At 35.7% G+C, this 71,377-nt stretch overlaps 8 protein-coding genes and 1 pseudogene across 13 annotated transcripts in view; 3 read left to right on the forward strand and 6 right to left on the reverse strand.

Moving 5' to 3' along the window:
• The window catches only part of LOC140974988 (putative late blight resistance protein homolog R1B-16), a 2,914-nt gene extending 2,568 nt beyond the window's left edge, over positions 1 to 346 (reverse strand). The window contains exon 1 of the mRNA XM_073438482.1: positions 1 to 346. This exon is cut by the window's left edge and continues 1,114 nt beyond it. Within this exon, the coding sequence (XP_073294583.1) occupies positions 1 to 218 (218 nt within the window). The 5' untranslated portion in view covers positions 219 to 346.
• A 16,450-nt stretch (positions 347 to 16,796) lies between these two features.
• Positions 16,797 to 18,735, reverse strand: LOC140974764 (cytochrome P450 71A8-like). The gene is made up of 2 exons (XM_073438246.1): positions 17,793 to 18,735; positions 16,797 to 17,494 (listed from the first exon to the last, which is right to left on the reverse strand). Exons 1-2 carry the CDS (start codon positions 18,699 to 18,701, stop codon positions 16,877 to 16,879), a joined length of 1,527 nt encoding a protein of 508 aa, XP_073294347.1. The 5' UTR covers positions 18,702 to 18,735; the 3' UTR covers positions 16,797 to 16,876.
• Positions 18,736 to 24,898: 6,163 nt separating this feature from the next.
• On the reverse strand, positions 24,899 to 25,974 carry LOC140974765 (high-affinity nitrate transporter 3.1-like). The gene is made up of 2 exons (XM_073438247.1): positions 25,764 to 25,974; positions 24,899 to 25,624 (listed from the first exon to the last, which is right to left on the reverse strand). Exons 1-2 carry the CDS (start codon positions 25,888 to 25,890, stop codon positions 25,134 to 25,136), a joined length of 618 nt encoding a protein of 205 aa, XP_073294348.1. The 5' UTR covers positions 25,891 to 25,974; the 3' UTR covers positions 24,899 to 25,133.
• Positions 25,975 to 36,171: 10,197 nt separating this feature from the next.
• Positions 36,172 to 39,138, forward strand: LOC140975459 (putative late blight resistance protein homolog R1A-3). Its single transcript, XM_073439183.1, has one exon. It carries the CDS (start codon positions 36,375 to 36,377, stop codon positions 38,997 to 38,999), a length of 2,625 nt encoding a protein of 874 aa, XP_073295284.1. The 5' UTR covers positions 36,172 to 36,374; the 3' UTR covers positions 39,000 to 39,138.
• Positions 39,139 to 41,269: 2,131 nt separating this feature from the next.
• Positions 41,270 to 44,702, reverse strand: LOC140975460 (protein DEHYDRATION-INDUCED 19 homolog 5-like). 4 transcript variants are annotated; one of them, XR_012174968.1, is made up of 6 exons: positions 44,350 to 44,701; positions 43,756 to 43,895; positions 43,594 to 43,671; positions 43,276 to 43,511; positions 41,854 to 42,094; positions 41,270 to 41,410 (listed from the first exon to the last, which is right to left on the reverse strand). XR_012174968.1 is itself a non-coding variant. In XM_073439187.1 (5 exons), exons 1-5 carry the CDS (start codon positions 44,432 to 44,434, stop codon positions 42,058 to 42,060), a joined length of 576 nt encoding a protein of 191 aa, XP_073295288.1. In that variant the 5' UTR covers positions 44,435 to 44,701; the 3' UTR covers positions 41,438 to 42,057. The 4 variants fall into 4 exon arrangements, 3 of the variants coding, with proteins under 3 accessions (XP_073295288.1, XP_073295287.1, XP_073295285.1); XM_073439187.1 differs by lacking the exon at positions 41,270 to 41,410 and having other exon boundaries at positions 41,438 to 42,094; XM_073439186.1 differs by lacking the exons at positions 41,270 to 41,410; positions 41,854 to 42,094 and adding an exon at positions 42,762 to 42,973 and having other exon boundaries at positions 44,350 to 44,702.
• Positions 44,703 to 47,426: 2,724 nt separating this feature from the next.
• Positions 47,427 to 47,828, forward strand: LOC140974989 (uncharacterized). Its single transcript, XM_073438483.1, has one exon. The coding sequence runs from the start codon at positions 47,427 to 47,429 to the stop codon at positions 47,826 to 47,828; it is 402 nt and encodes a 133-aa protein (XP_073294584.1).
• A 177-nt stretch (positions 47,829 to 48,005) lies between these two features.
• On the reverse strand, positions 48,006 to 52,993 carry LOC140975461 (protein JOKA2-like). 3 transcript variants are annotated; one of them, XM_073439188.1, is made up of 8 exons: positions 52,954 to 52,993; positions 52,609 to 52,640; positions 50,027 to 51,408; positions 49,790 to 49,901; positions 49,441 to 49,692; positions 48,962 to 49,111; positions 48,405 to 48,860; positions 48,006 to 48,284 (listed from the first exon to the last, which is right to left on the reverse strand). In XM_073439188.1, the coding sequence occupies exons 1-8, from the start codon at positions 52,976 to 52,978 to the stop codon at positions 48,186 to 48,188; spliced, it is 2,508 nt and encodes an 835-aa protein (XP_073295289.1). In that variant the 5' UTR covers positions 52,979 to 52,993; the 3' UTR covers positions 48,006 to 48,185. The 3 variants fall into 3 exon arrangements, with proteins under 3 accessions (XP_073295289.1, XP_073295291.1, XP_073295290.1); XM_073439190.1 differs by having other exon boundaries at positions 52,829 to 52,993; XM_073439189.1 differs by having other exon boundaries at positions 52,950 to 52,986.
• Positions 52,994 to 59,377: 6,384 nt separating this feature from the next.
• On the forward strand, positions 59,378 to 63,858 carry LOC140975462 (2-isopropylmalate synthase A-like; annotated as a pseudogene).
• A 3,674-nt stretch (positions 63,859 to 67,532) lies between these two features.
• Positions 67,533 to 68,510, reverse strand: LOC140974766 (protein PAL OF QUIRKY-like). Its single transcript, XM_073438248.1, has 2 exons — positions 68,267 to 68,510; positions 67,533 to 68,175 (listed from the first exon to the last, which is right to left on the reverse strand). Exons 1-2 carry the CDS (start codon positions 68,424 to 68,426, stop codon positions 67,733 to 67,735), a joined length of 603 nt encoding a protein of 200 aa, XP_073294349.1. The 5' UTR covers positions 68,427 to 68,510; the 3' UTR covers positions 67,533 to 67,732.
• Between the last annotated feature and the right edge of the window lie 2,867 nt (positions 68,511 to 71,377).

Genomic DNA, 71,377 nt, shown 5'->3' on the forward strand with positions numbered 1-71,377 from the left:
ATGATATCCTCAGCTTTATAAGCTGTCTCTCTAATTCTTATTTCCAAATTTTTTACTGATTTGCTAGTAAACAACGAATAATTCTCCAAAAAATCATACAGGAAACTAACCTTTTCTTGGAGGGATTCAATCTGTTGTTTTTCATAAAGAACAAAGCGACCAGGATCCATGAGTTGTTGAAGAATTTGCATAAGGGCTAGAACTGCAGCATAAGCCATCGATCTCTGGTTTTCTCCTAAAAAAGATACGATCTTGCAAGAGAACCTAATTGTGCTTTTGAAAGAATCAAAAGGAGTAATGGTTAGCTGCAATAATAGTGAGAATCAATTTATTTCTAATGTAAAGAGATTTAATTTTAATGGTCATGTATATTATTTGTTGTAGTTGTGTTTATCGTAATTTAAAAATTGACCTGTTTTATTTAAATTTAATATATTAAAAATGTTAAAAGTAAAAATTAATGATAAAAAGTAAAAATCTCAAAACTCTCAATATATTAAACTAAACACTTTATAAAATTTTCTCTCTACTCAATTGTGATTTTCTTCACAAATTGAGAGATCTATTTATAGAATTTCTTTGGAAATAATCCAAAAANTTTTTTTTTTTTTTTTTTTTTTATGGGATTGTATTGGTTTCGAGCAAACAATATAGCATTTACCAAAACTTGCAAGTATTTAGGAACTTGTGGTACTGCATTTTTTATTTTCATTTTCTATATATTTTGCTAATAATGATTCAGCTGATTTATAGTTTGTAATTTGAGTTTTAGTCTTGTAACTTGTCAAATGTCGGTTTTCATCTCGTAACTGTAATTTTTTTTTGGATCCTTTTTTAACCCAAAACTATTACATTCATTAAATATAATTTATTTGACATTGATATGCTCGTACTTGAGAAATGAGAAAATGTCAAATGAGAAAAAATAAAACCTATATTACAACATTAATATTTATATAAAAATAATTCATCAACGTGGGTGTAGTGCTAGTAGTTTATTAAATTCCTACTATATCAATTAAGCAAAATAAAATATTTTCTTTATATCCTTCACGCCACCTTTCATAGGAAGGATGATCCAATCATTGAGGAAATCGAATTCAGTGTCATCTTTCGGCAGGTGATGTGATTCAACGTTGTGCAAGGCTTGCAAATCAAATAGCACATGTGTTACGTGGATTATTCAAGAATCGAAGTCGATTTGCTTTATAAAAAAAAGATATTGATGTGACTTCGTTGAAATGAATGAGCCGGGTAAGGAGCTCCAACGGGTCAAATCAATAATTTATAGTTTTTAGGGAATTTGAGTGAAGGTAATGGCTTCAATAGCACCTGCAAACAATGAAAGGAACTCGTGAATGGACGCCGGAGGGGTGTTCGGCGTGGCCACTCCAATGCTTAAGTCAGCAGGTTGAAGATGAACACAAGCAATATTTGGGAGAAAATATGTATAATGCTTAAGAGTTCAAAGATTTCAGAATCAGTAAATGAGAAGGATATCTGCTATTTATAGGAGAAAATGGGGTAGGTACCTCGTTTCCTGCGCCTACCTACTAAATATGTCAAGTCGGCCGTCCATACCTCCTGATGACTTATATGACACGCCAAAGTCAAGTTGCTCTGACAGATTAGACGTCCTGTATCAATCATACTCAAGTGTGGTTTAATTCTCGAGATGGCCCGGGCAATTGATTACCCGGGTACTTATATGAGAGCTCGGGCGATGATTGCGCGGGAGACCGGGCTGTTCGAAGAATACTTGGGAAATATGTAGTGCTCGGGCTCTTGATAGTGTCCGGGTCATCAGCGACCCGGATCCTTATGGGGGTATCACCACCCATCCCTAAAATAGTCGGGCTAGAGCTTGACTCGCTGTCCCGATCAGTCCAAGATAATTAACAGTGCACAGAATTGAAGCTTTCAAATATCGCAGAGATGAGATGAGATGCTGAGCCCTCCAATCCCCCGGATTCATAATAACTTATTGTTTAACATTCTTGGGCCCTGTCGCTATTACCACGATGACACGTGTCATAGCATGAATTCCCGTCTAAAAGACGTTTCGCATTTCGAGAAGTGGATAAGTCTGACGCCTTGATAACCGTACACGTCTTTTCACATCTTGGCCCCATTTCCAAAAACGTATCCTAGACGTTCGTGCATTTATAGATCAACGGCTGTGATTAGATCCTTCCTCCTATACATAGTCATTCACCCACTTTTCAATTGTACTAACAAACTGTCATCCAGGAAACACAATGGCTGGTGCAAGTAGTTCGAAAACTCCGAGTATGACCGAAGCCTTCAAGGAATCCGCTCTAGAGATTCGAAAATCTACTATGGAAGATGAAGTGTTTCACGCAATTCTTGACTACTGGGAAGAGCTTCAGGGGCTGAAACTTCTTTATGATTCTGGAGAAGCTATTACTCCTAGCCTGGTGGCCAAACTGAGGAGAGTGCGAGAGCATTTGCATATAGCTGAGTGGGTAGACGTCTTTACAGATGGTCGTATCTACCAATTAATGCTTCGGAAAGAAATAAAAATCCTTAAGCGTATTGCCGATTCAGACAGCTTCCTGAAGACTTCCACCGGGCCTTTAGCTGCTTGGGTGAAAATATGGATAATTGCTGTAGAGGAAGAATATGATGATGTAGTACGTGCTAATGTCTATGGTTGAATAAAATACTAATTCTAGCATGTCTTTGTCGTTACTTTGTTGTAATCCTTTAAGTTTATCAGTTGATACATATATATCGCGAGTAGGACAAGATTAATTGATAAATCATAATGCCAAGCCTTAACATCTCCCGGGCTTTCCTTGAAATGCCCGGGCCTCTAGCCTCCCGGGCTTTCCTTGAAATGCCCGAGCCTCATGCCTTCCGGGCCCTGAATACGGTGCTCTGTCGGTTATTTTTCTCGGGTATTCAAAGAAACGTCATTATGACACACGCTTCGCATTCATATCATTCCATGTTCCAAGAATTTGTTCATCCCGATACATTGATATTTGTAGCTCCTTCTTTCTTCATAAATGAAAAACGTTTAGACTAGCACATGGCTCTCCACCTTCTTCCACATTAAATACCACCTGTCTATCAATAAGAAGATGAAAGTGAAATAAGAACAATAATCCAATATGCCGAGTTCGAGTGAGTCTACCGCTTGTAGCAGCACGCATGCCATTGTCACAGATGAGATGCTTCCTTATCTGGAAGACTTGAAGAAAACTATTGAAGAAAACTATTGAAGAATATATCTCGGTAAATGTTATGTATTCATGGTTCAAGATTCAAGATCTCCAGAATTCTTATCAACATGGTTTGGCATTTACTCGTTCCCAGAGGGCAGTAGCGAGAAGATACAAACAACAATTTGACGTCAACCACGTTACAGAGCTAGCAACTGATCAAGTTCTTCTGCATGCAATGCTATGGAAGGAGTGGCATCAGCTAAAGAAGATTTCCTCTGCCGAGTCCTTTACTAGTTTAAGAATCCATGAACTGAATAATTGGATAGTTGAGTGGCAGGATTCTGTAGATTCTGAACTAGCTGCTGTAACATGGCATAGATTATTTCCTCAATAAAATTTTAGTAGATGTAATTCTTTTTCTTCCTCTTCTTCTGTTAATGAATTCTGGGCTTTAATATGAAATGCCGGGTTCTCACACCACCCGGGTTTAACATAAAATGCTGGGTTTTAATTAGAGTACCGGGGCCTCAAATTTCCCGGGCTGATAATAAGATTCCGGGGCTTGATATCTCCTGGGGTTAACATGATGTGTAGGTTTCTTAAATCTCCCGGGTTGTTGATAAGGTGTCAAAATGACGCGTGCCCTTTCATTCTAACGGTCAGGAACGTTTCGCCTTACGAGGAACCGATAAGTCTGACACTTTAATAATTGCGTGTGTCCCTTCGTATACCGGCACACTTTTCGGAGTGCATCCTGATCGTCCAAGTGTGTTTGGATCGACGGCCGAGATCCATTCACACAGCCTATATATATTAGGCCTCCTATTTTCGAAAAAACACTTACAAATTTGAAATCTCGGCGAAGCCCTTGCGAATTTTCTCCCTGAAGCTCCTCCACGCAAAATCACCTAGCTCCAACGATCCCCGACCATCCTCCTCCTAAAAACTCGTAAGTTTTTCCTTCGTAATATGTCTAATTCTACTTCTTCTCCCTCTGGAGCTAATGTGCGGGGCTCTCCTAGTGATGAATCCACCGCACTGCGCTCTGATTCCTCTCCTTCTCCGCCTCGCCGTTCTATCACTCAATCTTCTAAAAAACAAAAAACCCTTCTATTCAAACCCTCCTCTTCAAAACCCTCCTTCTCAGGCACTTCCCGAGCCCCAGAAAAGGGCAAGGGTAAGGGAAAAGCTCGGGTTTCTGACCGCCCTTCTTCTGAGGCCCCGGGAGTTCCTTGGTTCTCCTCAATGAGCAGCACTTTGCGCTCGGGGGCGGATGAGGAACTCCGTACCTTAGGAGTTATTCCCTCTTCCTTTCCTATTATTATACCCGGCCCCTCTGATCGGGAAGATAGCCCTCCTCCTGGGTATACTACTTTTTTCCTGGACCAAATCAAGAATGGTCTTCGCTTCCCCATCCCTTCTTTTTACATCGAGGTCGCCAAATTCTTTGGGGTGCCTGTCAATCAATTTCATCTCAATNAAGAATGGTCTTCGCTTCCCCATCCCTTCTTTTTACATCGAGGTCGCCAAATTCTTTGGGGTGTCTGTCAATCAATTTCATCCCAACTCTTTTCGGATTATGGCCTCGGCTTTTGTCCTTTTTCGTATGCATAACCTTGTTATTAACCCCCTTATTCTTCATTACTACTTTACCTGTAGGCTAGGTGATAATGCTTTTTCCCTTTCTGCCCGGCTTAACGCCCGGTTCCTTGATGACATTCCTTCTTCCCAAAAAGGATGGAAAGGAAGATACTTTTTTATACAACTCCCATCTTCTCTCTCCTGTCTAACAGGGTTTCTTCCCTCCCTTCCTCCCCAGCCTGTCCTTCCCCGAGCTTACAAATTCGAGGAATTTTACACCCGAAGCCAAGACTTGGTGGAGGGTCAAAAATTCTCTTCCTCCTCCCTTATTTCCCAGGAGCACTTGATCACTTATGGGTTGAGCGTCCGGGCTGAAGACCCGATAGATCGGGCAATTGACGAGGTGGCTGGCTCGGACCCTCAACCCGGTAACTTTCTAATTCCTGTCTTCTTAGTTTGTTATTCATCCGTCCTTTATAATCTCTTCTAATCCTCTCTCTTATTGCGCAGATTCATCCAAAATGCAAGAGGCTTTTCTCCAGAAATGGGAAGAGGAGAGGGTTGCCAAGGAGAAGAAATTGGCAGCCCGGAAGGCTGCCCGTGAGAAGAAACAGGCTGAGGCAGAAGCAGCACGGCAAGCTGAGCTGAACCGGGTGGAAACCCAGCAAGAAGAGCTGACCCGGGATTCATCCCGGGAAGACCCCGAAGACCACACTCCCCTTGCCCGGAGGAAGCAAAAGGCTGCCGCAAGCCCGGAGCGGATTCTGGGTGAATCTAACTGGGAAGGAGGGCAGAGCTCGTCAACCACTCCTCCCCAGCGTCAACCTACAGAGGAGCCTCCCCAAGAGCCTCTTCTGACCGATCAACCCACCTGGCCCAACATCTTCTTGGAGGGAGCTTCTTCAACAGGTATTCGGCGCTTAAAGCTTATGCTCACTCCTGAAGAAGATGCCTTTTTGAAGAATTTTGGGCCTGGTGCTCGGTTCCTTGAGGGATCTAACCGATTCCTATCTGTAAGTCTTTTCTTTATTCTTTTTTCCTTCATTTATCCTTTCTTTTACTAACTTGCTTCGTACAGGCTGCCCAAATGATGATCTCGGCCTTCGAGGAAGTGGCGGCAGTGGCTACCAAGAAAGGTCAACAAACCCGAGCTGCTCAAGAAATCCAAGATCAACTGCACGGAGAGCTTGCTCGGGCTAAAAGCCTTCACGAAGAGGAAATCGCCATCCTAAAAGCTTCCTTGGAGTCGGCTCACACGGCACTAGACAAGTCTCGGGAGGACCTCAATGAAGCTACCATTCGAGAGGAGAATCTGCGAGGTGCCTTGTCTGTCTCGGAGTCGAGAAACCATTCTCTATCCGAGCAGATAGAAATTCAACAATCCCGAGCAGAGAGGGCCGAGAATGCTTTGTCTCTGGCGGAGCATAATAAGGATAAATGGCAAGCTTTCTTCCTTCAATCTCCTGAATTCAATAAGGCCGTGATAGATAAGGCTTACCCTCTTTTCAAGACCGGTTTTGACAAGTGCCGGGAACAATTTGAGGGAGCTGGACTCTTACACCAGGATAAGGAAAATTTTCCTGATTTTGGCCTGGCCATTGCAGCCCTTCCCAAGGATGGTGAGGAGGAGAAGGAGGAAAACCAGGAAGACGAGCCAGGATCCGACCATATTGATATAGACTAGGGTTGTATTCTCTTTTTTCTTTATTTCTGTAAGTCCTGTCCTCGGATTTTTATTTAACAAATTCTTTCCTTCAATAGTGTCTCGATTAATCTCTTGATAGCCGAGTAATACCATTGTTTTTCATGCAAACATCAAGAAAATATTTCAAGTGTTGAGAACTAACCGGGACCTTTTAGTAAACAATTGAGATAAGAAAAGAACATATTTTCGTAACGAATGAATGTCCCTAGCCTGGATCCTGCCGAGTTAAGAATAATCAAGGTGTGTGGCCCAGGAACACGTCGCGGGACATGTGAATGGTCGAGGTGTGGTTCCCCGAGCCAGGGTGTAGTGCCCTGGGCTTTTAGATCCAAGGTGCGGAGCCTCGGGCCGGGGAACATGTCCCGGGACTTGTGAATGGTCGAGGTGTGGTTCCCCGAGCCAGGGTGTAGTGCCCTGGGCTTTTTAGAACCAAGGTGCGGAGCCTTGGGCCGGGGAACATGTCCCGGGACTTGTGAATGGTCGAGGTGTGGTTCCCCGAGCCAGGGTGTAGTGCCCTGGGCTTTTAAATTGGTTTTTCCCGAGTCTAAGATACGACAAATAATATAATACTTCTCTTTGAGAAAAACAGATCTTTCATTATATCTTCAACCAATCAATTACATCTGTTAGGCATAGTACTGCTTTAAATTAAATACATTCCAAGGCCTTTTGAGAGAGCGTCCCTGCGTGTCTTCTAAATCAAAAGATCCTGAGCTAACCCTCCGGGTAATTTTATAAGGTCCTTCCCGCCGAGCTTCTAGTTTCCCAACATCCCCGGCGGGATTAACTTTTTTCATGACTAAATCCCCTATTTGAAAATCTCAAACTCGGACCTTTTTATTGTATGATTTCATGACACGACCTCGGTATGCTTCCATTCGAATTATTGCCCGATCTCTTCTTTCTTCTACCAAATCCAATTCCATGGCCCGACTTTGATCATTGCTGCCTGGATAAGATTCTACCCGGGGAGAAGTTTGCCCAATTTCAACAGGAAGGACCGCTTCAGAACCATATACCAGGTTGAAAGAAGTTTCTTGAGTAGGTGCTCGGGGAGTAGTTCTGTACGCCCAAAGAACACTGGGTAATTCTTCCACCCAGTCTTTTCCCTTGCCTTGTAGCCTGGTTTTCAATGCTTGTACAATAATTCTGTTAATAACTTCTGTTTGACCATTAGCTTGAGGGTAGGCAACAGAAGTAAAAGACTGAGTAATTTTCATTTCATGACACCAAGATGTAATTCCTTTGCCCTGAAATTGCCTTCCGTTATCTGAGATTAGTCTTCTGGGCACTCCGAACCGGCACACAATGCTCCTCCACAAAAATTTCAATACTTCCTGTTCAGTAATTTTAGCCAATGGCTCGGCTTTTACCCATTTGGAAAAGTAATCCACAGCCACCAACAAGAACTTCTTTGAGCCCTAGCAGTTGGGAAAGGACCAACAATATCCATGCCTCATTGATCAAAGGGGCAAGATGCCCAGATAGGCTTCATGGGAGTGGCCGGACTGTGTTGGAAGTTTGAGTGATGTTGACATTTCTCAAAGGCCTGGACCACTTGAGCAGAATTCTGGCTAAGAGTTGGCCACCAGAACCCGGCAAGCATTGTTTTCCAGGCCAAAGCCATTCCTCCGAGATGCTCAGCACAACATCCCTCATGTATTTCTCGGAGTACATAATCCACTTCTCCTTCAGATAAGCATTTTAGCAGAGGTCCCTGGAATGATCTTCTGTATAAGATTTTATTTAAGAGAACAAACATGGGAGCTTGTCTCTTGATTTTTTGAGCCCGAGTCCTGTCTTCAGGTAATTCATTTGTTGTAATGAATTTAATCAATGGCGTCATCCAGAAGTCCTCGGGTACTGGTAATATTTCTTCCTCGGTGGACACGACCAAACGGGAAACATGCAAAATTTCCCAGGTGGTGACTTCTGATAATGAGGCAGCCATTTTTGCTAGAGCGTCTGCCTCGCCATTTTCTTCCCGGGGTATTTGTTCGATACTCCAATCCACAAAGATTGCTGCCTGGGTTTTTGTGAGCTGTAAATATTTGAGCATCCTGTCATCTTTAGCTTCATAAGCACCCTTTATCTGCTGAGTGATTATTTGTGAATCATAATATACAATAATACGGGAAGCTCCAATCTCCTTAGCAGCTCGGATTCCCGCAAGGACAGCTTCATACTCAGCTTCATTGTTAGTAACCCGGGAATCAATTCTTAAAGCCAACTTAATCTTCTCTCCTGGAAGAGATATTACTACAACACCTACTCCGCACCCTGCAAGGCTAGACGCCCCATCCACAAACACCCTCCATACTTCATCTTCATCGGGTTGTACCATCTCGGACAAAAAGTCTGATAAGGCTTGCGCTTTAATGGCCACCCGGGGTTTGTATTCGATATCATACTCTCCTAACTCCACTGCCCATTTGATCATTCGCCCAGATACTTCAGAATGAGTCATGATCCTGCCTATAGGACTATTAGTCAAGACAATTATTCGATGTGACAAGAAGTAAGGCCTTAGCTTCCGGGCAGTCATGATCAAGGCCAGAGCAATCTTCTCCACTTCACTGTACCGGAGTTCGGGTCCTCTCAGAGCATGGCTGACATAATAAACAGGCCTTTGATCGGAGCCTTCTTCTTTTATTAGAACTGAGCTGACAGCATACTCTGTGGTGGATAGATAAACAAATAATTTTTCCCCGGGCTCTGGTTTCACCAACACAGGGAGCTCTGCAAGATGGATCTTCAAGTCCTGGAAGGCCTGTTCACATTTATCATCCCATCCGAATTGTCGTGCCTTCCTCAATACCTGAAAGAAAGGATAACTCCTGTGTGCTGATCGGGAAATAAATCGAGAGAGGGAAGCAATCCTCCCGGTCAGCTTTTGTACGTCTTTGACAGATCGAGGAGATGGCATGCACAGCAAGGATTTGACTTTCTCCTGATTTACCTCAATTTCCCGATCGGTCACTATGAATCCCAAGAATTTGCCACTCTTTATGCCAAAAATGCACTTGGCCGGGTTAAGCTTGATTCCGTAATGTACGAGAGTGGCAAAGGTTTCTTCTAGAACCTCAATAAAGCTGGCCACCTCCCGGGTCTTCCCCAGGATATCATCCACATAGACTCCCACGTTTCGCCCCAGTTGCTTCTCGAAGACTTTGTTCATCAAACGCTGGTAAATAGCTCCTGCATTCTTTAACCCGAAAGGCATTACAATATAACAAAATGTACCTCCCGAGGTGATGAACCTAGCTTTATCTTGATCACTCTTGGCCAGGGGGATTTGATGGTACCCCTGGTATGCGTCCATGAAACTCAGTAATTCGAAGCCCGATGTGGAATCCACCAATTGATCAATACGGGGCAGAGGATAATGATCCTTGGGACACGCCTTATTGAGATCGCGAAAGTCCACACACATGCGCCACTTCCCTGTTGATTTAGGCACTAAGACCACATTCGAGAGCCAAGTGGGGAATTGAATTTCCCAAATGTGACCGGCTTTCAAAAGCTCTTTTACTTGTTCATCAATAGCTTTGTCCTTTTCGGGGCCAAAGTGTCTCTTTTTCTGCTTTATCGGGTGAGATCCCGGGAGGATATTTAGTTGGTGCTCAGATATCAAGGGAGAGATTCCCGTCAATTCCTGCTGGGACCAAGCAAAAACGTGAATATTATTCTTTAAACTGTTAAGTAGACTGACCCGGGTGGATATATTAAGATCTCGGGCCACCCGGATCTGCTGGCCTGGTCCAATCTCCACAACTTCTTGCTCCTCTTCTGCTACAAAATGCACTTCTCCCTTCTCAACTGCTCCTCCACTTACTTCATCAGTTCGGGCCTTCTTCCCAGCCTTCTTTGCTTTGCTCTGATCTACCCGGACAGCTTCTACATAACATTTCCGGGAGGAAGGTTGGTCTCCCCGGACTTCACCCACTTTACTGCCAACTGGGAACTTAATCTTTTGGTGATAGGTAAATGCCACAGCTTTTAATTCATTCATAGCTGGCCTCCCCAAAATGATATTATATGATGAAGGGGAGCCTACCACAGTAAAAGTAGTCATCACCGTTTTCTTGAGATCCTGGGAGACCAAGGTTAATGGTAGGACAATCTCCCCTTCCGGGTAAACCACATGGCCAGCAAAGCCAAAGAGGGCAGTTTCCACGGCTTCCAAATGGTAACCCTGCAAATCCATCTGCACAAAGGCGTGTTTAAAAATTACATTTACAGAGCTGCCCGAGTCAACAAAGACTCTCAAAATGTCATAATTTGCAACCCGGGCTTGGATAACCAGAGCATCATTGTGGGGTAGATTCACCCCCTTTAAATCTTCTGGGCCAAAACTAAGTACTGCCTCGCTCCTTCTCATTCCATCGACCTCCATACATTCCCTCCTACTCCTCGACTTCCTCGCCCGGTTGGAGTCTCCATCAATAGAGCCTCCTGATATCATTTTTATCAACCCCGTAGCAGGGGGTGAATTCTTTTTTGTCTCAAGCTCGGGATCTCTTCTCCTCCCATGCTCTCCTCTCGGTATACTCCTCATACTTCCTCCCCGAGCGTTGGACCCTGGCTGTGGAGATGTCCATGGCAATCTCGGCCTCTTGTTAGCTTGACTTTGCTCCGGGGCGGAAGGGAAGAAATAGTTTCCCTTCAATGTTTTGCAATCCTCGGGGTTGTGATAGCACACCTTATGGAGAGTACAAAATCCTTTTTTCTCAGGCCGGGATAATTAATGGTCCGGGGCCAGATCCCTACTGCATTCATGGACCTCTCTGTCCCGGGCAATCTTAAGAGGCACGTGGTGAGAGAAGTGTCCTGGATTATTCCTTCTCTGTCCTTTCTCCTCGGGCCTAGCTACCCGGTCTCCTCTTTCTTTCCTTACGGCTTCCCTCTTCTGCTTCTGGGCTTCCTCCATGTTGATGTATTTTTCTGCCCGAGATAGTAAGTCCTCGAAATCCCCGGGCACTTTTTTGGTCAACGACTTGAAAAATTCACCCTCCCTCAAGCCTTGTGTGAATGCCGTAGTTTTTGTTTCAGTAGCGCAAGTAGGTACATCCAAAGCCACTCTATTAAATCTTTTAATATAAGCCCTCAAGCTTTCATCCAGGTTCTGTTTGACTTCAAAAAGACTAAAAGCAGCCTTCTTGTATTTCTTGCTGCTACTGAAGTGGTGTAGGAACACCTTCTGGAAGTCTTTAAATGAATTAATACTTTGAGGGGACAGTCCCTCAAACCACCTTTGAGCTGAGTCCACCAAAGTGGTGAGGAACACTTTACACTTGATTCGATCTGTGTAACAATGTAACATGGCCATGTTTTCAAACCTGGCGAGGTGCTCCTCAGGATCCGCATTGCCATCGTAATCTTTTACTTTGGCGGATTTGAAGTTCCCGGGAAGAGGTTCCCGGACAATGATATCAGTAAATGGGCAACCCTTAGCAGTAGCTCGAGCAATGCTACGACTCCTCAACTGCCCTTCCAGAACTTTCATTTTCTGTCTTAGCTCCAACAACTCATCAGCCACGGTAGGTGATTTGGATCCAGCACTAGACTCCTCAACCTCTCCTCTCACTTCCTCCTCTCTCAACCCTTGCTCTTGCTCCTGCTCATTGATTTGCACATCTCCGGGTGGTGTAACTTGATGAGAAGTTTCTCTCCTGGCCACAGCATTCTCCACCGCTTCGGAGATTATTCTAGCCAACTCCTCCGGGGTCATGGTAATAAGATTGGGTCCCGTGGGAGGAACAACATCACCTTGCCCCGAAGTACGCGCACTATTCCCATGAGCCCGGGAATTTTCTTGGTTAGTTCTTCGAGTAGGAGCCATATCAACGCCTTAATCTCAAGGTTCCCACAGACGGCACCAATGATGTGACTTCGTTGAAATGAATGAGCCGGGTAAGGAGCTCCAACGGGTCAAATCAATAATTTATAGTTTTTAGGGAATTTGAGTGAAGGTAATGGCTTCAATAGCACCTGCAAACAATGAAAGGAACTCGTGAATGGGCGCCGGAGGGGTGTCCGGCGTGGCCACTCCGATGCTTAAGTCAGCAGGTTGAAGATGAACACAAGCAATATTTGGGAGAAAATATGTATAATGCTTAAGAGTTCAAAGATTTCAGAATCAGTAAATGAGAAGGATACCTGCTATTTATAGGAGAAAATGGGGTAGGTACCTCGTTTCCCGCGCCTACCTACTAAATATGTCAAGTCGGCCGTCCATACCTCCTGATGACTTATATGACACGCCAAAGTCAAGTTGCTCTGACAGATTAGACGTCTTGTATCAATCATACTCGAGTGTGGTTCAATTCTCGAGATGGCCCGGGCAATTGATTACCCGGGTACTTATATGAGAGCTCGGGCGATGATTGCGCGGGAGACCGGGCTGTTCGAAGAATACTTGGGAAATATGTAGTGCTCGGGCTCTTGATGGTGTCCGGGTCATCAGCGACCCGGATCCTTATGGGGGTATCAGATATCAATGAACTTCTATGAAATGGTTTCACGGGATTCAGCCAATTGTCTTGATTGTGGAATATCATTGAGAAATAGGAATCCACGTTAGCAAATGATTTCCTGTGATTATTTCTAGTATGGAATGAGTCAATAAAAAAAAAGGACGTTATCCAAAGTAAAAGATTTTTTCGTTCTTGATATTTATTTACTTAATCGGTGGATAGAAACATAAAGTAAAAAAACGAAAGAAAACTTGAACAATTCAAAAACAAGAAAGAACATGTGACTAAGACATCGGGGGAGGCGCTGAGACACCCAAAATGGGGCTCCTCCATAATTCCAGGCAGCTAGGTTGGCACCGGGGTGCCTCTTTTGGGTGCCCTAGCACCCTAGCTATGGCCTGGTCATATGCACGGGCATCTCCCAGAAAGTGGCACCCAGGAGCTTTTCTGGGCACCTAGGAGCCGGAGCCCTATTCATGAATGGTCGTGAACCATTTACGAGTTTTCTGCATTCAGTTCAAACAAATAGTGTTCATTTATGTTTTTTATCAAACTTTTGCACCAAAAAACACTTCATATGTTGAAACAATATTTCTGTACAGACAAACAACACAAATAAGATAATCGAACATCATTTCAAAATACTATTTAGATTCTCAAAAATATAATGCTCATATCGTTATTGAAGTTCTTATTCCTTCAACCAAAAGAAATTATACATAATTTATGGTTGTGGAACTTATAATATATTATGTTATTATCACAAGTTGAAGTTGTTGTATCTTGAGATAAAATTGCTGTCACGCCTCAGGGACGGGGTTAGTCGACATCGGCGTTGCTTTTAAATTTACATTCGAAAACAACAGTCTCAGAAGTACAAAATTCAGAAACCAATCTTTTTATTCATAAAACTGAATATTTCATTGTATGATACAAACTCAAATAACAAATATATTACAGCGGAAATGTAAAACCAGACATAACATCGTTTCTACATATGCAGCGAGAAAACATAATCTAGAACTGAAAAATAACAGTCTTCTTCACTGCCCCAGAACTGATTCTGCTCTTCTTCTTCAAACGATTCTTCCTCGTTCTTATCTGAGATGGGTTTGGTGGGTGAGTGATATGGTCGTCACTCAGTAAGCGAGGGCGAAAATAACTCCCAGTTTTCAAAACCATTTTTAACAGAAACAGTAATACAAAATAATATACCGAAACTCTTACTTTCAAAACAGGAATCAGTATTCAGGAATAACAGGCTTCAGAACAGAAATCAGAATTTAAAACTTAACAAGCCAGCACTGAGCATGTTAATGAATTTCATGGCTAAACTGATATCAGTCCCCTATATGTTCTCTCTTCTAAGGGTGATGCCAAAAATAAAAAATCAGGAATCATGAATGTTTCAGAATATTAGTTCACTAGGTTTCAGTGCTTCAAAAATCGGAGATCAAAAGTACATATACTTTGCTTCAAAACAAGAATTATCAAACTGATTTCAAGATATTTATACATAAGCCCACTTACAGTAATTTGCTAGGAAGTTTCGGTTGAAAGTCTGGAACTCTTGCTACTGGATTTCAAGCTCGAAAACAACACTCTCTTAGCTTGACTTTCAAGTGAAAACTCAAGATTTGGTGTAACACCATTTCAGAGATTTAAGGGTGTTATTTATAGGCAAAATTCTGACTGTTAGCATCCTAATTAATAGTCATAATCTGTCATGATGTGTCATTAACAGCCTTTATTCCATGTTAAATACCTCAGTTACAAGTCATAAACAGAATCAATAGCTGTCTGCTGGAATCTCGCGCTACTGAAATCTTCTGCTGCTTGATTATATCTGCTGGAAAATACCAACTTCTGAAATAATGGTTGCTGCTAGAATTGTTCGCTCTGCTGAAATTTTGCATTGCTGCTGGATATTGCGAGCTGCTGAAAAATGCTAGCTACTGCTGGAAATTCGGGTTCTCACAATTGCCAAATTCCGAAAACACCAAGAGCGATGCATAATATTTTTAAGAAAATATTTTTCATATTTTTCAACACTAGCTTCAAAGTTTTCATTATTGTTCATTGCTCTTCAAATATTCATGATCCAAAAACTTATACCAATAAGCCTAGGAAGATTTTCTGAAAAATTTGAAGATGACTTTGTCAACAATAATAACTTCAAAGAAATCTAAATAAATTCATATGTAATTGCTACAATCGCGGAAAACCGAACCATGTGGCAAAGTAGGGCTGAAAAAATCTCCAATTAAAATCCCGACTCATCTCGAATTCCATCCCATTCCCGACCCTCCATTTTTCCAACCCGAATTCTCGGTATTTTTTCCATCCCGATCAATGATGAGAGAGGGGTCAGATTTATAATATATTACCACTGGTATTTCCGTCCCGACCCAACTATATTAATAATAATTTTTAAAAATAAAATATTATAATATTATGAACACATTTTGTTGAGGAATTATAATTTTATATAGAATATTAGTGGACCGATGCTCATACAGAAATTGGATAATACATTTAAAACGGCTAGCCCATAGATGACGATTTTAGAGTTTAAATTAAATGATTAACTAATTCATCCAAATAAAAAATTCATATATGCATATATTATAATTATAATTCGAATAAAATTATACAAAATAAAAAAGAGTTTTTCATCATTTGCTCTCATTCAACTTAAACCTAGAAGAGTGAAGAGAACTCATTGTTGTGGCCGAGAAAGCCAAGGCCTATCCTTGGAAGGAAATCGCGTCTGATGAATAATTATTGATGTCAAATGATTTTTATTTATAAAATATTTTTTTAAGATTTGTATTGTCGAGCGCTTTCTATTTTACCAAAAGATATAGCTGGTGTTAATAGTGCAATTCAAATTTTTTAAACCGCACAGCAGCCTAAACGTCATGGTTCTATCGCTCTACTCAACAAAGACAATTATTGCACCTCAACAATCTCTCTACCGATAATTGTAATGTTTGCGATCAATGAGAACCAAACTCATGACTTTGACTCTGATAGCAATTTTAGGACCAAGTATTTGCCGTTTTACCAAAAGTTATAGCTGGTGATAATGGTGCAACTCAAATCTTTTAAACCGCACGACAACGTAAGCGTCACAGTTCCATCGTTCGATCCAGAAGGGACAATTATTTCACCTCAACATTGTTTTTATATTTAATCATAAAATTTTATCTGTAAATAAATATAATAACTAAATATTATTCAATTAAGAAAATATTGATTGATGTCAAATGGAGCTTGAGAAAGTTGTGTGGTGGTTTAATGAGACAATGATTCGATATTATAATTTTTGTGTTGGATTTACTTGGATTAATCAAGATGTTTCGGTTTATATGTAGTGTACTAGGAATATGATTTATTTTTTTATGATTATTTACATTATTTGTCATAGTTTGTTCATCATAACTTAAAAATTGACGTGTCTTATCCAAATTCAATTGATTAAAAAAATTATCTTGATATCATTTTCCTACCCGATGGGATCCCGGTCTCAACACTAGTCAGGTATGGGATCGGAGAAAAAATATTCTCAGTTCTTATCGGGAAGGGGATGAAGTATGAGGGTTATAAGATGAGTCCTTATCTGATCCCACCTTATGGCAAAAGATTGCAAACTGTCACGCCACATGGCCAGAGCACGTGACACCGATGTCTTTTAACAATGGTATATCGTAAAACAACAAGCCTAGGAATCAAATAACAAAAATCAGTCTATTTCGATTGAAGTATTTTTATAAAATATGTCATGCTACACCTGGAGTCGTTCACTTGTACCTCGACACCATTGAATCGTGTGGGTCTATATATATATATATATATATATATATATACACACGCACACACATAAAGATATAGAAACAGACCTTGGCTAATATACTTGTGCACTAGAAACAAGTCAAACAACACTCGGTTGCTACGGCAAAAAGAGGATTTTTCCTATGAATAGTAACACCAGGATGCTCTATGACATCCAATTCCTCCCCTTTTTTCCCATCAGGTAAATCCCAATTGAACTTTTGCATAAGATTAGCTAACACAAGTTCAACACTTGCCATTGCAAATGTAATCCCTGGGCAACCCCTTCTCCCGGAACCAAACGGGATCAATCCAAAATCTTGTCCCCTAAAATCTACTGAAGTATTCAAGAATCTCTCCGGCTTGAATTTTTCAGGTTCAATCCATGATGCAGGATCTCTACCTATAGCCCATGCATTGATTATCACCAATGTTCCTGATGCAATATCATATCCCCTGATTTTAGTGTTGTCTCGTGCTACTCTTGCCAGGAATGGCACCGGCACGTGGTAACGGAGAGTTTCTTTGATCACGGCTTTCAGATAATGCATTTTCTCCAAGTCATTGTCTGTGATATCCTTTTTGCCTTCGAGGATTTCCCTGACTTCTTTTTGCAGTTTTTTCAGAACTGTAGGGTGGCGTAGGAGTTCGGTCATCGCCCATTCTAGTGCTGCAGATGCAGTATCCGTCCCCCCGGCCAATATGTCCTGTGTTAAAAGGTTATATGAGAAAGTAGACTGCGAATGTTTGGAAGGTAAAACTTATAGTAACATAACAACTGATTGCATTTCACTGTGACTGGATACACCAAATCACCGGGGCGGTATTTTCCTTTTCTACTTGAGCCAACGAGTTTCATGAATCTTGATGTTTGAATATTAGATAATGGCCATGTTTCCAAGACCTTGATCATTGTTTAGGGGAAAAATATGGAAACACCATTGAATTTTGAATGAAAATGAGTGTATATATATGTTGTGACTTTTACAAGAAAGAAGTCCTCACCAAAATAATTCCTTTGATATTGTCTCTGTCAATGTAGACACCAGTCACATTATCCTTGTAAATCTTGAGCAAAATGTCAACAAAACTCTCTCTGCTTTTTTCCTCCTTCGACACTGCATCACCTTTATCTTGGCCTGTATTCATGTGCTCTTGTATTACTATCTCCAAGAATTCATCAAATTCCTTAGCAACCTTATCGACTTTAGCATCAAAACCGCTAAAACGATCAGTCCAAGCAAAATAAGGAATGAATTCTCCAATATTTACACCTCCCAACAACTGTAAAAGTTCCTTCAGAAGCATTGGAAACCTCTTGCCAAATTTCCCATTAGTGTACTTCCTTCCGAAAGCCGATCTGCAGATCACATCATTGGTGAGCGATAGAAACAATTCGCTTAAGTTTACAGGCAAATGGGATGAAGTAGTCGACTTGATTCTTTCCATCAAAAGTGATGTTTCCTCCTCCCTTATGGAACGGAATGACTGAACCCTTTTAGCATTCAGTAGCTGGAGGATACACATGCTTTTCATTTTCCTCCAATATTCGCCGTAAGGTGCAACAGATATATCCTTGGAGCCAAAGAATAGCTTGTCTGTGGATCTTGAAGTGGGCTTATCAGCAAAAATCAAATCATTTGTTTTCATTATCTCCATTGCGACATTGGCTGACTGAACAATGAATACCGGCTTGCTACCGAAGTGAAGAAGCAATACCGGCCCATATTTTCGCCCCAACGATTGGAAGGAACGGTGAGTCAATGCTCTCAACTGATGAAGATTCCCAAATATTGGTAGCTTTGGTGGTGATGGTGGTAGTATTTTCTTACTACATGGCTTATATATCCATTTTGTAACTAAATACACCAAGAACAAACTGATTATAAGAAGCGGAAACGGATTCAATAGCATTTCATCAATTTGAATATGCTGAGAAATCAACGTTTTTGTTCACCAATGCCTAAAAGAAGGGAAAACAAGGTGATTCGAATATGATTATAGGTCATATTATTCTCAGATGATAGTTACACAAAGTCAACCCTTTTTGACAGGGTGTTGCCAACTAATTAGCCATGTACTTATTATATGTTAATATCATGATTCTCCGTCCCGATGGCGGAGAACTGCTCGGAGGCTCCTGTTCCAGTTACATTGACATTTTGCGTAAAGTCTCGGTTATCGTGGTGGAGTATTTTTATGACAAAAATAGAAATAATTATATAATTTGGAAACTTTTTAATAGAAAATTTTGAAAAAAAATGCAGAAAACGATCATGAAAGCTACGAAATAGTCGTTCCGTTCGCAACGATTGCGAAATAGCCGAAATTCCAATAAAGAAACGATGATATAGTTATACAACCATTTTAGACTGGAACTTTGTCGCGGCTGCTGTCATTCTGCAACAGAAAACCACGGTTAATATGTTGGATAAATGGTAAGTAGTGAATGAAAGCAAATGGGAGTTGTCCCACATTAGAAAACGTGTCTAAGAATAGACTTATTTATTAGATCCAAGTTTGAGTTAAGGGTTTGGCCCCAAAGAGCACCAGAAGTTTTTGGAAGGGAAATGACGCTAATAGGCAGGGACTCGGTGAAACACGCGCGCGGCCGGTCGGCTCGGCCCAGTTCGATATAATCTTTTTAGATAAAAATTTATTTAGAAAATAATTTTTTATTTTAGAAATAAAGACTACACCCATTCGGAAACAGTGTGTCCCTTAGCCTATCACAATTCGGTTTGGACCAAACAGTGCGTCCATCTGCGTTCGGATCAAACGGTGCGTCAGTCAAGAAGGTTGTATCTGATCCAGTGCATCCCTTGGCCTTTTACAGAAAGTTGTGTATGTGTCCTGAAGGTTGTGCTCCTTCCATGCAACTGGTGGACTACTACAAATAATACATCCATCTGCATTACTCAAACTTTTTTCCTCGCATCTTTGCTGCATTCCCTTCTTGTTCACTTTCTGCTTGAAAGTTCTGCATAGTTCATTCGTTGTTATCAGGAGTTGTTGTGCTGCATTCTCTTGATTCGAAATCATTGTATCTTAGAGACGATTGCCATCAACGTAGAACACTGTTACATGGACAATTTCGTCTTGCGGATAAAAGACTTATCCTTGCCTCGACTTACTTCTTCCTGTTGCTACAAATTACTCCAGTGTCAAATATCCAGAGTAATCAAATAATAGACTAAAAGAAACACTCTCAGATATTGATATAATTCGGAAATTAAAGCATGCAAGCTAGAATTTGCCTTTGGCATGCATTTCAGAAGGGCAGAAGTTTAAGCTGATCAAGAAATGTATCTATTTCACTGCTGCATTATTTCTTTATTCATTTATTTATAAGGAAAAGGCAACATGATTTTGTACAAGTTGAAAATATTACTAAAAAAATATTATTTAAAATTTTGAAGATTATATTTCAAAACAATAATCCCAAAGTGAGCATTTATTTAGGTCTCTATCCTTAGTCAAACAATAAGGTTAAAAAATAATATATAATTTTAATTGAAAACATGTAGGATGGATGATACACACTACTTTAACAAAAAGAGAGCATTTTAAAGTTATTATTTGACCAATTTTATAGGAACAATTCTTCTATTAATATTCATTCTAACATTATTTCGTATTTGTCTCAAATTTTATACTAATTAAAATTAATCGTAGTTATTGTCGATGTTTTAGTGTATTATTGTACCAAGTGTGTATTTATAAATCGACAATTATTTTTAGGTGTGAGGGCTCCACATATGAGAATAAATAAAGATAATTGAACGTGTTCGTCTTATATTAATAATATTGTATTATTTCTAGAAACCAAAATGTTGACATTTTTAAAACATCGTGCTTTGGACTTCGGAGTATACTTTGATTACAAATGTTTAAAAAAGTGATTATGAATTTTTTTGTATAAAATTTTGCAAATTTATATAGGAAAAATTCATAATTATTTTTTTTAACAGTTACAAACATTACCTTAGCCTTGTATATACTTGATTTATACGAATTTTACTTATAATTAATTTTCCCAAATTCTGTTATACTATTATCACATAATAAATACGTGATCCACGATGCATTATTCTATTGGATTATATATATCAATTGGTGCTTTCCTTGGTTCAACCCCCGTTGGTCAACTACCGTATTTTTATTCCATTTTTTATAATTAAAAAAAAAGGAAAAGAAACAGTTCTTATATATCTGAAAAAAATAGGAAAATTTACAATTTTTATCTTGTCTATAAGAGTTTTATATTTTTAATGATTTATGTTTTTAAATTTCAATTTATAGCATGATGTCTTTTTTTTTTCCTAGCTTAGTTTTTTTCAATGTGGTACTGATATGATGTCGACATGGTACTACGAGTGTAAACAAATCGAGCTGACTCGAAAAATATTTGATTCGTAATCAAACTTAAGCTCAAAATATTAAAATTTCCAAACTTCCTATCGAAATCGAGCTTAAATATACTTATTCAAGCCTTAAAATTCTTGTGGTATTTCGATCAGTTCTGTCTATTTACAACCTTAAGTTTCGAATCGAAATCGAGCTTGGATATACTTCTTCAAGTCTTAAAACTATGTTGGTATTCGGCTCGATTCGGTCTGTTTACATTCATACATGACATTGCAGACATCAGCACTCCGGATAACAAAAAAAAAAGACTAAAAGACAAAAATTGAATGATATATAACTAAAACTAAAACTAAAATTTAACAAAATCGATCAAAATAACAAATAAACAAACATATAAAATTACAATTTGCATTAAAAAAACATTATTATCCGGATATATTATTACCATTTATTTTATTACTGCACAATGTTTTCTTCCAGCGTCTTCCTTGAAGTTTACTCATATATTACTTAATATTTAACGAAATTAAAGGCGTGGAATAGCATCGGACTCAAATTTCAAGAACTAATGGTTAATAAATAATTCTATTTATTAAAATATTGTTGGCATTGTCATTACATAAATCGTTGCATTTCACGAGGTACGGAAATTTATATTTCATATAATAAATTATAACGTGATCATGTTTGATGGGATGAGAAATAATAAAGGACTTATAATATCATGTTTTTTTAATAAAGATAATATCATGTTTTGTACAAGTGTTTACTCTTGAGATTCGATTTTAAGTTTTAGTCGACTAAGTTTTCAAAGTTTAATTTCAATGTAATAATTTTGAATTTTTTTTGTTTTAAGTTTTATTTCATTGGAGTGTTGACGTAACATTAAAAATTGCTGAATTGTTAGATGTTACGTCAGCAATTAAATCAAAATAGCCAAAATTAAAATTTTGTGTAGTAAAACCAAATTTTGAAAATTTCATTGATCAATATCGAAAATCGAACAATATAATGGATCGAAAAAATTATTTTCCTTGCAACAATAATATATTGTAGGAGGAACTTATTTTCTTAAAACAATAATTGTCCCCAATATGCTTACAATTAACAACATTATGCCAAAATAATATGATTTCAAAGTGGGAAAACTCCAAATTTCAAAAACCAACAAACCAAATGAATATTTTAGAGTAATATATCTGTTTCACGTCTTTAATTTAAACGTTCTTTTTTTTCCACAAATCTGAGTTTATAATTTTATATATCTCTTCGAGGTTTGAATCCAAAAATTATTTCTTAGAAATACAAATATATATTTGTCGATTAATTATAGCTTATCTGATACCAAAATCTCAAATTTGAAAGTACATATATCAATTTGAATGATAACTTGTATCCGACGAGTTGTTATTCGACATACACGATTTTCTTCGTCCTTGATTATGATCATTAATTTGTCATTCACCCGAAATTAATTTTTTCAGAAATCAAACTACAACTCCAATCTACCAGCGACATAGATTTACGTTCATTCAAATTTTCATATCTAGATGTATACTAACAGGGACGGAAAAGGTAAATTTGTCACCCTCTTCGTCTTTAATCTAGAAAATTTTATTTTATAATATCGAATAATCACTAAAATAAATTATTAATTTTTTTTATTATTGTGTGAAGTGTCTTGAACATATATTAATATGTATAGATTTCATAAATGTAATATGAACTTCTAACAAGTTGATAGATGAACGATAAAAGTACGAGTTATTTGAATCAAAACTCCTGTGAAATATTGAAAATTCGCACTTCTCTTATGAGAAAATTAAATAAGCATTCTAGATAAGTCATATTTCTGATAGACTATACCAGTTTTGACGTTATATATGCTAATCAAACGCTGCAAAATCAAGTTTGATGACATGAATATAGCAATCAGTAGCGTCTGATTAGCATAGATAATATTCGAACTAGTATAGTCAACCAGAAATATGACTTGTAACAAATTGAGTTTCTTTTTAACTATTTGCTCGCTGGTCATTTTTTATCAATATTACAATGAGATATTTTCAAAATAATTCAGCTCGTTAGATTTTCAGGTGGTGCATGTGTTAGAGAAGGTGCTCAGCGAGCCAACTTGTGGCTTGGACTTTTATTGACTTTAATGTAAAACAATTTTTATTTTAATAATATTTTACTATTTTATCCAATAATGACATTAAGCTTTATATGTATACTCATGCAAGTTGCATAGATAAAGTCCTTGAATATACAATAGTTACCATGAGGTATGTCTTGCAACATAAGATCATGAAATTCATTAGGAAGTATATCGTATATTCTAAACGAATTCCTAGTCGAATCAGCCACCTAAAATAAAGATAAAGGTTGCTTGAGTTATAGACTAACATATGTGATGTAAACGTCATGTTTCATTGGCAAGGACATGTAGATGTCCATTCATACAGATGAGTGATCATATGATGATGTACTGAACAACCCTGCCTCGGACTATGCAAGTTGTTCTCACTTATCGAGTGGAATAGTTCGTAGTTATGGTTGTACACCCTCAGTATTTTGACCCGAGACAATGTAGGGGCTATACGTACTAGCATGCACTTTGATCCGTTTATCGACTCCATTGAGGGCCATCAGGTGGCAAGATTGGGTGTAGTTTCGAAATATGTATGACAAAATTCATTGTAGTCAGGGGGATTCACCCGTTGCCCACGGGTAAAAATGTCTTCTGTGGTTTGATTAGTTAATAGTTCCAGAAATATATGTCCAGAATGAGACATGTGCAGTTTGGAAAAGTGTTTCTTCAGTTGCACATATCATGACACTATTACTCAAAGATAAATCACACTGTTATCGAATTCATATGCAACTCTCGATATATCAATGGTTGCAGATTCGATCAAGATATATGAGTCGAAAGGACCATATTGTACGCTAACCATGACTTAAGGTTCTTGCAGGCACTATCAGTGATACCTAGGAGATTATGGGACGATGTTACTAGACATTTACCATGATTTGATGGGTGCAATAAGAAATTAATTCTAACATTCTTGATCAAGGAGTTGATGAAAAAATGAGGCTAATTAGAGTAAGTCCGAATAAAAATAAATGTTATTCTGAATCACATGGAGATGTGAACACACAACTAGCTGTATTTTTGAACCATTGAGGGTCAGACAAGTACTATACTATATGTTGTCGTTGAGAAAGTTAAAGTTCAAAGAGTTGAATTTAGCGACTATTATTTAATGGAGATCAAACATGATACTTATAAAATAGTTTATAAATTGATTTCATAAGAATTACCAAAGTCATTTTGCTAACTATCTCTATATTAATATCTCATATTCGATATATTACATTAAGTACATTAAGTTCTCTAAGTATAACTTCATTCATATAATGTAATGACTATAGATATGCATAGAGTTTGTTCCACTAGCATGATATTAATATCCAGNAATTTTAGTATTTTTTGTTAAGAAAATTGATATTACATTTTACATATGAAAGTCATGTCGACGTCATATCAACGTATTTCTGAAAAGGCCAACATTACAAAAAGCACCAGATAACAAACTAAACTCAGACAATCAAAATCAGAAATATGAAAGTATACACTAATAAAATTGAAAAATAATTCATTGCATCCCTCCTCACTCCAAAAAATTCAAGAAATGAACATAAAGATCAGACAGAACATGAAAATTAATAACCTGAAAACGAATAATAATTCATTCAAATTTTTATTTAACTCGAACATGTAATAATCCAACCTCGTAAATCATACAAGGAATTCTACACCTCCTTTGATCCCTCACATATAAACAGAATTTTGCATAACCAAACTATAACACGTAAGAAACACTGGATGTGTGTGTGTGTGTATATATATATATATAGATAGATATATATATTATCACAAAGAACATAGAAAGCAATCCTCTCTCGTAGATTGCATCACTTTTGCTGGGATGCCTTCATCTTTCTCTTCTCCATGAAGAAGAACCCGAACAACGAGATAATGGAGAAAGCCGAGAAGCAAATCGCCGATATATCTAGCGACACATGGCGCCCGCTTACCGACTGGATCTGGAACAAGTTCGTGGTCTTGTTAGAATCCGTGCTCTGCCCGAATGCCACCTCCACCTGCTCGGAGTTTTCGGCGTATGCGCGGACGAAATACGTCGCAGTCGGCACATCCCTCGCCACTATCCATGTGACTGTATTGTCGGAACCGGAAGCACTATATTGCCTGGTCACGATATCATGTTGGCAGGTCTTATCTTTCTTCAAATCGTCGACAGTCTTCCTCCACCCGCGATCCTTTTGGCTCACCGGAGCATAACATAGCTTGACGGACACCGTCTTGTAGGTCGAGTCGGCTCCGGCTGGGAAGGTGGTGTTTAGTGACCATGTCACGGTGATCGAGTCTTGTCCAGCTTTTATAACTGCAAGTTCCATAAAATTTCACACAATACATAAACACTCTTGGATCATATAACAAATTTTTGTGCATAATATTGATTGATCATCAGATAAGAACAGGTGGACCGAATCAGCAGGCCGAAATTCTTGGCGGAGATTTACCTTGTCCTGGTGTCGGTGAGGCGGTGACGACGAGTGTCTTCTGGAGAGAAGAGAAGGTGACACCATAGCAAGCAGCTACCAAGCAAGAAAACAGAACTGAGGCCAAAAGAAAACCTTGATTCGCCATCGATTATTAGAACTGAAGAAATTCCAAAAAACTTGGGGAGAATGATTTATGCGATCCCACTGAAGAAAATCTGATTTTTCGAGATGAGACAATTGCTAGAATCTTGACTGACTTATATAGAGGCCAAACTTTAGATCTTTTCCAAACTCGAGATGAATAATTTGATTAAATAAGCTACAAATATAGATTTTATTCAAATTTTTATATATTTTAATCCTCGAAAAGTCAAACATGACCAACTGACAAATTTTTCCCATTTGTTGATAGTGACATTACATACATTTATAGAAGAAGATGGTTGAAAATTCTTGATTTCTTATTCTTTATTATGGGGAAATGTCCCTAAAGTATATTCAAGGGATGTGATTGCCTCTGGTTTCGTAGTTGACTTTAGTTTTTATATGCATGAATGAATCATTGTGGTGTATTTTTCTACATGAGTTCAAGAATCGCAGGAGATTATCATTTTTTTTCAAAATTGATATTATCGTCATTTTATATAAATAGACTAAAGAAATGCATGCGTACGTCAAAATACGGCTTGGTCCCTCGAATATTCCAAGGGGTCGGTCGACTCATAAGTAACATCAAAGGTTAGAACTGATAGAAATGCTATTTTCTTTCATAATTATACATGGGATGTGAATCGGATTCTTACATTAATTTCCCCATGTGTAATTATATAGGCAAAAACTTGTATGAGACGGTCTCATGGGTCGTATTTTGTGAGACAGATATCTTATTTGGGTCATCCATAAAAAAATATTACTTTAATTTATGCTAAAAGTATTACTTTTTATTGTGAATATCGGTAGGATTGACCCGTCACACAGATAAAGATTCTTGAGACCGTCTGACAAGATACCTACTTAATTATATATATATATATGGTTAAATATGGTAGTCAACAATTTGAATAATAAATGAAAGAATAAGTTTCTCGTGAGACGATCGATCTTGTGAATATATATTCGTGAGATGAGATGACTCGGTTTATATTTATAATGAAAAATTAAATTTTTTTTACATAAAAATAATAATTTTTAATAGATCGAACGAGTTGGAGATTCGTTTCATAAAATTGATGTGTGAGACGGTCTCGTTGAAGTTTTTGTGTCAAGAAAAAGAAAAATGGACACATGAATTGTTGTTGGTCGTGATATTAAGCCAAAAGTTACATGAGAAATCGCGGGTCGACGATTTTAATTGAAGTTCTTTCCGTCGTTCATTTGGATGCGTCAGTTTCGTAGCCAATAATATTTTTTTCACTCATAAAAAAAAAATCCATCATAGAAAAAATTTCATATTTTCTCGAAAGAAAATTACAATTTTGATATTTTATATTTTCGAGTTGTAATTGTGTATCTTTTATTTTTCTGCAATTGTAGTCGTCCTGCAAAAGTAAGTACAAATATAACAATGTCATACATCAATACCACGTCGTGTTAGTTGTCCCACATAGGTCGAAAAAATACCTGAGAGTTGTATATATGATCTTAGAGAATCTTCCCCCCTTGAGCTAGTTTTTGGGGTTGAGTTAGATTCAAGTTTCAATCTTAACATGATATCAGAGCTCATGTTCTACCGTTATATGTTGGACTGCCCATAGTTGGGTCACCCGTTCTGCCCATAATTAGGCCATTTTTAAACTTGACGATCCAAATGTTCATTCCTGGACGTGATAGAGGTGTGTTAGTTGTCCCACATAGGTTGGATAAAATACCTAGGAGTTGTATATATGATCTTGGACAATCCTCCCCCCTTGAGCTAGCTTTCGGGATTAAGTTATGTCCAAGTTTCAATCTTAACACGTCGATACTATGATATCGGTCACATAGATGCCACGTCAGAATTTACAGTAAAGCTTCAAAGAAAAACATAATAATATACAAATACTAAAATTTTATAATCTGAAGTACCATCGTCCCAAGAAGACAAACATACAGATCCAAAAATACAGTCTTGCCTATTTTCTCAAACAAAGCCCTTCAACAATTTTTTTTTTTTTACGAAAAACACAAATATAATATTTATTTATTCCTATACAAATATTGATTATAAATAAAATATTAGTCAAAATTTGGACAATATTCATACAATCATCAAGAAAAATAAATTGGATTTTGTAGATGAAGTCTCGGTTATCATTAATACTTTTGTTAATTACCCTAACCCTATATTGCTCTCAAGACTTTTTGTGGTAACCTACTATACTGCTAACTTTAAATTGTAAAAATGTCAATTACTACTGATGCATAGAGCCAGGTAGCTACATTGCTGTGTAGGACTAAGATTATCTAAATCATCCTAATGAAAATATAAGCAGAAATTAATCGAATCGACTTCTCGAGTTTGCGTAGTTGGTTTTCAAACACATCCAAGTTTGGAAATGTTGAAATAAATTTCAAATAAAATCTGAGTTGAAATTATTTTGTTAAATAGCTCTCGTATATGTTATAAAATTTGAAAGCGTTCACAAAATTGGACGTTGAAGAAGTTTTTACGTGATAAAGATTGGTAAACGTGCAAGAATCAAACACTTTGAAATTGGACTCGTCTCACTACTTTTAGTTGTACCCAAACTTATTTAGTTGTTTCTATCAGTGTTACTAAAATCGGATAGGACGTATTAGTTCGACCGAGAACCTGCTATAAGTCTTGTCCGTAACTAGTTTAAAAATTGTTTTACTATCAAACTAGTCAGAACGGATCGGACCTATCAAGAACCGATGAATCAGTTAAAAATTTGTTCAACCGGTTCACCACTTTTTTTAAAAAAAAATTAGAATTTTTTGATTATTTTCTTTTTTAAAAAAAATCTTGTATTCAAATTTTATTTTTAGTTATATATATTATTATTAGTAGTATTATAGTTTATTTTGATTTTTTTTTGTTTAAAAAATATTAATATAATTATAATGTATGTTGTGTATATTTAAACTTCGATAAATATTTTTTATTATTATTTATATACATATTTAAAATTTTTAGAATTTATAAAATATTTTTTTATTATATTATATTATTATTTCGTATAATATAACATTTTTCGATTCAAACGTTTAATCGAACAGTTTGACCAATTAAATCATTTTTATAAGATAGATAGGTTCGATCATCGGTGCGGTTATGTTCATGTTTAATTTAAAGACGATCAAATGATTTTCGGAGTGTAATATAAAAACATTAGTAATTTTTGAGTTTGGAGTGGCTCAAAATCAGATTGTTCTAAGCTGATTCTGTTGATTGTTTAGTTTTACATAGATTGAGGCCCAATTCTATATGGGCTTTCTGTGGATTGGGTTTTAAGCATATAATCAGGACCATTAGTTAATCCATGTTGTCAAAGAAATTGAAAAAGAATTAGAAAGAGGCCCATGAACAGTGATAGTTTTATGGATCCATGTTTAGGCCCATTTCAATGTTGGATTACGCATTCATGGATTTCAGCCCACTTTATGCAATCACCTAAGTCACTTCGAATGGTCTAACATTAAGTTACTTTTGCCCACAAACTATTAGAAGAAGCGCGTAAACGAAACTAAGGTTGTATTTTGAGATATGAATTTGAAATCTATGAATTTCGATTATAGTTTTATTGTTAACAATAAAATAACATATGAAATCTTAAATATATACATTATTTATTTAAACATTGGTTAAACAAAATATAATGAATTTTAAATGCCTCTATTATTGAGTAAACTTAAAATTCATTCTAATTAACATGAAATAATATATAAACATGCAAGAGATAGATTTAAAGTTTATGATCTCGCTTCTCTTAAACTACAAAATATATTTGAAATCCATAAATTCAAATGCAACATAAAGTTGTCTGGTGTGACAACACCACCCACAGAAACATATACTGCTGAGAACCTCAAATTGGTTGTTATCGAAGAGGATCTTATTCCGATTGAAACCATTTTCACTGGAAAACCGGGCAATGAAATTGATGTTGACAACCCACCAGATTACGAGGTGTTACGTTGAGTTTTTCCTCATCATCCGCCTCTAAGAAAATCAAATATACAAGCAGGGTATGACCCTGACTTTTTCCCATCCAAGGAATTTAAAGGGTGTTCCTCCTCCGCAAACCTTTTGGACGCTGATTTCTCTTATGTAGATGACTCGAATAATGAGGATTTTGAGTTGGTCGCAAAACCAAGATAACACTGACTCTGTAGACTATGATGTGAGCAAGTCATTTTCCACAAAGTTCTACTCTGAAGTTGCTTTTCCTCTGTGACCACTGTACATCAATAGAGAATTTAGTGATGAAAAGAATATTGGTGTGGAGGCTTATGGACAACAGAATGGGACTGTTTTCTTTAAATATCGAGTAATGTTTGCTACTATGAGCTCTGAGACACCCTATGCCAGAAGACATGAACCGGAACTTTATTGCAATCTCATATCCAGTGTTGGAGATGAAAGATAAATGAAGTTTGGAAGAGTGATTGTCTGTGACAGGATTTTCGATTTTAACCCCGCAGTGATAAATGCCATCTATAACACCCCTGAAGAGGAGGTTGCACCCGAGTTCAATGTCATTGTTGATGTTCTCACTAGAGGACTAATCAAGGTGTTTCCCAATCATCTCAGAAAGATGTTTGCTGCAAATTTGACTTCATTCTATTCTTTTTTGCAAAAGACCGCAATCAGAAATTGGACTTCTTCCACCAACACTATAGTGGTGACTAAACCACATGACAGAGTTCTCTAAATGTTGGCATTGATAGTACCACTTACAATTTTGGCCGGAGGGTATTCAACACAGTTATGCAGTTTGCAGATGAAGGATTCAAATCCACCAAACTTCTTTTTCCCTCCTTGATCGATGGGACTTTGGAGTCCCAAGGATTTTGAAACGATTTAGATGAATAACTTTCTAATGTGGGTGACCAACTGAAGACAACACCTGCATATTTCGAAAGAAACGGGAAAATAGATCTTATATAGTCTACCTCTAATGTTGCCCAGGATGTTGGCAAACAGGTGCTTCATCATCTAGTTCTGATATTTTGTTCATATCTCACAAACCGCATATTCAAGTGACCAAAGGCCAAACGGTTGGAAAGCCAACGTAATTATCTAGAATTCACATTTCAGACTGGTCCGGTTAGTTTGGAAGTTATCTATGCTAATCGGACGCCGCAATATCCAACTGGAAGTCGCATATACAGCAAACGGCTAGACATAAGCAGTGCCAGAATTCGAGCATATATCTTTCATATAAACTTGAAATTTGGTAATTTTAATTCTTTGGAAAGTAAGAAAAATGGATACAACATTCATATTTACCACATTTCCCAGAAATCAAAGAACCAAGAATTATAATCACCAGACTGGACCACAAAACTTCAAGTCGTTCATCTGACTGTTTTTTAACAGTTTTATTATTTTAAGCATATTTCTCACATATGAAATTGAAATTGAGTGATTATTGATTCTATGGAAAGCTAAGAGAAAAGCTACAAATTTTATGTTTACCACTTTGCAAAAAAAAATCGACGAATCAATAGTTATAACCAAGATAAGAGACTAGCTAGACCTGACGGTCCTGACTCAAAATCCAGCCACCCAAATCCGACCGGACCGCTCCGAAATTTCTGCCGCTAAAATCCGACCAGACTGTTTCGAAAGTCCAGGTACTAAAATAGACCGAAATCAAAAAGTTGACATAAATTAAAATATGATTGTTTCAATGTCATAAACAATACATAACTTTTCAAAAACGGTCATATTCTTGTTTCAAACGTTCATATCATTCTTTGATGTCATAGATACAACACTTTGAATATCAAACAACAAGTTTTGATGTGGATTCAAAGCATGGGCAAACTATATAAATGAAAAATAAGCTAGAATGAAAGCAAGCCCAAGAAAGGAAGTCTAAATAGATATATTAGCTTAATGAAAGTTTTTCTCTTGTGTATGATGATGCGTTTGAAAGTATATATACTGTAATGAATTAATTTCCTCATACACACAATCACTCATACAAAAAGAAAGTTGAGTTCCAATAATTGTTGAGTGGATAGTTTTCACACAAAAACATTAAAAATTGTATTTGTAGTCTTGGCATTAGAGACGTTAAACATTATGCGATTTTGTGAGGTTGCGACCTACAATCGAGAGTGTACTAGGAGTTTCTATTGGACGGGGATGAATCCTAAGTTGAAATAAGTTTGTACAAAGAGTTGTATAAATCAAAGTCTTCTAGTGAATCATTCCTAAGTGGAAGAAGGGGTAACCTAGGAATTTTATCTTCGAACATCCATAAACAAATTTGTGTCTCTTACTTTATTGCATTTAATTATTGCTATTGTTTTTAAAATGCATTGTTGAAATATTTTATGTATATTTCAAATACCAAAATATTGTATACCAAGTGTTTGTTAAAATGTTTCACCCAAACTTTTTTTAAATGATTTACAAAGTGATTAATCTATTTTAGAGTGATTATTCTGATTTTATTCCGTTTGGTTTTAGAACCAAACTCGATTTATTTTCTTGGTGTTTGATTCATTTTTTTAACATTTCAAGAACAAGCTATTGTAGCTCTTTTAATCACAAAATATTTTAAATTGTTTATTTGACCCCCTCTAAACACGTTTACGATCCTAACACTATCCGTTTATTATTTTTTCCAAAAAAACTTGGAATATTTTTTGACTAATAATATGATTAATAAAAAATAATAATGATGTTTGTATTATTATTCTAAATATTATTTTATTTTTGTCATCATATTATATTAAAAATAAATAAAAATTAGTGGACCGACACGCATAAATTTTTCTTTATTTTTTTGGAATCTAAACCAACAAATATTTAAATAATTGAAGGAAATTATTTTTTTTTTTGAAAAAAAAATGAATACAATTTTTCCTGAAAAATATAAAAACTATCTAATATTTTAAAAATAAATATTTTTTAATAAAAATGGTTGACATATTCAACATCTTAATATTATTTATCTTTCAAATTTGTGGAACTTGAACTCCAACTCCAATTTTTGGTATGTGACATCAAGTCTCATTATATATTAAATAAAGGATGATAAGTCTTGATTATGTGCTGAGTGGGGTGGATACTCACAATCGCCTCCAGGCTTTGGCCCATGTTTGGGATCTGGCAAATCATTCTCTGGATACTAATCTTGTCAAGTCCAAAGCTAGGGGGTGGCTCTGATCAAGCTGTGCTGCTCGGTGGGATTTACCTCGTCTTCAGTCTTATGGTTTGTGGGGTTTGCCCTTGTTGTTCGATTCATTATCAACTCGGTTCGTGATGGGTGCCGTGTTCTGCGTTTGGTTATAAGCCGGGGTATGCCCCGTGTAGTTTTTCTGGCCTCCGGCGTATGTCCCGTGTACTTGTTCACATGTCTTCTACCTACTTTTCGGATATAAGACACCCTTCAAGTTTGCTTTCAATCTAAAGCTGAGTGAGATGGAGACTTAGCATGCTCTGGTTAACTTCTATTAGTTATTTGTGCCATGTGCCTGCGAAGTACAAACTCTCTGCTGCAATGGTGGCCCCGGACAAACAAAACTACAGGATGCGTGCTCTTCTCACGGATATAGTGCTTCTATTAGGATCTGGGGTATACCCCAAGTTTCTGTGTATTGCATTTAACGATAGAGTAGGTTTCTTGTGAGACGGGTCAACCCTACCTATGTTCACAATAAAAAATAATACTCTTAGCATAAAAAGTAATACTTTTTCATGGATGACCCAAATAAGAGATCTGTCACACAAAATACGACCCGTGAGACCGTCTCACACAAATTTTTTTGTTAGCGATATAGTAGGATCTGTGTTGCATTCATTATGATTGTACCGAACTTATATTTTTTTATCATTTAATGGAAATTAAGTTTCATTAAAAAAAATAAATAAAAGATGACCCATCAAGTCCTAAAAGGAAATAAAAATGAAATTGTAATATATATATTGATTGACAATTGATATAATTGAAATTACAGTAAAAATAAAATATTTTTTTTACCACTTAAATTCAAACTAATTTTGTTTAAATTTGTAATATTTAAAATTTATGCTTTGGTCACCATAGTCAAAGGTGGGCTCTCTCTATTACCTCATCAACGCCACATTCCCAACATCCTAATTTTATATTCTAAGAATTTTGTTAGACATAGAGTTAGAGATCACAAATATATATATATATATATATATATACACATTTTTTTAATTTCAGATTTAACTAACACTGTCCCGTAGAATTGAAATTTTCTGAAAATAACTAATAATAACTACATTCGACTAGATTAGATTGTATTAGGTTTGAATAGTGATAACGAAAATAGAAAGAAGAAAAAAATTTACAAAACAAAAATGAGATTCCTAAAAAAATAGACATATTTTCGAATCTGATTGAATTTAATGGTTTACGTGAAAGAAGTGTATATGTGATATTAAATATTGACTATTTATATATGAGTCAAAGATATATTTCATTTTGAAATATTTATTTCTCTATATAAATAATTGAACTATCAATAAATTCGATTAATTGATGGAGATTTTGGCTGGAATATCGACAAAGAGTAAATAATATTATTTTTTATTGTGAATATCGGTAGGATTGACCCGTCTCACAGATAAAAATTCGTGTAACCGTATCACAAGAGACTTATTCTTAGTTTGAACTAGTTTTTTCGACCTCAAATTCATATATAAAGTTGTCTTTTGAAAAATAATTTAAGCTAAAATTTTTTTTTTGCAAAAAGTCTTTTTCTTTTGCATATCCAACATTCCCACTGCTTTATGACTTCCATCAATTTCTTCTCTTTGATCCTTACAAATTCCATTCATTAATAATAGATTAACAACAATATTGATTGCAGCTAAACGATTCTTTTGCAAGATTGTTCTCCTTATGCTGCATTTCTATCCCTACGCGGGTTCTTCAACACTGAAAAACAACAGCTTGGAACGGTGATAATTCCCGAACTATCACAATAGTGTGTAAACTATACTGGGTAAATTCTGTATGACTGTTTGCCAGAGAAGATATTGATAGGGAGAATCGAACTTCAAACTTTAGATGAGATTCTTACCAACTTCACCAACTCAAGCACCTCTCGTGGCCCGATGAACCCCACCTTTGGTTGGATTGGCTGAGGAGTCAGATGCAAAATAAAGGATTGACTTATGAGCTCATCATCTAAACGTGAAGTCATTTCGATTGTTGAGATGGGAGGCATAGGAAAAATCATTTTGGTAAGAAATGTTTTCCATTGAATAAAATTGATAAGAAGCCACCAAAATGGGAACACCCATAAATGGAGGAGTTATCAGTTTACCCTCAAAGTTGCAATTATATTAAGGCAAAAACTTGTGTGAGACGGTATCACGGATGGTATTTTGTGAGACAGATCTCTTATTTGGGTCATCCATGAAAAAGTATTATTTTTTATGTTAAGAGTATTACTTTTTATTGTGAATATCAGTAGGGTTAACCCGTCTCACAGATAAAGATTCGTGAGATCGTCTCAGAAGAGACTTACTATTATATTAATGTGAGTGACTTTGATATTGGACTTGTGTGAAACTTGTCTCATTGTATTGTATTTACTCGCCAAAAGATCCTTTTCAAATCGTTAATTCATATTGAATAATTTGATTTATATAAATTATTTTTGTCAAAATATAAAATTTTTAGAAGTACATATATAATCTTTAAGATAATATTTATTCGTCTAATTCGAAACTAAGAAGAATTTTATATAAGGAAATCTGCGATTTATTTTTTAAAAAAATTGTGGAGTGCAATGTGATTGACTGAATTTTAGAGCTTGAAATGAGAATATTTTTAAGGCTTATGACACTATTTTTTTTGGGTTTGCAAGTACATAACTCAGGGTAGTCCATGACGTACATACTCACAGAATCCTCCACTCCTGGCAGTAAAGTTTGTGTCTCCCCAAGTCTCGAACTCAAGACCTCCAGGTCAAGTCTCTTTAATCCAAGTACTAAGCCTTGAGGTTTTGGGTTCGAGAATTGGAAAGTCACGATCTCTACTGTTAGGGATGGAGAGTTTTGTGAATAAGTGTCTATTGGCTACCATGAGGATGTGATCTTGTATGCAGTATGCCCAAAAAATGTAGTCACCATGGGCCTTACAATATTGTTCTAATATGTTTCATTATCATTATTATTATTTTTTTTTTTGGGTTTTATTTTTTGGGAATCTGTGGTAACTAAGTTTGAATGGTTTTATATGATTATTAAATTACCTGATCAATTGCATACAGCTAAAAACAACACTGCCTTTAAAAAGAAAAGGATTCAATGATCATTATACCCACTTTTCTCTTGTTTTCTTTACTGATCATCCTTTCCACCATTCCCACTACTTTTGAGCGTTTAATCCTAACAAATTGTCAATTTTTTTTTTATTTTTTCAACAGCACTCTGTTGCAAGATTGTGAACTTTTTTGAGGAGAGGACCAGAGATGGCTTATGCTGCAGTTCTATCTCTTATGCAGGTTCTTCAACAACTCAGGAGTCCTGTTCGCTTCATTCGTTATGAAAAACAACAGCTTGATTCCTTCCAAGAAAAGGTTAGTTTCCTGCATGATTTTTTGGAGAATCACTCCATGTCCACTAGCAAAGAGGTTAAAGATTTGGAAAAAGAAATTAGAGATACAGCTTATAGAGCTGAGGACATCATTGAATCCTATGGATCCACTTGCATTTTATATTATCGAACCAATAGGAGATTGAGATACCTCAACTTTTGCAAAGACTTGGATAGAGTCATAAAAGAAATGCAATCCTATCAGCAAGAGGTGGCGAAGGTTAAGCGTATGTTAGACCTAAAATATGTGCAACAAAGGAATTATTTGCCTGTCAATGGAACAAGACTCACATTTAGTGACAAAAAACTCCACATGGTTGGATTGGTTGAAGACACGATGAAAATAAAGGATTGGCTAACAAGTTCATCGTCTAGACGTGAAATCATTTCGATAGTTGGGATGGGAGGCATTGGAAAAACTACTTTTGCGCGAAATCTATTTGATGACTCACTTATTGTCTATCACTTTCATGTTCGTGCTTGGGTAACAGTATCTCAAGAATATCAAATGCATGAGATCTTGTTAGGACTTCTAGATTCAATGGACAAGCTCAATCCAGATATGAGAAATGTAAGCAGTGGAGAATTAGCAGAACGTTTATACAAAAATTTGAAAGGTAGGGTGTATCTCATTGTGATGGACGACGTGTGGGATAGCAAGGTGTGGGATGATATCAAGAGGTTTTTCCCGGATGACAATAATGGAAGTCGAATTGTTTTGACAACTCGGCTAAAGAATGTGGGAAGTCTTGCAGCCTCTACTGGCTGTCTTCATGAAATGAGTTTTCTTAGTTCTAGTGAGAGTTGGAATTTGTTTCGTGAAAAGGCGTTCAGAGGAGAATTTTGCTCTCCGCGTTTGGAGGGAATCGGTCTGGAGATTATAAGAAATTGCAGAGGACTTCCACTCTCAATAGTTGTCATTGGTGGTCTCCTATCCATGGACAAGACTGTTGGTTACTGGGAGACTATTGCCACTGCTCTAAACTCAATTCTCGCTGCAGATGGAGGTCAATGTTCAACGATCTTCTCCTTGAGTTACAATCACTTGCCAGCTCACTTAAAACCTTGTTTTCTATATTTTGCAATCTTCCCAGAAGATTGCGTCATCCGAAGGTCCAAACTTATCAAGTTATGGATTGCTGAGGGATTTATAAAGCCAAATAAGTCGAAGAGCTTGGAACATATTGCAGAGGAGTGTTTGGAAGATCTTTTGAATAGAAGTCTGATTATGGCTCTTAAGCTAGGGCATCGTAGCAAAGTTAAGACATACAGAATCCATGATCTTTTGAGAGATTTTTCCATAACACAAGTTAAAAAAGAGAAGATCCTTCATGTCATCAATAGGCACACCCCCAGTCATCCTAAAGGCATAAGAAATGAACGTCGTGTTTGTATCCAACCATTGACTCCTTTCAAATTCAGTAAGTATATTTGTAACTCAAATGGACCACCTTTTCCAACCCGATCACTTCTATTTTATCATCAAGATGGTGATATAATCATAACTGAGCGTAGTTTTGGACTGCTAAGAGTATTAGATATGGAATCCGGAGTACGGTTACTTGAGTTTCCAATGGAGTTAGTCAGACTAGTGCATTTACGGTACCTTTCTCTTAGTTGTTTTAGAGTGATTGTTCCTGCAAGCATATCCTTAATTTGGGGCCTTCAAACCTTAGTCATTGATATCTGGCATCTCGATGTTCTTCTCTGTCATTTACCCCCACAAGTATGGCTGATGGCACATTTAAGGCACGTACAGATCAGAAGTATCGATTGTCGTTTACCGGATCCTCCAAATTCAGGAGTTGAGGGTAAAAATTTTGTTACTCTGGCCAACCTTCAAACTCTCTCGAGGATAAGAAATTTCAGATTTACAGATGAGATCATCAAAAGAATTCCAAAACTAAAGAAACTGAGAGTCGTTTATGACGTGAGATCCAAGGATTGGTCCCAATTCCATCTTGGTAATATCGTGTGCTTGAATGAACTGGAGTCATTACACATCGAGTCTTACTCCAAGATAGCTTTTCCTCCAAAATTCAAGTTCCCAGCAGCACTCAAAAAGTTAACTTTGAAAGGTTGCCACCTTCGTTCGGAAGATTTGGCGATGGTTGGTTCGCTACCCAATCTTGAAGTTCTCAAACTACATCACGACGCCTGCGAAGGTCAAGTGTGGGAACCAAATGAAGGAGAATTCAGTGAGCTGAAATTCCTAAAGCTTTCCTGGTTAGGCTTGCTGCATTGGAAAGCCGATGATTCCCACTTCCCCAAGCTCAAGTGCCTTATGATACGTTGGTGCTTCAACTTGAAGGAGATACCAATTGAAATTGGAAACATATCAACACTTGAGTTGATCGAATTGGATGACGCAAGCTTCCCAGCTATGGCATCTGCAAAACTGATACTGGATGAACAAAGGAGCATGGGGAACGATGTCCTTCAAGTTCGTATGAAAAGTAATTGGCACAAAGATCTTCCTAGATATAGTAAACTCCGTTGATAACCTCTGGCTGTTCAATTTAATTCTTACGTTGTGCATCAATTTTCAGCTTTCATTTACTTTAATCAGATGTAGATTGTTGTTCATCTATGAAACTAGAGAAGCAATTATTGATATTTTAAAAATTCTCATTTTCCGGGTCATTTCGTTTTATTTCAGACATGATCCGAGGAACTTACTACCTTTGATTCAAAAGATTCAATCTTGGAAATTTCTGGCATCAAAATAATGTAGAGTTAATATCATGGCCTATGAGAAATCCCTGGAATTATAAGGTGCCAGTATCACATTCATATAGGGAATAGCATATCCCAATATCACAATCATTGTAATTTGAAATGATTTCAAAATTGACTTTTTTTCTTCTTTTTGTTTTGTAAGTTGAAGGAGGAGGTTGTTTAACTATTCGAATGGAATTTCAGACATTAATGTATTCAAGAATTTTAATTAGTAGTCAAAATATTGGGTTGATCCTCGCAATTAATATTGGGAGACTGCTGGTCAATCAAGCTACTTCCAAGTTCTGAGTTTTGACTGTTACGAATTCTTTTCTTGTATGCTGTTGTTCAATCTGATTCTGAACAAATAGTGTGTGTCTCGCATAATAAACAGCAGGTTGATAGATCAGCAGTAAACATGTTTAGTTAACGAGTTGATCATCTGAACTCGAAGTAATACATGAGAGATCTTGGACAGACTACTCTAGCAAGAAATGTAATGTTCTTACAGACTAATCATGTCACGTCCCGAGATCGGAGTTAGTCGACACCGGCGTTACTCAACAATAACATAATCGTCAAACAACAAGCCTTGCAGTACAGTATATACCAAAACCAGTTTATTTCTCATAATCAACAAAAGAATCGTCTTTACAGCTTAAATACCAAAATAAACTGATTAAAAAATGTTTTAATAGTGCGGAAGCGATAAACATAAACTAATCTTTAAAATTTCTGGAATGACTCGAGATCTTCTACCATCCCCAAAAATTGCTCTTGCTCATCTTTATCCATTTGCTTTTCGTTCTAATCTGGGTGGGGAGGAAGTAAGGGGTGAGTATTTTGAAAAATACTCAGCAAGTGGGGGCCGTTCGAGACATGAAGCAAATTATACATATACTTGAATTCAAATTTTACATAGTGTATCATAACTTGAATAATAACGAATATTCATACTTCATAATCATAACATGTCATCACATATCATATTCGTATAACATACTTGTTTAGCACTGAAAGTCATCTCATTTCCATGGTTTCCTGATATCAGTCTCCTATATGTTAATCCTCTAAGGAGTGAGGCCATGTCCAATATGTTAATCCTCTATGGAGTTAGGCCGTACAACGGTTATCATCCCACCGTATAAGGGTCATAGTTCGGAAATCCTTTCCCATATCCAATCGAATCCTAACACTGCTTTGAACATAATAACTTGACAAATCTTGAAGAAAATATATCATGAACGAGGAATTATGCTCGAACGAACTTTCAAAAGAAAACTGAAGGGAGATTCATACACAAATTATAATATAGCGAAAACCCGATTACGAAAGAATGTATGTGTAACAAAAGCACACTTACGAAGGACAAGTGCGCAAATTATAGTATAGCAAAAACCCACTTACTTTGAATAATTCGAAAAAAAGAACTGGTGATGATAGGATTTTGAAACTGAGCCTGGATCTGAACTGCTGCAGAGCTTTGATACTCGGCACACTAAGAGAGCAAAGTCTCTAAAATTCCTAGGGAGAACTAGAGAGGAAATTTCGAAAATGTGGAGCTGTGAATTTCTAATGGCATGACTCTCTTATTTATAGGGGTTGGCTGCTATCCTGATCATGTATTATCCTCGTATTTGAACTTTGAATCAAACTTTAAATCTAGGATAAGTATCATATCTTATCCATGATACTGGATAATTTCGAAATCTATATATCCATTCCTTGGATATATTTTCGTAATATTCTCTTATCCAAGCATGAAAAATTTCGAATTTTGTGTCTAATTCCCAATATTCAGTAGATCTTTTATTTTCCAGTACAATTAAATCCTTTCTCTTAAATCCCAAAAATATCCTTTAGTAATTTCAAATTTGTGGTAAATTATCCCAAAATAATACTCTTGATTTTCTCTAAAATTCTGGTAGGCAAACTCTTAAATTTTCCATGCCTGTATTTTTTTTTATCGTGCAGAATTTTTCCTATCTCCATAATTTCGAAAATCCTAATTAAATACTCCAAGATTACGAAATTTAGGGATCATACTTTAGTGTTCGCGCTTGGGAAGTTAGGTGAAGTATGGGAACCAAATGAAGGAGTATTCTGTGAGCTAAAACTACGTGCTGTGATTTTGTTACTTAGATTTGGTGCAATGTAGAGCCCATGATTCCCATTTTTCCAAAGCTTAAGTGCCTCAAGAATTTTAATTAGTAGGCAAAATATTGGGTTGATCCTCGCAATTGATATTGGGAGACTGCTGGTCAATCAAACTACTTCCAAGTTTTGAGTTTTGGCTGTTACAAATTCCTTTCTTGTATGCTGCTGTTCAATCTGATTCTGAACAAATATTGTGTGTCTCGCATAATAAACAACAGGTTGATAGATCAGCAGTAAACATGTTTAGTGAACGAGTTGATCACCTGAACTCGAAGTAATACGTGAGAGATCTTGGAAAGAGTACTCTAGCAAGAAATGTAATGTTCTTACACACTAATCACTTTAGTGTTCGCGCTTGGGAAGTTAGGTGAAGTATGGGAACCAAATGAAGGAGAATTATGTGAGCTAAAACTTCGTGCTGTGATTTTGTTACTTAGATTTGGTGCAATGTAGAGCCCATTTTTCCAAAGCTCAAGTGCCTCAGGATTTCGTGGTGCTACCACTTGGAGGAGATCCCGATTGGAAATTGGAAACATACAGACACTAGAAATGATCGAATCGGATGGCAGAAGCCCCTCAGCCGTGGCTTCTGCTCAACTGATACTGGATGAACATTGGAGCTTCGGAATCGACGTCCTTCAAGTATATACAAAGGAATTGTGAAAGCTGAAAGATCTTCTCGCCTAATCGGAGTCCCTGTGATGAATGTGGTTTGATGACCTGCAGTTATTCAATTTAATGTTCATGTTGTATGTGAGTTTTCAACTTTTAGTCATAAAAGTTTGATAGGTTGCAACTTCATGTAATATCAGTGCAGAGACACACTATGTTGGCTGTCTTATGCTCAAGCAGTTTTATCCATGAAATTGAGTCTGAGAAAGAAGCAACAAACATTTTACTTTTGTTATTCGAAGTATATTGTGCAACATGTAACAATCGTGATGTTTTTTTTTTGTGTTCGATGCATGCATGTCTGTTTTCCTATAGAAGATTTCTGCAGACAAGAGTTTCCTTGGCATTTGTGGCCTCAGAAGATTGTAGAATTTATCACATGCTCACATTAGTTGGATTAAATTCTTGAGAGTTATATATATGGACTTTAACAATCCTCCCCCTGAACTAATTTTTAAGATTGAGTTAGGCTCAAGTCCATGATCTTAAAATGGTATCAGAGCTCAATCACATGGTTACGTGTTGAACTTCACGCTCCAATTGTCCATTTTTGGTCATGAAGTGGTGAGTTAGATGTCTCACATCGTCTTAGTTAACTTCTTAGGAGTTGTATATATAGACTTGGACAATCTCCTTGAGTTAGCTTTTGAGGTGAAGTTACACTCAATTTCATGATCTTTTAACACTATTGTTGATGAGAAATTTGTGACAGATGGTAGCCACAACACCTGGAATTTTATAGTATCTTATATAACATTCATAGTGGAATAGAGTTTCACAGTATTCCATTAGTCACTCTTCTGGGGCAAGGAAGAAGCCAAGAAACCCTGCAAAATGGTGGATACAAGGAGGTCCTGAATGAACACAGCACGCTGCCTTCTTTCTTTGTAATTACGTTCGTAGACTTCATCAAGCACTGATTGGATGCTGCTGCAAAAAGAGAGACATACGAAGTATATATATAATAAATATGAATTTATTATCCATTTTGTGATAATAATGTCTATTCATCAAGCACTGATTGGGCTCCCATTCAACTCTTTTGTAAAAGGGAGAAAAATACCCATTTTCAGCTACAAATGTCTATTTTATTTGCATTGACTCTCCCTTTGAGGGTGTTGGAGGAATTTTATTTCCATCTCATTCCATATGACATTTTTTCCTTAAAATCGGAATTTACGGAGTATAATCATCTGGTGTGCAAAGATTATGAGATTTGGAAATTTTACCTCAGTGAATCACCTGCTGCAGCAACACAAGGGGATATCATGTCTTTGTGAGTGTCCTTAGTGTCAACATGCAGCGGAATGGTACATAGAAATGGTGAAAGAAGTGGATCGTGTGGAGGCTCACTTGAACCAGATAGTGAACTTGTGCCATAATGTGAGCTTAGTTCTCTCAAGTCCTTGACTATATTTGTGGATATATCACTCCAGAATCCCGATTTCTCAGTCGTTTTCCTCCTCTGCCGGAACGAAAAGAAAATAAATGTCTTGATCATTTTGTTTTCATATCTTGAACTTTAACATGAATATAGATATGTATACCTTGATGGAGTACGCATGCAGCACAGTGAAATGGCCAGTCGGATCTTTCCCTAAATTAGCAGCACAGATTGGACACACCTAGCAAAGGTAAAACCAGACATTGTTTACTTTCATACAAAGAGGGACAAAGCAAAATACATTGTTATGTTTTTAAGGATATACTGCGTTTTTCAAGTCAAAACAGTGCTCCTCTTGAAGATGGACACAGAGTAAGGGGACTTCAATTTCCATATAACAGAAAGGGCAAGGAAACCAAGCTCTCACTCCATCCTCCCCTTCATCCTCCACGATTCCTCGAGTTCCTAATCATCAATCGAATAAGATAAAGATCAGTGGGAACTTGAACCAAGTTAAACTTTAAAGAAAAGATTGATCAAATCATAAAGTTTATAAACTACATTGAATCAATCCATCAAACTACAAAATGTGAAAAAGATGGGAGTTTCCCTTTGACTCCTGAGACACGATCTTACTTAGTGATATCATGACACCAGAATAGAACTAAAAATATCGAACAGAATTAATATAATCCCTATGTTACATCACAAGAACTCTGAGCAAGAAACAAGCCAGTAATATGAAGAAAAAGAAACCATTTTTCGATTCAGCAAAATCAAGAATCGAACACAGATCAAACCATCAACCAGTTGAGGAATCCAGCTAATAATAACTTAAAACTAGCCCAAACATAAGCTCAAACATGTCCAAACAATTCAAGAAATCGAACTTAAAAGAACGCATAATTCACCAAATTACCAGAACTTTTAGCTCTCGAAGATGGGATAGCAGCTGAAGTTTGTGTAGCAGACTGACCCTTAACATCCCAGAAATCCAAATCCATTTTCTTGTCAAGTTCTTGGAATTTCGACTGTTTTTCCCAATTCTCACCCCCACTATGAAAAAAACAACAGAGGAATGTGACCGGAAGAAACTGATTCCACTGAACTCTGGAATCGTGTTTAAGAAAGATTTATTCCCAAAGTTAGTTTGTGATTCTACTGTAGTGATTGAGCTGATGACTGTTCTCTGCTGATTATGGAAAATTCTTCGCATCGGATAAAGATTTTAGTGCTTTGAGGTTCGTTCTATGTAAATAGTGGGAATCCCATACAAAAGTTCTGAATCGGAATATGACACGTGGCAATTTGTATGGGGTTACAATTTCATTATATAAAAACATAATTTTTATTTTTTTACATTTTTTTATTTCACATAAATATTTATCCAAAATCATCTACCATAATTAATATATTTGCTTAAATTTGTTATTTTTATGTTAAGTAAAAAAGAATATTAATATGAGTCACTTCTTTAAAAATATTTTAACACTGATTTTAGCCAAAAAAATAAGAAATATGCATGTAACCAGGAGTGTCCGAGTTGGTATCGCACGAGGTTTTCAATGGATTTTATGTGGTTATCGTGGTTTGCATATTATTGTATTAGTCAATAAATTAATCATGTTCTCAAGGAAAATATAAAATAGTATGAGTTCCATCGTTATAAAAAAATATACATATATATCTTCACAAAAACTCATGTGAGACGGTTTCACGGATCAATTTTGTGAAATGAATATTTTATATGAGTCATCCACGAAAAAATATTATTTTTTATGTCAAATATATTAATTTTTATTGTAAATATAAACATGATTGATTCGTGTCACGAATAAAGATCTGTGAGATCGTCTTATGAAATACCTATTCATATATATTTATTGACTAGATATTTGAGTTATAATCAAATACTTTTGAAAAAATACAGTTTTTCTGAATATTTTTTCATTTATTATTCAAATATATTTGGAAGGGAGATTTAGCGACACTCAAATTTAATTATATCTTGTAAACATACATAAAATTTTGTGCCACTTGACGCACTCAATTCTATATAATTTTTTTTAATAAACAAAATAATTTAAAATTGAGATGTTAAGGATGATAATTTAATTTCATGACATCGATATAAAGCTACAATCGTAAATATATATAGAATTGACTAATCTAATAAATAAATAATATATATGAGATTTCAGAAGATACTTATTTATAATAAATAAAAAAAAAAGAGCTAGAAGTTGACACGTCTACCCAGTAATTGTTTAGTTTATTGTCAAGGATGGCGACTATATAATAAACTAATAATATAATAAAAATTATTTGAACGTGGCATTCGAAAAGGGCCAAAAACAAAATATAGAAGAATACGGTGTGATATTTCATATTTTAGAATATTTCTATTTTTTTATAAAAATATATACCTAAAAAAATTAAAAGTATATGTTGGAATATTTCAAATTTTGGTGATTTAACAAATTTGCTAATCAAATAGATTATTACAGAGTCTCATCTAACTAAATTCAAGAAAGAAAACTGAATATTCATAAGAAGAAGTTTTCTAAGAAGTCTAACCTATTATAGAGCAGACTAAAAAATATAAGAACGATACGGGTAGCTAAATCGATTCAAGATTAACAAATGAAGCTCAAATGACAGTCTATCTAAGTCGATCAGTCAGTTCAAATCTAAACATTCCCTGAAGAATTAGTATAATCAGTGATAAAAGATCAAGAGTCCAACTCAAATAGCGGATAAAGCTTTTCGTACCAATAGTCACTGAATCTTAACAGAATGTCAGGTTCTTGACTTCTTGCTCATTACAGGACATGTCAGAAAAAGACGATGACATGGCAACAACGACATCTGTATGTGGAAACGGATATATTATTTTAAAAAGATTACCAATGCAGATTAATCTACAAATAGATCGGTTGAACAAGCTCTGAAGGTTGCACGGTTACACGATTGATCTTTGAACTTATAAAAATTTACTGATCTTCTCTGAAAAAGCTTTCTGCGAGCCAAACTGAAAAGTCAGCACACGTTGATAAGTTATTATCTGATCATTTTGAAAATCAAAATTGTGATTAAAATTTTCTTGTGAAATCTGTGTAATTGAGAGTAAGAAGTCTTACTACTCAAATAATTTTAGATTGAAGTTTATTAAGGGTTTCAGTTAAGAAATATTAAGTTTTACTGAAGTAGGTTATTTCAAATTGCTTGTAATTACTAAATTCTTTTAGTGCAATCCTTCCATAAAACATACATGATGACGTAAGAGTATTGAAGTCTTCGAACATGTAGAAACAATTTTGTATCCATTTACTTCTCAGTTTATCTACGTTAAATATTATTCAGTAGAACTCAATTGATTTTTTGATAAGTAATTTATTCGAACTGTCTCAGTCAGTCTAATTCGCGTATTTCTTGCTGATTGACTTACTGATAACCAAACTTACAAGAATCAAATTTCAGTATTACTAACTCAACAAAAATTATTTGTTTAGAAAATTTTATTAATCCCATCAAAATTGGTTGTGAAAATTATGACAATTTTTTTCGAGGTTGTGTGCATATGTAACGAAAGATAATAATAAACTTACCAATTCTTGACAAATTTAAATATTTTTCAAAGGAGGCAATGCACATATATAAGCATCAAGGAAGGATCTAGGAATTAGATTTAAAGGCTTAAACTTGATTTAATAAATTATATATTATTACCAAAACTGTAATAAGTTTTATATACACACACACACACACACTTGGGTTTTAAAAATAAATATAAATAATTAAATTCGCATGCATGATTTATATACATATAGATCCTCAAATCTCTTTTTCCCTGATGTTGAATTTATTCTTTTTTTCTGTCCATACAATCCAAAAAGAGACAAATATAGAGCCATCCATATCTCTATATTCCGTTCTATCCAATGAACCACAAATCTTAAACCCTCATTGTGTCACCAAAAACTCAGGCTCGAAACCATGAAGAAGGACTCAAAGCAAGAAGAACAAGGACCAGATGTCGAAATCCTCAAGGCCGTGGCGCAAGCATGGCATGGCCATTCGAGCAACTCGAAGACAACCACCACCACCTTAGAATCTGATGCTTGCAGGCAATACTTCAAGAGCAAGCCGAGCAGATTCAAAATCGAAGCAATAAGAATGACTATCAAAAGAGACCGATGCAATGCTAGTTGGGATTTCAGGCAGTCGCTTTGGGATTCATATGAGATTGTGACGGTCTCGAAGAAGTTGGAGATGGGGCTAGTAGTGAACGACGACTCGTTTGTAGGAACACGTAGCCAAGATGGAATTATCAAGAGGAGGCAGGAGAGTAAGAATAGTTTGAGGAATTTGTTCAATAAGATGTCATCCAAGAGATAGCAGGATGATGGGTAAATTTCAAGAAAGTAGTCCTTTTTGTAAAGGTTTTTAGTAGCTTTAGCTGATCTTCTGTTTTTATATCTCAATTTTTCATTATGAATAATGGGATCAACAGTATATTTTGAGTGACTGATTGATACCACCACAACTTTCGTTCGTTAGAATATGCATTCAACATAGACACAAGAAGAAAGGATTTTCAGTATCAGTTTAAAAGGTTGAAAACTTACCAAGATCAATCTGAACAAATCTAGCATCTTAAAAAAAAAAAAAAAAAATCCAACAGATAATATACCGAAAAAAGCAGCTAGTTTATGCAGCCGCGTTTATTTCTAGACGTTCAATATAAAAAGAGGATCATTTACTTTCTGCAGCAATAAGCTCCATGACGACATGCTTGATGTTTCCATTGTTCTTCTCAAGTAGCTTCTTGTTCATTTCTATATCATAGAAGCCCTGCATTGACAATACAATTAGACAACATTTTAAGAATTCTGTGCAGATTGTAAAACCACAACAAAGAGAATAACCGAATAACAAGACATGATTGAGGTGTTATGACTTGGAGAAACTCACCATATCAAAAAGCTCATCTAGGATAGTATCCCACTCAGAAATCTCTGAAACATCGTCCACGTCCAGGTCCAGGTCCAGGTCCAGGTCCAGGTCATCCTCGCTCATTGTCGATACATCATTGTTTAAATTAACAGATTTGAAGCTCATTCCCTCGTCTTCAGATGCAGGTAAGTTTATATCAGGCAATGGTATAAAAGGATGAAGCACATCAGATCTTATAGAAGGGAAAGCCGGTGCCATATTTGAGAGATCAAAAATAGGATGTGAAACAGGTGCAGTAGAAGAAGGAACAAAACTATTATAGTTATTGTCAGGATCAATTTGACAATATTCAACAATTGATTCTGGAACCACATCAATAGTTTCAGGATCATTTAAACAACTGCTCAGAGGAGGTAAGTTCAGGTTAAAGCTCCTAATATTTTCCAGTGGCTTCGCTGCAACAGAAGTGACAACCTACAGCAGAAACCGCAAAATAGCCAATTCAAGCATGCCATTAGAAATCATAAAATAAATTTACACAAATTAAACAGCAATGACTGCATAACAGTAACAACCTCGATCCGAATCCAAATGAGTTGCCCAAACCTTTGTCCAGAGGGGGAAGCCAATGCCCAGCAAGATTTATACTTTCCTGGAAGCTCAGGAGCAATGCAATCAACAGCAACATCAAGCTCCTGGTTAATGGCCAAACCAGTTGCAGGAATCTGGCCAAACGAGAAAATCATTTATTTAAATATTCCGTTAATTGAAAAGGACATTCAAACATTTTACTTAACTAAGACATGCACAGCAAGACAAGGACACCATGATTAATCAATCAATAAGAAAAACGAGAAGGGAAAGAATCGATGTGATTAGAATTTCAAAAAAGACATTGGTTAACTTCACAATGTACATACAAGAGTTTATTGATGATTAGTCGAGATACGGTGATTTTGGAAAAAACCAAGAGGGCGAAAAATTCCGGGCAAACAGAAACAGTGATTGTGTATATAAGGGGCATAAAAAATTACATAAAAACAGGACAACTCACCTTTAACTCAACAGAAAGTTCATTGCTCAATTCATCTCCTCCCATCCAGAAAATGATTGTTTTCTTGGGCCACACAACTATACCATTGTTCTTCAGTCGCCAAACCTTGGTAAATGGAGTTAAGGGTGCCATAACAGTATTATCGGGTATATTCACATCTGTAACGAAGCAACTATCCATCTTGGACAGACATGATTTAACCTTAAAACCCCTGCAATCCTGTGATGAAACCGGATCCCTATCCTTGGCATGCTGAAAGTTAGCATGAAAAGCAAATATTAGCTTAAGAATAAATAAAAGCTAAAAGAGAGTCGATGAAATAACAAAAATAGTGATGATATATACATACAGAATCATACAACACATGGTGTGGATAAACCACAGGGCGATCAATTCTGATATAGTCACTTGCATTTCCCATTTCCGCAAAACAGATCATGCACAGATCGTAGTTCTCCTTTCTGCACGAGAAACTTAAACGGTCAGTTTAGTGTTAACACCAAGGCGTAGCTATACTCATCAGAAGATTTAGTTTTTTAGGATAAGCTTATCAATAAGATTTTAAGTTCCCTCGACTAATTCTTACACTTTTGACTTGAACCTAGGGCCAGTAATAGGATGGACCCCACAACCGTCACAGAAGATGCCGCAGTGAAAGACATGGAAAGTGTCAACAATTTGACTACCACACCCGCTAGACGTAACCACCCTTGAAGCAGGATGAGATTGAAAAGCTTTGGCATTTTCTACAGGTATTCTGGAAATCGGGCAGTCATCTGTGGGACTAGGACTTGAACACAAGTCCGGAATATTTAAAATACCACGATAAGGAGCCCAAATTGAGCTTGTAGAGTTCCCAAAACTTCCGAGGAATAAAGATTTAGTCCTGCCACCAACATGGTCTACCTTAATAGGATTGGAAGCACTGGAATTGAAAGGATATGGTTGAAGGCTAGGACCTCGTATATTGGTAGCCTTTTCAGTAGGAAAATTACATCCGCTGCCAATCTTCCCGATAAACCAATCTGTGTTTGCAACAGGGGGCAGGTGAGATGTTGTCACAAAAGGATTGTCCTTTGCATGAAATTCCCCAATTTTTTCGATCCTTTCTTTCATGGCCGTTTCTTTTTTATCGACTCTATCGGGCACAACCTTAGATTCAGCAATCACAGGCTGGCCAACACTGATATTCTGCGACTCAAGTGCCACATCATTAAAGCCAGGCACTGTTAAAGATGTAGCCTTCGTGATTACTCCAGAAGCAATTCCAAGTTTCTCATCATTTAACGAGTTAAACCATTGTTCCTTTTGATTTTCTAAGCTCTCATTGTGTCTAAGAGATCGCTTATCAGATCCACCATTTGATGGAACCTTCGATGTGGCTCCATCAACCTTGGATGGTTCCAAGTTTTTGGTTGTTGTGGCAGCTGCACTGCTTTCAGTAACATCACTCTGGGTCATGGTTCTTGCTGCATGTTGGGAATCTGAATGATGGGCCAAGTAGGACAGGCCCACTTTTGAGAAGTACTCAACAAGGTCAGTAACACCTGAAGCAGAGGACGAAGCTTTGGATGCCAAATCACTGGATAACTTCACGACGGTTTCATAGAGCGGCTCTGGAACAGTTTTCAGAATTTTACGGCAATTTTGCAATGGTTGTTGCACAGATTGAGATTTCAAGGGAGTAGAATTTCCACTTGGACAGTGTCGTATGCCATTTTTTTCAGAATTCAACTTTACTGTAATTCTCAAGGGGTCCAGCCCCTGCTTCCCCACATCACAAAGATCATCATCATCAACAAGAGCCACCTCATCACCATCTTCATCAATATAAGTGAGCATTAGTTCAGTATTTGGAGTTAAGTTGAAGAGGGTAAGAAGCTTCTCCCTTAAACGATCCATGCTGAGATCAATTTCATCATCAGTAACCCGAACATTGAAACGCCTATGTGTTTCTTGATATTTGACCTGTAAGAACGTTGCAAAAACTAGATCAACATAAATGCATGCTAAGCCTAAGCATAAGTCTGAGAAGTATAATCAAATGTATTCATCTAGGATATACAATAAAGCATACTTTTACACAAAATTAGCCCTAGCAATCTCCATCCTGAAGGTGATACACTGATCCATTGCTACACACACCATAAATCTCGAAGACCAAAAACTCTGAGGTCTTTGCATAAATTGAATCGTCTTAAAACCTTTTTAAAATCATACCTCTATTGTAACAAAAATCCAAATGCACAATATTTATGCAAAAGATAAAACTATCATCTAGCACTTATATGAAAGTTTACGAAATTTCACCACAAACAGTGTCACAAAACCACAAAAAAATATTGAAAAAAAGTAACACGTGACAACCCAAGCTACCTGGAATTCAGGAGGAAAAACCAGTAGCACACAGATTGACATAATAAAAAGGGAAAAAGGTTAATTACATACACTCTCCAACAAGGGTGCGTGCTCTCTTAGATTAGAAAACATGAAGATGTGTGTGCTCAAGATTTGAAAACACAAAGAATTAATAAATCATTTTTTTCACAAGTGGTTTTTAGTAATCTCGTTATTTAAGAGGGGTAGTGTATATAATTAATAATCCTAAAGAAAATTAACTTTCAAGTTTTTCATTTTTGATCTTGTTATCAAGCAATTCATGGTCTTACTCCACTAACTTATGTAAAAAATTACTAAAACCTTAAAAAAAAGTAAAATTCAGTGAACTATAACGCCCGATAACGTGACCAAAAAAATGCAAGCAGAATTTTTTAAAATAAAATTTTTGGAAAATTAAAGGAAATTTTCAGTTTCTGAACAGGATCATAAGAATATTTCATGGGTAAAAATTCAAAAAAAAAATTGTAAAATTTTGCCGAAAAAAAATTCAAACACCGTCAGCAAGGTCGTTCCGTTCTGCTACGGCCGAGAAACCGGCGATATTCCATAAAAAAAATAGCGTCACTCTGAAAACGACCGGTCTCAACGTTCTGCGGCCGCGAACCATGTCACCAATAAACTAATATTTAAAAAAAATACTCGAAAAAGGAAAGAAAAAAAAAAGCACACAAAAACTTCAATAACTCGTCATCAAAAGCAAGAATTAACAGTTAAACAACAATCATGCAAAAATAACAAGTAATCATAGGACAAAGGAGCGAAATCCACCTTGATCACCATAGTTGGAACTTCCATAGCCCCTGCTCTACCAAAAAACCCACAAGTCAGAAACCCTTATTCACCTCTAATTCATCTTCGCCGTAAAATTAGAGGAAAACCCAATTCCTATTCAAAGCAGAATTTTCCATTAAATGGCAAAAAAATATAAAAAAATCTAAAAACCCATGTGAACAACAAACGATAGAGAAACTTCGACTCAATAAATAATCGGAAATCTTAAAAAGATCTCATGCAATCCATGCGTATCTGTGAGCCGCGTTTCACTCCAAAGTGCTCTCTCTGAGTAATTAGAGGATATGTATAAAGAGCGTCGTTATGAATACATATACATACACATTGGTGAGAAGTCATGCGTCATTCAATGAAGGAAATGAGTGTTGTTGAGTCTGAAGCAGATATTTTATAATTTTTGAAGCCCTTTTCCGTCGTCGAGGCGCATGCGTTACGTGTGTTATGTATTACGATTATATTTTTATAACGTGTCGTCGTATGTGTATCGTGTGTGTCTCGTGACATGTCGTATTTTGTATTATGGTAATATTTTATATTTTTAAAATGTGACGTGATATGTGTATTGTGTGTGTCTCTCGTGACGCGTCGTATTTCATATTCTCGTGAGTAGAGACACATGCGTTACGCAGTGTGCTTCATATCACGACATATTTTATACTTTTATAACGTGTCGTGGCATGCGTACCGCGTGTGCTTCGTAACGCGTCATATTTATATTTTATAACGGGTCGTGAAACACGTATCGCGTGTGTTTCGTGAAAAAACATGGTAGGAATTTGTTTTTATCGATTTTTTTAAAATTCAAATGTAGGAACGGAAATATAATGAAATAATAAAGTAGGACTATGGTTTAAAAGCCATATTTATATTATTTTATGTTTTAATTGTTTTCTTCCTTTTATTTAAAAAACAAATATTATTTGGGATTTCTTTGATGATATAAAGTAGGTTACTACGATTTAAAAGCCATAATAAACTGTATAAATTTCGTAAACTAGTAAAATATTGAAAAAGGAAAATTAAATAAATTAAATATTATTGTGATGATTTAATTTTGCACTTTTTCTTTCCATCTCATGTTAAATTTTCCTTTTAAAATTGGACCATGGATTTAATTTTGGAGTTGATACGGTCAAAGTTTATATGTGTTTTGATTTCAAAAAAAAAAATTTGATAAGGGTTTTCAAAGATAACATGATTGTTATCATCATGATACTTTTATATAAAATGGTTGTAATTTGATATTCAGATCTTTGATATTTTAATATTGTCTCATGTATTTTTATTCGTGACACATGTTTCATATTTACAATTAAAAAAATAGTGATGTTGGCAGAAAAAGTATGGGTGACCCAAATAAAATATTTGTTTCATAAAATTAATTCATAAGACTGTCTCATATGAGTTTTTGTATATTTTTTAAGGGCGTTAACAATTGAGAGTCTAAACAAATCATGTTATAATGAATAAATATTATTCTCTTTAGACTCAAAGTTATCAAATTCTGGTAGAGTTGAAACATGTTCAAGATCGAAAATATTTAGGGAAAATGTTTTTTTTCGATCTAGTAACTTAATCATTTTTGGGTTTCGGCCCACTAACTTTTTAATTTTTGATATCGATACACTATCTTTTTAATTTTTGATCTCGATACACTATCTTTTCTTGTTTCACTATTTCGATCCATTTTCTATTTGGGTGGCCAATTTTCAACCCGAAAAGCTGACTAGGCGGTGGCCGGAGCTTATGTGGCTTGAAAATTGAGGATCTGTTGAATTTTTTACCACTTAATATCCTACTCGATTTTCCAAATATTTTTATTTTGTTTACATTTCCCCACCCACGATCCCTAATATCTTTCTCGTAATTCTATTCAACCCTAGAAATGTAAGTCACAACACTAGCATACCATCCTACAGCTGAAATGAAGATTCGAGACCCACAAGATTTTAAGTTTCCTCCACCAGATTACGGTATATTTTTGCAAAGATTCTTGCCTCACAATAACGTAGCAATTTTTTTTTGTTATTATGTGTTTGAAACAATGTTTTTCAGATTTTCTTTGTAATACGCTTTTGCAAATATTCGAGTCTCACATTTGTTTTCTTTCCAACATTGTGGTCCTGAATGAATGAGATTTAGTGGGTTTTTTCATTTAAAAAACATTGGATGGTCCCGTAAAGTGTAATTTTCAAAACTTTTTGCTGGACTTCTGCTAAAATTATATAAGATGCTCCACTTTAATTTGCTAGACTTTTTTTATTTAATGGATTTTTCTAAGCATGCGTAATTTTTGTTGTAATGCAGATGTTAATAGTAAGGATTTTACATTGAGTCTTCACTATGGAGGAAAGTTTCACATCGGTGACCAACACGCCTATGTAGGTGGTGTGGTACTTAAATTTGATTTTTTTGAATTTGATATGCTTGCTTTAGATCAGTTTAAGAAGGTAGATGAACATGAAGTTGTTAAGCAACGTATGATAGATTTCACGAATGTTAAACATGATGGTTTTAGATGGAACAAGAATAACACTGATTTGGTTAATACTTATGAGGAGAAGATAAAATGTACTAGAGAAATTCACATATACATTGAGGAGGTGTGCAGATTTTGTCCAATTGTACCTTTTGATTATTTAATTAGGAGAGAAAGATAAGGATGAAACTAAGTCTGATTGGGCAGTAGATGGTGAGAGTGACGGAGGGGACAGAAGAAGATGGCAGTGATGATATATTGAATGATGAATACATTGATGAAAACTGTGATTTTTGTGAGAGTACTTATGATGATGATTAAGAAAAAGATGATGAACTTTTCGAACAGAATGTGGTTAATAAAATTGAGTGGCTTAGAAAGGAGTTTGGGTCAAAAAAAAAAAAACAAGACAGAAAAATAAGCTCGTTTCCCACGAATTACGCATCCATGAAGAAATGCTCGAATGAAGAAAAATTTACCTTCCAATTTTGGCGTCCATGAAACCTTCTTCCGGGATTATCATTTGTCCACAAGGTATGCAAATGAGTTTGTTTCCTACCATTACAATGTATTGAACCAGTACCAGAACTACATGACATTTTTCTCCGACCTGGAATTGAACTTTCTTCTTCTCTATGTTGTCCGGTTTCTCTTGTATTTAATTTGGGTTAAATGGGGCACACACATACATGAATTATATATGGCAAAAACTTGTGTGAGACGGTCTCACGGGTCGTATTTGTGAGACGGATCCCTTATTTGGGTCATCCATGAAAAAGTATTACTTTTTATGCTAAACGTATTACTTTTTATTGTGAATATGGGTAGGGTTGACCCGTCTCACGAATTAAGATCCGTGAGACGGTCTCACATGAGACCTACTCATTATATATTGGGTATGAAGAGATTTGGAGGGAAATGACTTGTCTTTTTCCCTCATTTTTTTTAATTAATTGGATATATAAATAAAATAAAAATTATGAAAAAAATGACTAGGATATTAAGTGGCAAAAAAATCAAAAGATCATCAATTTTCAAGCCACATAAGCTCCAGTCACCGCCTAATCAGCTTTTTCCGACTGTGGACACCTAAATAGAAAATGGACCAAAATAGCGGGAAAAAAAAAAAAGATAGTGTATCGAGATCAAAAATTAAAAATTTAGTTGACCAAAATCCAAAAATAGTAAAATTACTAGACCGAAAAAAACATTTTCCCAAATATTTATAAGTTATTTTTAGTTTGAACATTTGTTTAATAGAGTTTGATGGTTAAGTCCAAGAAAATGAATCGAGCTCAACTTCAAATTCGAACTTGAGCCGAAATCGAGCCTAAATTAGTTCACACGTTTCAAACTCAAAATCGAATTATAAAACATTTCGATCTTGACTTCAATTTTAATTGTGTTGCTTAGCCAAATTGATCAGGATATTCATGTGGTCTCAAAGCTTAAATGAAACTGGACTATATACAATGTGAGGGGATTAATTGTTAGCCAATTATTCCAGTGGATTTTAAATTTTAATGATTGAAGAATTCGAAGTAATTTAACATTATTCCTCAACAATTGCATTAAGAGTACATCTTCGATGAGACGATTTCACATATCTATATCAATGAAATTCATCGATCTGATCCATATCTAAAGCGAAAAATAATACTTTTGACATAAAAAATCAAACTTTGCATAGGTCTAATAAAATAGTATATATAAACAAACAAAGAGAAATTAATATTTTCAAAATATTCACCTCAAATTCTACAATTTATAATTGTACACTACAAAAAAGTTTTGATATCAACTATATCAACCAAATCATTGTCACCATGCTAAGAAGAGTGGCACAAGCAAAAGCAACAAGGCTCCTTTCCTTAACCAAAACCTTGACCAAATACATAGCAACATCTGAGGTGATCTTCCTCCCCTCCTTAACCAAAACCCGGCGACGTTTCCCCGCGAAAGCCAAGAGCACAACCACGGTTATGCAAGTGACGACGGTAGTCCGTACGGCGAAAACTATCAGAACGATGAACAAAAAGAGTACGAGAATGGGTAAGACAGAAGCGTAATAGCTCGAAGAATGGATCGTCTTGTCGAGCGATGAGAGGAAAATGGAGAAAGATATTAGCAAGAAGAGGAAGCATGGTGTAGTCTTGGTGTTCTTGGTGATTTGTTTCATTTAAAAATATGATGATAAATGGAATGAAAGAAATGGAGGAAAGGATGATTGGTATATGTAATTGTTTTGATATGGGAATTGTTGGTTGTAAAGTTTAAAAGGTGAGATTGGAAAGTATGTTGTGCACATGGCAAGGTTGGCAGAAAGAGTTACCAAACTTAATTATTTAATCACCTACTTTTGAAAATAATTGTTGAATAATTATTTAATATTACATGGTATTCTCCGGTGACACATTGAATACATAAAGTTGCACTATTTTATTCATTACTCAACTTTATATATATATATATTGTGCACCGACGCATGCGTTGCGTGCTTATATAATATTTTTTATAATTCATTTGATTTATATTTAAATAAGGATCAAAATATAATTATAAGAAATAGTGAGGGACTACACTGTAATTTACACATGCGTTGCGTGCTTGTATAATATTTTTTATAATTCATTTGATTTATATTTAAATAAGGATCAAAATATAATTATAAGAAATAGTGAGGGACTACACTGTAATTTTGATATATAAATTAAAAAATAAAAAATGATCTCACTGAGAATTGAACATATAACCTAAACACAAAGAAACAATAACTCTATCTGCTGAACTACATATAACTTACATTAAAATTTTAACATTTTATTAATATATATAATTATTAAAACAGACCATGACACCAAAGTTAGTTACTCTAAGTGTCTCAACCTTAATAAAATAGTGTGTGTGTGTGTATATAATATCGATTTTGGTGTGTAACATTTGACCCACTCATACTCATTATAATCTGCTTTGCGAATTCGTGAGAACGTCTCACAGATAATTTTTGTAGGACAGAGCTTCTATCCGATTTGACACATGCAAAAGTTTTCTTTCTTATGTTAAAAATATTGTCTTTCAGTTTAAATACGGATCTTGTCGACCCGTCTGAAATAGATCGATCTGTGAAATTGTGTCACAAGAAACCTACTTATGCATTTAATGTTAGGAGTTTTCGTATATAATTTTTAAAAAAAATAGAATTTTTTAATTGATATGTGTAGTTTAATTTTAATATAAAAAAATATTAATTTTGTGAGTTTTTTAATACTTCGGACAACGTATGTACACGTATTTATGTTGGCTTATGTATAATAAAATAAGTAAAAGGTTGATGAATTTAAAGAACATTAAAGGATGTGTTGTTGGAAGCAGCATTACGTACATTGAATTCATTCCTAGTCTTCCAGTGTTAGCATCAAGAAAGACAGTGGCAATAAGTCGCCATGATTCATGTTCTTGGAATTTTTTAATACGTAGAGGGCAATTTTTGCAAAATAAAATTATATTTTTTTTTAATTTTTACTAATCATTTATGCACGACGTCTGACATCAATATCTCAAGTTTGAGACGAAGTGATAGATTTGATACTCGACTCAATTGTACCAAAAAATATTAACATATATAGGTGAGATTTTGACAAATTAAATTTTTGTATTGAATTTTTTGTGTTGTACAAATTGATGTACAAATATAGATGTACATGTAGCATCACTCTTTGCGTTTTTAAAACTAAGGGTTATCTTAATCTATTATTTTGTAATCATATCGTGATGGGTCATTTTACGCTACTCATGTATCTATACTTACTATATTATCAAGTTTGAGTTTTTAGAGTAAATATTTTTGGTATATTGATATTCGTTTGGACAAATACTTATAAAAAGTTTTTATAAAGTATTTTGTACAAATTTTTTATAAATTATTTTAAGAGTTGTTTTAAAAACAAATATGCAGTTTTTTTATAATTATTCTGTAAAAATGTTTTTATAGTTAAAATAATATGTTGTGATTTTCATCGTTATTTTATTTTTAAAAACATTAAAAAATATCTCAATTATTTTTTAAAAAAATGTTTTTTGTAGAAAAGTTTTAAAAAAATATTTTTCTAAACAAACTTTTAAATTTTTTCACTTAGAAATACTAAAAACATTTTAAAAATATTTGTTCCGTATTTGATCTATATTAGTTAGTTATATAAAAAAAGTCGAATACTACTCTTGTAATCTGTTTTTAGTCTAATAATCACAATTAAGAACCTAGTTAAATCTTAATTAACCCTTCTAAAAAATCCTTAATTTGATAACAACGGCGTCTTCTTCAATTTCCATGCAGTGGCTGGCACCCATGATTCGGCCTTCCAATGCATTTCCTTCCAAGATAGTGCCTTTGGGATTATCCCAGTTGTGTAAAGACCGGGATGCACCTGTTTCCGCCGTCTCTTGCTCCCTCCGCCTCCCGGAGTACACCCCAAACCACATCCCGGACAGCAAGTACGTGCGCATATTCGACACCACCCTCCGTGACGGCGAACAGTCCCCCGGAGCCACCATGACCATTAAAGAGAAGCTGAACATCGCGCGCCAGCTGGCCAGGCTCAGAGTCGATGTGATCGAGGCTGGGTTCCCGGCGTCTTCAGAGGCTGATTTTGAGGCCGTGAAGTCGATCGCGCTTGAAATCGGGAATGCTGATGATTCGGGCCACTTGCTGGTTATCTGTGGCTTGGCGAGGTGTGATGAGAGGGATATTTTGAAGGCGTGGGAAGCTGTGAAGCACGCGAAGAAGCCGAGGATTCACACTTCCATTGCGACGAGTGAGATTCACTTGAAGAAAAAGCTGAAGATGACGCGGGAGCGGGTGATTCAGAAGGCCACGAGCATGGTGGCTTACGCGAGGAGTTTGGGGTGTGAGGATGTTGAATTCAGCCCCGAAGATGCTGGAAGGTTTTCTTTTCGATACTGTGTTTCGAAAATGCTTTAAGCTTGCTCAGGTTTTCTTCCCAAGATTTCATCTTTCATTGTTGGTGGGTAGCCTCTAATTAGTACTCTTCTTAGTTTGTCTGCTATGACTTAGTTTTACAATGTATTGATTTAAGGTGTGTTACTGCTACACTTGGAGCATGCGGTGGTTCAAGGTGATAATCTTAAAATCGGCCCTGCAATATCCTGCTAGACATTAGGATAAACTGAAAATTAGAGGGTTTACATTTAAAATGTTTATATATTCGATAACCATGTCTTTTATCTGTATAACCATGTTGTTTGTATATCATCTTGGTATATCAGTAGTACCGAAAGAAATTGTTATTGTTTTGTGGTGGCTCCTATTTTGCTGTTTCAGATAGCTTCAGCTGTGAAAAGTTAAATACTTGAAGCTAATTTCAATGAAAAGGTACATGTGAAGAAGCAAAAGAATCGAATGTGTCAATGCCACTCAAGTGTAAACTACTCTGGTTTGGATTCAGATAGTAGTTTGAATTTGATACAAAAGAAGCTTAAGGAATCCTTAAAAAAGTGTTTTGTTGCAATTTTGCGTCGCTCAAGAACATTAGGCATCGGAATAATCTAATCCAGTGAACTAGGAAGTATAGATGTGTTGAAGTGTTAATCAAACTTTCAGTAACACATTTTTCCTTGCAGTATCAACTAGTTTCTTCTTCTTCATCATTTTGCTTGACATAGGGAGAATGAACTCGTATTATTGTTTCATAGTTCTGCAAACACTTTTCATCTCTTTCTTTTTGTCTCTTGCAGATCAGACAGGGAGTTTCTTTACCGAATTCTGGGAGAAGTCATAAAGTCGGGGGCAACAACTGTTAACATCCCTGATACAGTTGGCTTCACTTTACCCTCTGAATTTAGGAAATTGATAGCTGACATAAAAGCAAACACCCCCGGAATTGAAAATGTGATTATTTCGACTCATTGTCACAATGCCTTGGACTCTCTACTGCAAATTCTTTAGAAGTATGTATTTTCTTTCCTGAGTATTATATGATTTTATAACCAAGTGAGACTGTATTCAAGTTGGAGCTTATTTGGGTTCAGGGTGCACGTGCCGGCGCTAGGCAAGTGGAGGTGAGCATCAATGGCATAGGTGAAAGGGCCGGTAATGCCTCCTTAGAGGAGGTGTGTTCTCTTCACTCTATAAGCCAATATCATTTAATTACATTAATCTTTTAGAAAGGTAAAAAAATGAAAACTGGACTAATATAATAAGTGATTCTCTATGTAATATATCTCAACTTGTCAGCACTGTAATAAATATTGTTATTGGTAATCCGGTCCAACATATTTTGATTCTAAAGGCTCGTCAGTTTTCTTGAAGCCATTGTCATGCCCTTGAAGGTTTCTAATGGTTCCCTGCAGGTTGTAATGGCCCTGAAATGCCGTGGAGTGGAAGCATTAGGCGGCCTCTATGCAGGGATCAACACGCAACACATTACCATGGCAAGCAAGATGGTATTCTATTCTCAGCTTCTTAATCAGTGGAACCATTTCTTCAGATTTTGAGTTATTTCTTTGGTTATTTTGTTTTATGTGATTATACTTTTATTTTCAGGTAGACGAATACAGTGGGCTTCGAGTGCAGCTGCATAAAGCAATTGTAGGGGCTAATGCTTTTGCTCATGAAAGTGGCATCCATCAGGTCGGTGTTGAAAGCAACCAATATTTTGAGCCTTCAATGTTTGTTGAATCTTGTACAGATTGAGTACTATGGTGTCTACAATCCTTTTTTATGCCTCTTCTTTCAACTCCTTTGTAGGATGGAATGCTTAAACATAAAAATACATATGAAATTATTTCACCTGAAGATGTTGGACTTTTTCGATCTAACGAATCTGGTATAGTGCTCGGAAAACTCAGGTATAATATGGAAGTGACTTGTTATCATCTCTGTGTACTGCCATACAAACTTCTTCTTCTTCTGTTTTTTCTCGGAAGTAACCGCCTTTTGTGATTCTCAGACCTTGTTTTTGTGATTCAAGGGCCATTTATCAATATCATATGTTAATATAGTTTTCTTGATGATCTTGATTCAGTGGACGCCATGCTTTGAAAGCCAAAATGTTGGAGGTAAATCGTGGATTCAATCCCATCATGAGCTATTAATAGTTTATACAATTGTCTCTTCTAAGAATTAACTTTGTGTTTGTTGTTGCAGCTTGGATTCAATATTAATGGCAAGGAACTCGATGATCTTTTTGCACGTTTCAAAGATGTAGCTGCAAATAAAAAGGTAATTGAATATGCTAGTTCTTACCTTTCAACTCAATTCTTCCTAGAATGATACTGAAGAGAAAGTTCCTCACATAGTTTGCTCAGATACAATGTGAAAAATTGTTCAAGAAGAATGTCAACGATCTCATTACCGCACTAAAAATTATTGAAGATAGGCGTCAACAATCAATGGAAACCGGTCTTATTATATTGATTTAACCTGCCAGATTGCTGTATATTGTCATTAGTTGATCGAAAAACATTCGAAAGGATGTTCGTTGATGGATTTGGAGATTGCTTCAAACCCACCAAAGGCATCATGATAATCAGTTATTGAACTGTTGAAATTTTATTTTTCGCATTCAAATCATTTTTCGGTGCTACGCATGTCCTACTTTGCTTTTACACTAGTTTAGAATTTTGTTTGGTAGCTACATGCACATGAATATCCCAATAATATGGAGATACATTTTTCAAACCTAGTTATCATGTGTTGATTTTCCAGATTATCTCTGATGATGACCTTATTGCACTACTCTGTGATGAAGTATTCCAGCCACAAGTTGTTTGGAAATTTGAGGAACTACAGGCAATCTTCCAAACTACATTTTTCAGCTCAGTTGTCGATTTTAGTTGGTTATCATTTGATCGCTCGGCCAATTTGTGAACAGGTAACTTGTGGAACACTTGGCCTTTCGACCGCAACAGTTAAACTCACTGATGCGAATGGTGACGAGCATATTGCTTGTTCGGTTGGAACAGGACCAGTTGACGCAGCTTACAAGGCAGTTGATACTATTGTGAAGGTCTGAAACTTCAAGAATTTACAATTTCCTATACATTGTTTAGCCATGCTCTTTTGAACATTAACAGCTGGGAAACAGGGAAACTTGCACACATGCCTGGAGTTGCATTTACTAAAGTTTAAGCGTCGATGTAGGTTCCCGTTACGCTCGTTGAGTATTCCATGAATGCTGTCACGGAAGGAATAGATGCTATAGCCACGACAAGGGTACTAATCCGCACAGAGGATAGTGTCACAACCACCCATGTTATGACAGGACAAACTATTAACCACGCGTTCAGGTTTTCGACAAATTAAAATTTTATTTGAGAATGAAGTAAAATATGCCTGTTACTTCCATACTAACACACAGTCTGAAAACACGATATCTAATCTAATCCAGTGGAACCGGAGCAGCAATCGACGTTATCATCTCCAGCGTTCGAGCCTACGTCGGCTCGCTGAACAAGATGCTGGGGGTTCAAGAATCGCTTCGAAACCGACAAACCTAACTAAAGAAAAGTGTTTCATGCCACGTGAAATGATGAGGTGATCACAATTGTTCTTCAAGAACATCCTCAAACAGTTCCTATATTTTTTCTTGTTAGGTGTCATGTTATTTCCATATGCAAAGATGAATGCGACATGTTTAGAAATCAAATCCCACACAAGTTAATTTGATAGACACACGTCATTTCATTGCAATTAAGGATTAGAAAATAGATTTGTTTTTAAGATTTTGGCATTTGGCTATGGTTGATTTGCATTATATCTCACTTGAAATTTATACATTCCAACATATTACATATGTTTGCATTATCTAGATGTCAGACTATTATTTCTCAATTGATAACATATTTATTCCATTCGATATTTCTTATGACTTGATAAAAGAAACCGGAGATCCCAGAAAAGACATCACGAGCTTTTGTGGAAAAAACAATTTGCTGAAGCGGAATAAAAAATATAAAAATTCTACCATAGTTTATTCGGATAAAATTCTTGATCAACTTTGAAATGGAGAAACTCCTTTCTTTGGCAACAACTTGTGTGAAACGGTCTCACGGGTCGTATTTTGTGAGACAGATATCTTATTTGGATCATCCATGAAAAAGTATTACTTTTTATGCTAAAATTATTACTTTTTATTGTGAATATGGGTAGAGTTGACCCGTCTCACATATTAGGATCCGTGAGACGGTCTCACATAAGACTCACTCCCTTTCTTTTGTGTATATGTCGAATATTTTGGGACCAGTTTGAATCAAATAATACGTTTGGCTCATATTAGATTTTTGGGAGCCCCAAAAAAAATTAGGCCTTACATATACACATACGTCTATCGGATCTCGCCTCAGATCACATGAAATATCCGAGTCATGTGATTCTGAAATGATAATTACTTACAGGTTAGTTTCACTCTACCCTTGGAGTAATCCAATGACTACAAGAGAGTCACTGTCATTTTTTCATGTGATGCAATATATTGAGAATCGTGAAAAAATATACATGACTCATTTACGACTATTGGATGAATATTTTGGACAGTGTCTCGGGATAGGGTCCAATAAATCTTATTTACCAGAAGGATATGGTATAAAAAAATTTGAAATCATGTCAATTTGATCATATTCCAATCTCCTTTCCATGTTCTTTGTAGATTTGCAAAATCATGTTATTGGCTCTCAATGGTTTTGCCGTCTCTCCTTTTAACATTCCTTGGTGTCAACTTGCAAGGCCATTTTGCACGATCCACAGTTTTTACGTTGGCTCGTGTCTTTTGTCAAATAGAAGAAAAGTTTTGTACGTTTGAGATTTGAAGAGAAGTGGAGAACTTTAAAGGGCAAATTTTATACATAAAAACTCCTATAATATCTTCTCATGACTCAATCTTGCTAGACGGATCTCTTAGTTGATCCGGCTGATGAAAAAAATTATTTTTTTATGTCAAAAATATTACTTTTTCTTCTAAGTATAGATCGAGTCGACCCGTCTCACAGATGTAAATATGTGATACCATATGAACTTTGTAATCCAAGTTCTTTCTAATTTAATGGTTCATTGAGTGGATTACGTGATCATATGCTTATGTATATACAATTGAGATGTAATTTATGGGTTTATTATTATTTGATAACAAAATTTATATTAATTTCATATTTTATTTTATTATCCGATAAAATGTGATTTTCCTATATACTCGATTTTTTAAACCAATTCATCCTAGACAGAGTTATGAGACCATCGAACTCGAACTTGAGCTCAAGCTTTTGAAAGTACTTTAACTCGATTGATTGAACTCGAATCGAGCAGGCAGAATTCATGTTACATCTCCCGATCGACCTAAGACGATTTAGATTTTTATTTTATGAAAATACAATATATCTTGTCTTAACATAAAATATTATATTTGAAAGACATATATTCTTCTTCCATGGAACCGTGGAAACACTTACATTCGTATAATCTTGGCTTATATTCGAATATCTTAGTTGGCCAAGTTGGAGAACCGACAACTTATCCGTCAAATTTATTTATATTTTAAAAAAAATGGGTGGAGGTGTACAAATTCTCTCTTGGAACATGTTTGGTCCCCTAAGAAAATTATTGTTTTAATTTTTTATTTTGGTTTATGAGAGAATTTTTTTTTTCAATTTTTAAAAAATAGAGAAAATATTTTTTTAATGATTAAAAGTAATTACGATTAAAACAAAAATGGTAAAAAAAAATAATAATAATGTATGTTAACAAATTTTGTTCATATAGGAGGAGATCGTCGAAATAAACATGAGAAGATCGTGAATCATAGGAAGAGTGGAAGAAACAGCACCGTACAATGAAGAAAATGAAGGAATCGACCAACACAGAAGACACATAATCTCTCGCACAAAATTTTAGCAAACTCCCCACAAATTTCTCACAACTTTAATCAATCGTTTCCATAGTTTTCATTCTAATTTTCACTAGTTGAAGTCATTTTCTTTCAGATTTCAACAAAGTACTTAGTTTTATGTTAATATTTATATTTTGTGGATTCATATATTTTATTGAAAAGATAAATCATGTTAGTAGTTTATCTCTCAATTTTCAGTAGTGTCTCTCAGTTTTCTTTGTTTAAGGTGTCATATTTGTTTAAGACGTTATAACGGACAATCAAATTTAGTATCTACAATCGTTGTATTTTTAGAAGTTAGATTTCTAATCATTTTTACAAAAATTGGTGTATTTTGCACCTAGCACGTCTACAAATCAAAATATTGTGCAAACAATAATATCACACATAAAAACTTGTAAAAAAATAATTGATCCTAAGTTATCTAATGCACGTTTAACGTGACATATTAATTTTATGTTTATTTTACAAGTTTTCGAGGTTGTTCGGGTGGGTGACAGACTATATATATACATAGGAAAAATAATATATATTTTTTTTTGTAAAATATAAAATTTATTCTAGATTATAGATAAGTGTCCACATGGTCGATGCTAGGAATAAGCAAGTGGACGTACAGGGTGATTGAGAATTTAGATTTTGATTCCCCCATATACGGTGGTCCCAATTATAGGCTTTTTGATTCGGATTTCCTATCTAAAAAATTGGAAATGACAACAAAGATCTTTTTTTGTTAAAAGTATTTTTTTCAACTTATATATTTCACCAAAATTTCACCTTTTTTTTTTTTTTTTTTTTTTTCTATGACTATTTTAATATTATTTATAAATAGTTCTTGAAATTAAATTTTTTTTTTTCTGAATCGGGTATTATTTGTACATTATTGTAGTTAATTGATTATTGGTACCAATACCGAGGACAAAGATTATTTTTTAAAAAATTGGAAGATTCAGTCTTACAATTTGTAACATAGTTTATGTCAAACGTTCAATTCTCATTAATTAGTATAATTATTGAGAGCGAAATTGTTAAGATGCGTACAATAATTGTTTATATTAAAAGACCGATGAACTGTGACGTTTAAGTTGATGTACTATTTAAAATATTTGAATTACATCATTACCATTCGCTATAACTTTTGATAAATCGGAAAATCATATAAGCTCCGTTTGATCACAGATTTTAAAAACGTTTTTAGAGTTTTTAATTAAATAAATAATTGAGATATGATTTTTTTATGTTTTTTGGATAAAAAAAACACTTGTTAAACGATAATTAAAGTTTTTGTATAATAATTGTCCAAACATTTTCTTAATTATTTTTAACTATCAAATCTAATTTTAAAATAGTCCAATTATATTAGATTTATATTTGATGACACATATTGGTGAAATAATAAATGATAAAATATATTGAATTAAAATCGATCAAAACATAATGTAATACACTTAAAATTATTATATTTATGAATTATTTACTCAATTAATTTGTATGGGATTTACCATCTTTTTAATTTTTGAAATCTTTATTTGATCTTTATAATTCAACAAGACGGAACTTCACAATTCGAAATTTAATATCGTAACCGATTCTCCAAATTTCTCGATTTGGATGAACACAAATCCCAAATCTCCTAAAAAATAATGCAATTTTCAATTCCACAAATTTATAATAGTAACTGAGTAGAAGCGTTCTAAAATTGCTTCCCTTTGGTTTACTTCCCATGCTAATGAGAATGAGAACAATTCTGGTACCGTACGCTCTGCAAATTCATCGGACTCACTCCGCCGCCGTAACGGTATCTCCCGACGCCGTTTTGATATTTCACCGCAGGAGATCCGCACCGATGCACCGCCGCGCTAGGCGGAGCTGCAGCTGCGTGGTGAGGAGTGACCGCTTGGACTTCTGTTAGACGCTGCTGCGGCTTCGGCGAAGGGAAATCGAAACACGAGACAGGAGAGGACGGAGGAGAAATTTTCTTCGCTGATTTAACTTGGAAAAGCACCGCTCTGATTTTCGCCCCCGGCGAGACTCTATCGTATTCGGATATCACATTTTCGAGGTCTTCGTCCGACTTGATTGAGATCAACACGTCCATATCTTCACTCGGTAGCTTACACCTCAAATCAACGGAAATCCCGCACGATTCCACGAATTTCACCATCAACTCTGAAACAAATCCAGAAAAAAACTCAAAAACTCCCCAAAATTTGCGCCAAACAGGAAAAAAATAAAGGAAAAACACGGAAACATCAAATACCTGAAAAGGTAAGGGATCGAGCAACGGAGAGGATTCGAGTGTGACCGCCGATGTAACGGAGCTCGCCGTCAATTGGACGGGGGATGATTCTACCGCCGTAACTGTAGAGGAACTTCACCGACTCCTCCCCACCGGAGCTCGAATTCAATGTTCGAGTCATTTTGCAGAGTAATTTTTTGTAAAAGGATAATGAGGAAGAAACCAGAAGATGCCGAAGACTCTGAGATTTACTTTGTGTTGAAAAAGTGGAGTCTCGGAGGAGTATTTATAGTCTGTTTGGCTTTGAGATCTGGAAAATCAAATTTTGGCGTAAAATAATAAAATAATAATTTCCTATAAAAGGATATTCGTTGGTTTTTGGGAGTTTCTCAGCGCTTCGCAAATCAGGCTTGGGGAGTGTTTGGCCTCCACGAAACATTTCTTCTTTCAGTTTTTTTTTCCTTTTTCTTGAATTGATTGTAATAATCGAGTTTCGTCTCAAACTTGAAACTTTAATATCAAATATGTTACATAAAAAGAGTTATTTTGTTTAATTTAAATTGTAATTTTTTGCATCTTTATTTTTAGATTCAGTTGTAATATATACTATTAATTCAATGAATTTGTTTTTTTAAGTCACATTGTAATGTGTAACTGAGTTATTTAAATTTTTGTTTTATGAACAAGGAATTGTAGTAGCTATCTTTGGTATGAATTGGATAAATCATTGGATTAAAACGATAATATGCAAATTAAGTTAGTCGGGTAAAAATCGCATTGGGAAAACCCTGTACGACATGCTATTTCGAAAAAATATTGATAGGAAGAATCGAACACACAACCATATATTAAATACTCGTCTACTCAAATAACTTGGTTATTTTTGAGAGGCTGATTTTTACTTTGTATATGTTAGCAAGAGAATGATTATATAATCAAACATTTTAATTTGTGATTGAAACATGAAATGAAGGGGTTCATGATTTTCTCCATCACCCATCCTCTACCAAACATTCTAAATAAGGATGTAAGTGAACTAAAGCGTTCGCGAGTTATTTAGAGCTTTGTATGATAAAAAATTTGTTTGAGTTTGTCTATTAATCATATCAAGTCAAGCTCAAACTCGATTTAAAACTTGAAAATTTAACCAAATCAAGCTCAAACATAAGGATATTCGGCTCGTGAGCTCACAGACATGTTCATTAATAGGCTCGCGAGTTCGAGCTCAAGCTCGGCTTATTTAGTTGGCTCGTAAGCTCGACTCGTTTATGTTTGTAGTTTTTGTTATTTACGAATGAATTTACACTTTTATGTCCGATTTAAAATTAGTTCATATATATATTTAATTTTTAACAAGCTCGAATCAAGCGAAAACTCGAGCTCAATTATATGATTTACAAGCTCGAGTCAGGTTTGTTAAACATGATAAACGAGCTATTAATGAACCAAACTCGAGGCCAGATATATTAACTTGATAAACGAGCTTTTAACGAACCGAGTTAGAGATTTTCCCGAGCTTATTAATTTCTAGATAAGTCGAACTCGAACTGATGATAAAAACTCGAATCGAGCTCTAGCCGAGCTCAAGATTATATAAATATTAAACGAGTTAAACTTACATCTGATATTGTTTGGCTTGGTTTGCATAGTTTACAATCCTAATTCCAAATTCAGCCAAAGATGCTCATTTAACAAGTCCCCAAACGGAGCTTTGAAAATATGATTCGGTCCAATGGAGTTGAGATTCGTGGCAGTAGTGAGGTGTTAGCCGTTAGTGTGGCCACCTTGACTAAAAGTGGCACGTGGAAGCAGGTGATGCTGATATCGGGCCGGGTTTTTGAACTGGGCCCGCAGCCCGCCGAAAACCCGCCGTTTCCTGACACAACGAACCTCTCTCTTTCGTTTTGACATTTCAACGACCATTTCAATTTTGTCGACTTTGGAGTCCATTTTTTAGGAAAATAAACAAATAAATAAATCATGAAGGTTGTGATATTTACTTAATTAATAAAGAGAAATGATACATCATAAGGGGATGATTGTGTTAAAATTTATTGAGACAAGGATACAAATAAGATTTCAATTATCACAAAAACTCTTGTGAGACAGTCTCACGAATCAATTTCGTGGGTCGAATATCATATTTGGGTCATCCATGAAAAAGTATTACTTTTTATGCTAAGAGTATTACTTTTTATTGTGAATATCGGTAAGGTTGACCCGTCTCACAGATAAAGATTCGTGAGACTGTCTCAGAAGAGACCTACTCTGTTCTCAGATATTTACGTACATCAAAATCTTATGTTAAAATAATATATATGATTAATTACTCAATCATAAAGAGAAATGACACCAAAATTGATGGCTAAAAAGTAAAATCTAACTTTTACAAATCAAGCTGACAAGAAGTTTCAAATTTGATTGTTGGAGAAAATTATTAAAAATAACACTGAAATTTGAATAAATAAGCTCCCAATATGATTATATATTTTTCAATAATCCGTAGCAACATTGATTAAAAGTACTAGAAACTAAACCAGAAAATGAAAAATATTTGAACAAGAATGACTAAAATCTGAGCTAATGCAAATAACACCGAAATTTGAAGAAATAAACTCCCAACATGATTTTATGCTTCCGATAATTCGTAGCAAAATTGATCAAAATGAAAGAAAATAGACCAGAAAGATGACAATTATTTGAACTAGAATGACTAAAATTTGAACTAATGCTTTTGAGTGATGAGTTGTGTCTCCCCCGTCTCCATTTACGTCCTTTTTAAGACTAGAAAGTTGTTCAATACCCCAATTCTTGGATGTGCAAGTTAGGATCTACACTCTTGTCAAGTGATCGATTCCATTAATTGGACCAAACTAATTTTTGACCTAATTCGCGGTAGCTAATGAAGTCGGCCCGAACTCAACTATTTTATATGATGGGATAGGCCGATTTGGTAGGGTTAGCTCATTTTGACGTCTCTAATTTTGAAAGAAAAGTATTTGGATTTTTTTTGGTATGAAAACTAATTGCTAGGTTTTTTTTAGGTAATATTTTATATCTATTTTATTCGGCCCAATTAAAGTTATCACATAAATTCCAATTGGGCTCTGTCATCGCATGCATAAATAAGTT

Source organism: Primulina huaijiensis, chromosome 4, assembly GCF_012295235.1.
Source record: "Primulina huaijiensis isolate GDHJ02 chromosome 4, ASM1229523v2, whole genome shotgun sequence".
NCBI classification, from domain to species: Eukaryota; Viridiplantae; Streptophyta; class Magnoliopsida; order Lamiales; family Gesneriaceae; genus Primulina; species Primulina huaijiensis.

Bases quoted from the DNA above. Each gene is read 5' to 3' on its own strand.
- LOC140974764 (XM_073438246.1), bottom strand. From the start codon at position 18,701: ATGCTATTGAATCCGTTTCCGCTTCTTATAATCAGTTTGTTCTTGGTG. The intron at 17,495-17,792 runs GTGAGGACTTCT...CTTTTAACACAG, and splicing joins ATATCAAAGGAATTATTTTG to GACATATTGGCCGGGGGGAC.
- LOC140974765 (XM_073438247.1), bottom strand. From the start codon at position 25,890: ATGGCGAATCAAGGTTTTCTTTTGGCCTCAGTTCTGTTTTCTTGCTTG. The intron at 25,625-25,763 runs GTAAATCTCCGC...TGGAACTTGCAG, and splicing joins CTCACCGACACCAGGACAAG to TTATAAAAGCTGGACAAGAC.
- LOC140975459 (XM_073439183.1), top strand. From the start codon at position 36,375: ATGGCTTATGCTGCAGTTCTATCTCTTATGCAGGTTCTTCAACAACTC.
- LOC140975460 (XM_073439184.1), bottom strand. From the start codon at position 44,434: ATGGATTTGGATTTCTGGGATGTTAAGGGTCAGTCTGCTACACAAACT. The intron at 43,896-44,349 runs GTAATTTGGTGA...ATTGATGATTAG, and splicing joins TTCGAGAGCTAAAAGTTCTG to GAACTCGAGGAATCGTGGAG. The intron at 43,512-43,593 runs GTATACATATCT...TCGTTCCGGCAG, and splicing joins TGCATGCGTACTCCATCAAG to AGGAGGAAAACGACTGAGAA.
- LOC140974989 (XM_073438483.1), top strand. From the start codon at position 47,427: ATGAAGAAGGACTCAAAGCAAGAAGAACAAGGACCAGATGTCGAAATC.
- LOC140975461 (XM_073439188.1), bottom strand. From the start codon at position 52,978: ATGACGCATGACTTCTCACCAATGT. The intron at 49,902-50,026 runs GTAAGAATTAGT...TTTCTCGTGCAG, and splicing joins CCTAGGTTCAAGTCAAAAGT to AAAGGAGAACTACGATCTGT. The intron at 49,112-49,440 runs GTGAGTTGTCCT...TCGTTTGGCCAG, and splicing joins AACTTTCTGTTGAGTTAAAG to ATTCCTGCAACTGGTTTGGC.
- LOC140974766 (XM_073438248.1), bottom strand. From the start codon at position 68,426: ATGACTCGAACATTGAATTCGAGCTCCGGTGGGGAGGAGTCGGTGAAG. The intron at 68,176-68,266 runs GTATTTGATGTT...GATTTGTTTCAG, and splicing joins TCGATCCCTTACCTTTTCAG to AGTTGATGGTGAAATTCGTG.